The sequence below is a fragment of the Tympanuchus pallidicinctus genome, unplaced genomic scaffold, assembly GCF_026119805.1.
Source record: "Tympanuchus pallidicinctus isolate F22 unplaced genomic scaffold, pur_lepc_1.0 scaffold18, whole genome shotgun sequence".
Lineage (NCBI taxonomy): Eukaryota > Metazoa > Chordata > Aves > Galliformes > Phasianidae > Tympanuchus > Tympanuchus pallidicinctus.
The window spans coordinates 9602081-9673572 of record NW_026294699.1 but is presented as its reverse complement, the minus strand read 5'-3'; the positions used below and the strand labels follow the sequence as shown (position 1 = coordinate 9673572).

General features: G+C 44.3%; 2 protein-coding genes and 1 long non-coding RNA gene across 3 annotated transcripts; 2 read left to right on the top strand and 1 right to left on the bottom strand.

Moving 5' to 3' along the window:
* Positions 1 to 11250: 11250 nt before the first annotated feature.
* TEKT4 (tektin 4) lies at positions 11251 to 23735 on the top strand. The gene is made up of 6 exons (XM_052680282.1): positions 11251 to 12109; positions 17945 to 18015; positions 19368 to 19511; positions 20684 to 20906; positions 21725 to 21879; positions 23453 to 23735. The coding sequence occupies exons 1-6, from the start codon at positions 11546 to 11548 to the stop codon at positions 23667 to 23669; spliced, it is 1374 nt and encodes a 457-aa protein (XP_052536242.1). The 5' UTR covers positions 11251 to 11545; the 3' UTR covers positions 23670 to 23735.
* Positions 23736 to 35175: 11440 nt separating this feature from the next.
* LOC128079051 (uncharacterized) lies at positions 35176 to 37407 on the bottom strand. The gene is made up of 3 exons (XR_008205957.1): positions 37290 to 37407; positions 36553 to 36673; positions 35176 to 36443 (listed from the first exon to the last, which is right to left on the bottom strand). It is a non-coding gene; the product is annotated as an uncharacterized LOC128079051 (long non-coding RNA).
* Positions 37408 to 49451: 12044 nt separating this feature from the next.
* C1QTNF8 (C1q and TNF related 8) lies at positions 49452 to 56447 on the top strand. Its single transcript, XM_052680212.1, is given in 4 exon segments — positions 49452 to 49523; positions 49525 to 49542; positions 53844 to 54078; positions 54728 to 56447. Coding segments are annotated over 4 exon segments (858 nt in total). The 5' UTR covers positions 49452 to 49466; the 3' UTR covers positions 55276 to 56447.
* Positions 56448 to 71492: the final 15045 nt, after the last annotated feature.

The following is a 71492-nucleotide window of genomic DNA, read 5'->3' as shown; positions in this document are numbered from 1 at the left end:
GAGTGGACAAAATTTGAATAATATGAGATTTCTTGGGCGCCCTTTGAAAATGTATTTCTCTTAACAATCCTCAGGGAACAGGTTTTGGCCAGAGAGCTAATCCCTAATAAGGATTTAAGGCTGCAAACTGAGTTGCTGCATCCCTACAAGAATGTTCTCCTCTTGGTGTTTTTTGGCAGCATTCTTCCTCTATAATACTATGATATCAAAGGATGTAATAACAGTTTGGATTTGCTATCAAATCTTGTAAGGCTTTACCTTGCCCCTGAACACCCATAAGCTATGGGCTGACTGCAGGCAGGAGCACAACATGAGGCTGCAGACCCCTCCTTCAACCACGCAGGCTCCTCCAGAGCAGAGGCAATCGCAGGAGGAGGACACAGCAGCTCATCAGCAATCAAGCACAAGATAAGAGAGCCATGTAACACTTCTGTATGCCAAGGCAGAGACAGAAGAAGAAACAAAGAGTATAGGGGTCCCAGATGCAGGCAGAGGATGGTTGGCAAGAGGAAGGAAAGGTGGTGCAGCAGGCAGGGTTTGGGTGGCAGGCTGAGGTCTAGAGGCACAGTGTTGAGAATCCAATGAAAAAGATAAATTGGGCACATAAAGAGTTACAGTGCCTTTCTTGCATGCACTTGACAACTAAAACCCAATTGCTAACTCCGACATGATCCAAGACCATTTTCCAATAAGTAAACTCAAGGCTTAGAAAAATGCACACACATAAAGCAGATGAAACTTAAAAGCATTTTCCCAGCACAGATGTTGAAAAAAAAAGTGACCTTTAAAGAAAGCTCATCGGCAGCATAAATAAATAAATAAATAAATGATCTGCTGAGTTAATACAAAAAGCCCGACCTCCCAGGCAGTCTTCTGCCATGGTTTAGTATGTTTTTTTTTTATTAATCGTTTCAGCATTTTTATTTATTTATTTTTTTTTCTCCAATGCTGGAATAAGTGGCAGTCAAGGGCTAAAGCATCCTCTTCTTTCCAGCCTCCCCCCAGTGGAGCACAGCCAGACCCAGTGGCTGCTCCTGGCCCTTTCTCTACCGTAATTTCCATGCAGATGAAATCTCAGCTCTCACTGGCTTCCTGGGAGTATCACTGGAGAGGTGGAACCTTTCTCTTTCTCTCTCTCTCTCTTCCCTCTCCCAAATGTCAGCTCTGGAGATGAGAAAAGAGCATTAATTCTGTCCAGAAGTTATTTAAATTGGAAAAGAAATGCCTTTGCTAAATTGCTGAAAGCCCAGAACTACACTACATGCAGGGCAGTGCCCTGAGCACATGCTGAAGCATTGCAGAGGGAAAATTCTCCATCTTTATTTCTTTCAGCATTGTTGATTAACTCAGCTTGAGATGCTTGAGCTGCCAGAAGCACCTCCTGCCCTGATGGTCCCATCATTAGAAAACAGCTGACCAAACCACTGCCACCTGGACCAAAGCAGAAGATAACACACAGCCCAGGTGAGTGATTGAGCTAGGAATCACACTGGTGTCACCTGATGGGACAGGAATTATGGCAGAGGAACCTAACCTCACACTGCTACGGGGAAAGCACAGGTTCCAAGTCCCATCAGTGACTTCAGCCTGCGTGTGCTTTAAATACAATCATCCTCGGTGCGCATTGCAGGTTTTATTAACTTCAAAAGCTTTCTGATCTCTTTCAGTTAAGCTTTAATTACTGATCTTCCATTTCCAGCCATAGAAAGATTAAAACTAGTTTAAAGGAAGGGGCTTTTTATTCCTTACTAGTCCTGCTCTCTGCCTTCACAAGGGGTGACGTTTCTCCATCACTCAGAAGAATACACCACGCTCCCTGTGCCTGTGGCAGGGTGCCAGGTGCAGTAAATACAACTGTAGGGCTATGCAGTTGGTCCTCTGAGCTTTAGAGTCTCTAGCTGGAGGGAAAAAGAAACAACAAGAGAGCAGCTTGTGCAATAACTCTAGTTTTCAAATGCTCATTATGCAACAGGCACGTATATGAATACAGATTGGACCTTCCATGCTTGGTGTGAAGGCCACTGCCACCCTCATCTCCAACAGCAAAAAGCAGCAGAGGGGCATCTGTGCAATCAGTGAATATACAAATATAATAATTAAGAAATATACAGAATAGTTAGGCTGAAGAGGTTATCACACTAAAGAAGAATGGATGGAAAACTTACCCTTGTCCTGGGCTCACTGAGAAAACTCCAAGAGGAGCAATCTCTAAAAGAGATCCTTCCCTCCTGGTAGTCAGCTCTTACGAGAGCTGCATCCACGCTCCACCCCTTCCAGTAGCACAGGAGAATTTTCTTCACCTGTGCTCCCAGGGCTGAATTATTGCTTGCCTCAGGTGCTCAATCAGAGTTTCAGGCCATGATTCAGCAGTTCCCATGCAGGTGCCCCAATGTGTGGAGCTTTGTGCTTGCTTCACTTGAAATGCAGAATCATTTCAAAGGGTTCGGTTTGTATTTGCATCTTCCTGCAGTCCATATATTCACCAGCCCTATGGAAACTCTGCCTGTCAGAAACTACTTGCTGCTGCCTGCGTTGGTCCCTGCCTCGCTGACCAACCAAGCTGACCCATAGTTATGGCTGTGGTACTTAAAGCCTGAGCACTAAACACAAAATCTAGCACCTTCCCGGTTCACCTCACAAGCCGTAACTTGGAGAAGTGATGTGCTGACCCACCAGCTTTCCCAGTCCTTGCCAGTGATTTTCCCACCGCAACCAAAGAACAACAGTCCCAACCATTTGCATGCATAAAATTGTGCAATGGGACTTTCAAATGTAGGAGCCTCAATTTACACTGATATCCATGAAGGTGAGGTGCCGTGCTACTTTTAAGTCAGGCCCATGCTGCCTGCATAGGGAACTAAATGGTATTTTCTCTAATGGGATGTGGTTGCGGGTGATGGGAGCTCTTATGTTACACCTCAGAAATGAAGGGTTTCCTGCTGGAGGATCAGTGCACATTCATCACTCCTCCATCTTCCCTTCTGAGGTTGGATAGTAAAATATGCAGAGCAAGAGCTACATTTCTCAAGTGTGATTTCCACAGTGACTTGTCTGGGATGCAGAAATTTTCTCTCTGTTCTTTGGCTGCCATAAGATCTCTTGACACGGAGTCACAACTCTCTCCTCTAGCTTTCACCTCAGTCCAACAACAACTGCAATAAAGGGAAAAACAAACAAGCTGAGAAGTGTTCTGAGCAGCCAGTGAACAAATGCAGGGAAAATATTTTTCACAGAAAGTCTATGCAGTTTTGCAGCGCTCTTTTCAAGTGCATTTACTGAAATTTCCCCAGAGCCTTCCTAATGTAAGTACAGTTGGAAAGATCCTAACTAAGAGAAACAGCTCCTGCTGAGTGATAGTCCATAGCTTTATTAGTGGAGATCAAAGAGAATAAAACAATTACTATAATTTCCAAGGAGCTGTTTTTCCAGGGGCAGAGGAGATGAAGGCTATGAAAATGGGTCCATGTGTGCTTAAGTAATGGGTAGGCATTTCAGCTTTTTATTTTTTTATCTGGCAGAGGGAGTCACCTCCACTATAAAGTTCACTGCTTCTATCTGAGGATGTACTAATGCAAAGATGAAGTAACATTCTGGGCTTTTGCAGAGTGCCCCTGGTTTTAGAGCTGTGTGCATGGGAGCACTGCGTGACCCCGTGGTTCTGACGATGGACCAAAGGATGTGGGATGTGGGATGCAGCTCCAAAACAGCACTTGGTACCTCACAGCTTGGTGGGGACTGGGCCCTCACATGTCCCTGGGTTGGGTCTGATTCAATATTGTGCTCATTTTCAGAGTCCTGAGTGACAAATCCTCACAAATCAAACACTGCCACCAGTGAATTTGCTGGGTGAGAGCTGTGGCAGACCCTTCGGCTGGGCAGTGCATAGAAGTTTCTCTCCAGCAAAACAATTGTCCTTTATCCTATTATATCTTAACATGTGATTTAGAGATGATTCATCCCTTTTATTTCAGCCTGGACTTTGCTATTATCTTGCATTCCAGCCAAATATTATTAGGAATGTTGATGTGTCTGCACAGGGACATTTTCTGCAAAATTAATTAAAGAACTTTTAAAACGAATGAGCACACATCACATATTTCTTTGGAACAACGGCAACAAACGATCTTAATTTGGTTTATCTTAGTGCATTTTGGAGGCAAATCGCAACAAAACAAATAAAGGTCTCTAATTCTGTTCACACAGAGGCTGAATGCAGTTTGATGAATCTACTTTAAGTTCAAGTCCTTAATTAGCACAGGTTAATTTGCCTGATTTTCCCATGTAAACAAGCAATAGATTAAAAAAACTCAAAAAGGGGCACTCATGGGCACAAATGGGCTCTCACTTCCACTTCCATCACTTGATCCAGTGCCATCAGTCACTGGGCAAAGCATGCAAGATGCTCAACCATGTCAGTATATTCCCTATGCACTGTAAAAGGCATCAATTCTCTGGTAAGATGGAAGAGAATGCGATAATCAAGAAGAGAGTAAACTCATTGCAAAATTTCTCCTTTTGCAAAAGCAAAAGTTTTCACGGAATGTGCTGGCGGTTCCCTCAATGTCATTTGTTACAGGACAATCAAGATCAAAAAAGAAGAGTTTGTCTGAGGGACGGTTAGCAAGGAAACATGGGTTTCTGTTACCAACAACCAAAGGTCTTGAAATTGTGTTTGCTGTATCTTTTTAAGAACGAAAGCTTGTTTGTTCATTATCTTCACTGTTAATTTCTATTAAATTTTAATTTCCCTCATATTCCCATTTATTGAGCCTCTCCTGTGTAGTTTTCTGAGGGGTCAGGAGCCTCTCTCAACCATTTTCAGACTGAACATTCATTATTTAGCTGAGGGAACCGAGTGACCAAGCCTCCCCATCACGCCATGCCACACCACACCATGCAGGCACGCAGCTGGGAGCGGATCCACACCGAACTCCCGGCGCCGCGGGGACAGGAACTGCCTTGGAAAGCAGAATGGGAAATGAAAGTGATTGTAGGACAGTCTCCAGGGCACAATCACAGGATAAATAGGCTTTGTTTATGTAGACGGCTTTCTAAAAGTCAAACCATTGATAATGGGGGATCTTAATATCACGCTGTTGTCTGGGAGAACCGCAGCCGACTCGCTGGGGACTGTGCTTGGAGGGTGTACAGCATGCTGTGTTTACACAAATACTCCAGCAGTCAAGATCAGAAGCAGTTTTGGACTCAGTCCTAGGAAAGGAGCCAGGTATGATAACTAAGATATATTCTGGGGAATATGTAAGGCCAGGGAATTACAGTGGTGGGCTTGGTGTCAGGCTGTCTCACACTGGGAGCACAGCCCATGTCTGTAAATCCCACAGCAGCACATTGGCCTCTCCAGAGCATCCAAGGCTTGGGTTCATTTTTTCTGCCACCCAAAACAGCTTCCTGAGTGGCCGAGCCAGGTCGAGACAGAGCTGGGTGTCATCAGCAGAGAGACAGAAGCAAACAGCATCCTGCTGGGTTAGGTCATGGATGCGTGACTTGTTGTTTGAAAAAGAAAAGAGACCTTGAGCTTTGCTGAACCCAATGTACTCATCTTTAATTTTCACTTTCCCAGCAGAGATACACCCACATTTCTCCAAAGAATTATAGTCAGTTTGGTCCAGGCATTTGTTGAATAACTTCACTTCTCATTGCCTCTGCTTTAGAGTGTCTGAGAGAATAAGCCAATTTTTTTTTGTTTACTCTTTCCTAAGGGAATATTATATTATTAATTTTTTTGTCATATTTGGAAGTTACAGAAAATGTTCACCATCTACTGCCTTCAGGGCTTCTAAAACCAATGTTTTATCACCCAAAACAATGTGTCAGGAAGTCAACTGCTGAGCTGGTATCTGACAGGGAACAGAGACAGTGTTGGCAATTCAGGGGACCAATCGGGCAATAAGAATAATAATAGGATGATATTAAGAACAAATGATTCATGCAAAAAGAAATAAGATGATGCTGCTAAGTAAGTATTTACCAACGACTAATAGCTTTGCAGGAGATCTGTTAGTGTCACATTTGCTATTAGTAAGAGAGTAATATATACCATGCATATTACTCAAACGTACAAATTTGATTAAGTTAGCTCCTAAGACAAGGATATTACTTTTCCATTTTCTCCCTAGTTTATGAAGATTTACTCAATGGCTGATACTGGAAGGCTATCAGAACAGAACAACATTCCACAGCATCCATATCACTGTGAAATTTTGTACTTAATATCTCCTAGCAAGGGAAGTGTGTCCTGAAGAATCAGTAATCCTTGGCTCCTCAAAAGGAAACCTGGTTGTAGGCTTCCCTATGTATTAAAGACAGTCACATTCAGATCCTTTCTCATGTTCACATTCTGGATTTTAATTCCTCATTACTCATCCCTCTGCCCAGGCCTGGTTTTAGGGAACATCTGAGGGTTTCATTCCCTACACTGGTAAATGTTCATTTATATGTATAATTTTTTCTCAGAAAGGGAGCACGAGCAGTTAAGAGCTCACAGAGCTGAGCTGCTTTGTTTAGTCCAAGTCCTGGATTGTGGAAAAAGCACTGGTCACAGCATGAAGCTGTGAGTTGGAAGGACCTTAAAGGTCATCTAGTCCAACTCCCCCACAACAAAGAAGGAAAATGTCCTGTTGTAAGCATGCAATCAAATTTTCTGTCGGTGTCGTTTCATTGACCTACTGAACTAAACCAGTTTACCAATGAACTGTGGCTCACCAAGAAAGTGTCACACAAGTGAGACAAACTTGCCCTCTCTCTCGTGTCTTACCAAAGTTTTAATCAAACCTGCTGGCACAGAAATCCTGACCTTCTGACAAGGCTCCCATTCCCTGTGCTATAAAGAAACTGATTTGATTGATGTTGTCCCATCAAGATGGATTTCAGGAAGTGCAAACTCTCCAAGCTGGTGGGAAATAAAAATAAAAACAGTGTTGTCCTGGCACAGATAGCTGTCCCTCAAACAGCCTACCCGCTGTAAGGCTCTCATCAAACACAGGCTGCCTCCGAGATATCAGGCTGGGAAATGAAGCTTTAAATGGGGTTTTCATCCATGCTGGAATGGCTCCATTTACGCTTCATTTTGTTTGTAAAATAACTGCTTTTTAGAAGCAGTGCTAATACTGCTACAAATAATTAATGTTATCTGAAACTATCATATTATAGGAGGGGGTGATTAGGTTCAAATCAGCAGAGACACGTCAAATTTCAGCAATATGACATGGTATAAAAACAATGCCTATGTTCTTAGATAACCTTTGGTCTCCATCTTTTGCTAAACATCAGTGCTCCCAAGGCTAGCACATGTTTATTTCTAGAGCTGAAATGTAATGTTTTGCCCATATGTTGATACTAAAACAAAAATTTCACTTCTGAACTCTTTCATCTTTTTATTCATGTGTTCTGTTGCTCTCAGGCAGAGATTGTGAGTACCAGACTCTGCCTTATGTAAAATAATTGACTGTATTTTCTCTCCTCTGAACTAATTCACCACATTGTCTCCCTATCTATCATCTAGACGAATGCACTATGCTCTCTATCCATCACCCTGCTATGGTACTCATCGCTGGGGTATGCAGCCAGCAGATAAAAAGTATAATGATGCTATATTAAATAAAGAAAATCAATGTTCCACTCACAGTCAAACTGAGTCAAATTGTGACAAGTGGGTTGCCATGAGGAGAATTAGGCCTTGTCTCAAGCAGTGGGCTTTTCTGAAGCAGTGCTCCCAGCCCCCAGTATTTATAGACCTTGCCTTGCAATGCTGAGAAGGCATCTCCTGTCCTGCCTCTGCTGCACAAATCCTCACCAGTCCTAGGACTTCTAATCCTGGTCAGTGTACATGTGGAAAGCCATCTGCTCAAGATGACTCAAGAAACTGGAGTGTTCAAACAGCAGCAAATGTGACAAGATTCAATGTAAATTGAAGAGGTTTTGTGAATGCCTGTCTGATTCACAGGATCCTTGGCTGCAGCATTTCATGTATGTAAAACAGTGAACTGCTTACGGTCCTTGGTGTGAATTGTGATGTGGTGGTAGCACCAATACAAACAGCAGGACTGGGGTCTGGCATCAAGCAGGCAGTGAAAGCCACCTTGCACTGCTCTGCAGACAATTCAGCACAAGAATGTCCATTGTGAACACAAAAAGGGAGACTAAATTTTCAAGCCAGTCTGTCCTGAGAACAGGCAGCTCAGGTCAATGCGCCTTTAACATCCCATATGAACTTCAATGTACTAACAGTCCATCTCAGATATGTTTTTTCCTCCTCATTGCAAAATGCTGAATTACAGTTAAATGCTAGATGGTATTTCCTGACTGTGTGTGACTGATTGCTTGCCTTTGTGCATGACTGGTTATTTGTCAGCAGTGAGCACTTCAAAGCCCATCAGCCAGTCCAATTGCCCAGGGAAGCTGCTCAGCTTTCTTTGCCCACTCCACTACATTAGTTGAGAGGGGGTAAACACCTTCTGGCACTTCACAACAGAGATATGAAAGTGACGGTACTGCTTTTATGCAAAGGAACCACATCTCCCTGCCAACCAGATTTTCTCTCCACAGGAATTGGGACAGAGCTGGGAGGGGATCCGCATCTCTCTCCTGAAGCACAGACACAGCTGGTGCTGGGTGCTGGGAGCAGAAAGCCCATTCCTAAGACAAAGGACACACTTGTAGACAGCACGGTATCTCTGCTGCCTCCCTAAAGCCTCCAAATCAAGGCTTTGCAATCCAGAATTTGTTGGCCCTGCATTCTTCTTTGCCTCAGCAGCAGTTTCCCCTGAGTTCTTTTGTCTGCCCAGGCAAAGCAACACATGCAGCTTTGCATCAGCTCAGATTTTGGTTCTACATCTCTTAGCAAATTATGTTTATGCCAGGAAACAGTCTATAGCTTATATGTAGTAGATCTCTTTATAGCTGGCAAACTAAAGGTTTGTGATGTGCTCTCCATTATTTAGCAAGGTTCTGGCACTGTACATGAGAACAAAGATCCTTCTCCCATGAAAATATATGGCAAAAGATGGAGGTGTGCCCTTGGTTTTGCTTCTGATTTCTTTGCTGATACTACTGCATTAAATTAGCAATTACACTTATTTGCTCCGAGAAAGAGACCACATAAAGCCCCCATGTGCTGACATTCTGTTACGTGAATAACAAAGGAAGTCGGGTTCTTCTCTTCAGCAGGTCCCCTGCCCTCAAGGCACCGATATTTGCAGAACAGATTCTGAGAAGCAGCCTCCAAAGCATCACCATCACTTGAAAATCAGATTTTCAGAATACTACATAATGTATTGGCCCCTGCTTGGAGAGGTGTGACAGTGGAAGTGGGTCACATTTTCAAGCTCTTCTGAATGCCTTTGCAAAGAGAAGGAAAGGATTCAGACCAACTTCCTTTGGACAAGTTATTTCTTCCATGCTGTAGACAAGAAATGAACTTCTCTGCTATTAGGATGCAAGGGAAATTTCCCTTCTGCATTTGCAAGAACTGTACTCCTCTCCCACTAATTTAATAAATCAATCAAACAAACAAACAAAAAAGACAGGGAAAAGCAGCAGCAGCAGTCAGCAAACCTCATGGAGCACCTGACACAAACAGGAGAATCCAGTGTGAGAAGGGGAAACTGTTCCCCTTAGAAAGGATTCTAGCCAAGAGAAATCTTAATCTATTGCACACTAAAATATTTGAGCTGGAAAACATTCCTGTTCTTCTCTTCCAGTATATTTTGTCGTCTTGTGATCCAGAAACATCTTGGATAACTGTTAATAATTTATATGTACAGTGGCATACTAAATCACTTGGCTGTTAAAGAGCCTTGAAACACAGGGTCCCTGGGTCTGCCCTGGATAATAATGGGAACACCTGAATCTGTCAGGTGCCAATAGGTTTTGCTTTTCTTTCTTGCAGTGATGTGATATAAAGCCTGTTAGGACAAAATGTGTCTGTGAAGATTTGAAAGCGGGCTTGGACTGACAGAAAACAAGAAAATAAAAAATAAAACCAAAACAACAACAAAAACCTAGCCTGACAGTAACACTCTCCAATTCCATCTGTTCCTTGAAGCAGTGTCCATTTGGGATAACAACCATAAAACTGCTCACTTTTTTTTTTTTTTTTTGTATGTGTACATTTGTGTTTCTCTGCTGTTGAAGATTAAAACTTACCAGTCACATCAAGTCACACAGCCCAGTCTGCTGCTAAATTTCCAATCTCAGACACATCCCACTGTGGCCCTAGTGGGCAGTTCTGCAGAACTGCCTGGGTGACACTGAACGGGCTATGATCAAAAGCCACTAATAAAAGCTCCTTTGAAACCTTCAGAGAAAAACACTTTCTCATCTCTGCTGGAATTCAGTCTCCTTTACAACACAGCTGGATGGCAGGGAAGTTCTGCTATGGCCGTGCTGCCAGCCCACAGATGCACACTGTGTTTTGCCCACAGATGCACACTGTGTTTTCCAGATTCAAGCTCCCTATCAGAAGCAACCAACCAACTGACCTCTTTATAAAGAGCACAAGATCTTGTAGGAAGAATGACTGGATTTTCTGTGGGCTCAGAGCACACTCATCTGCTATTTTATGCAGCCGAGGTACAGTCCAGGCATCCCTCTCCTGGACTCCAAGGAGCCCGCTGGCCTGGGTGGCACTGGGCAGACCACACGGCTTTTTCTTTTCTACTTTCTACATCTAAAAGATATTGAAGGAGAGATGCGCCCAGCCCAAGGACGAGAGTGCCCTCTGTTGTCACGGCGCTCTCCAGCATCCTCCCATTGCACTGAGCCTTGCCTTACCCTCCTGCTCAGTGATGGCAAACGCCCTGAAATTAAATTAAATTCGAGCATAAGCTGCCCGTGTGCCTTCAGGTGAGAATTACACGGCAGGCTGCAGCAGCAGACGGATTTCACAGCACCTGACATGGCCACCAACAGCCTCAGGGGTGAGCATTTGGGGTTGCAGTGATGCAGTAGGCCTGGAAGCAGATCTTTAAGGTCCCTTCTAATCCAAGCCATCCGACGACGCTAAGATTTGGGAATAAGCCCCCCTCCCACGGGCACCAAGGGCCAGAATCCTGTCAGGCTCCTCTCTTATTTCAAAAAAATCTCCATTGCACAGAGAAGTTCTTCAGCACAAAAAGAGGAGCCAGAAAGCAATGTGGACGTTTCAGCATATCTTTATTTTTACAAGCACGGGTAAGCTACAGCAGTTACACCGCACGGCCTACGCAGGGAAACCCTGCCACCCTCTCAGGGGCGCCGCCATGATACCGGCAGCTCTCCCCGCAGGCCTTGCTGCGTCCCGATTGGGTGTCCCCGTCACCACCGCAACATGCAGCTTGGAGGCGGGGCCGGCCGGCGCTCACCCTATCGACTGGGCCCTCATGGCGAAGCGACGCTCTGATTGGCGGTTGGGTAACGAGGGGCGGGCCGTTCTTCCGTCACCGCCTCGGGTTTCCCTTCGCAGTGGGGGGACCCGCCTCTTCATTGGCTGCTGTCGTTGCCGTGGCAACGAGAGGACGCGGCGCGGCCTAGGGGAGACCCGGCCGCCATGGAGCATCCCGAGGGAAGCCCCAGCGGCCCGGCGCCCGCCCGGGTGCCGCTGACTAAAGAACCGGCACCGCAGACAGTGCCCGCCACCCAGCTACCCATGAAGGTTTATGAGGCAGCGTTGAAGACGGGACCCGATTCCTCCAGCGGCCTAGCCACAGCCGGCTTCCGCACTGCCAAGTACCTGCCTCCGGAGTGGCACCAGAGCAACTACAACCTGTACCACAAGGCCTTCGCCAGCTGTGAGGAGTCCGAGCGCAACAGGGATGAAGCCAAAGAGCTGTCTGAGAGCACCGCAGCTGCCACCCAGCGTGCCCAGAAGGATTCCACAGCCGCCCTGGGCCAGCGGCTGCAGGACATCCACTTCTGGAAGACAGAGCTTCAGAAGGAGATTGAGGAGCTGGACGCAGAGACCAACCTGCTGGCAGCCCAGAAGCTGAGGTTGGAAAGGGCTCTCGATGCCACCGAGGTTCCCTATGCCATTGCAACTGATAACCTGCAGTGTCGGGAGAGGAGGCAGCCCCCAGACCTGGTCTGTGATGAGGTGGAGAGGGAGCTGCTGAAGGTGAGAGCAAGGCTGAGGGTATTGGTGGCCCTTTGGCAGTGCTGCCCTGATCTATGAGCAACTTGGTTAGTAGATGGAAAGTGCAGATCATGAAGGTGCTCTCTGGATATTAACAGAGGTCTATTTCTACTTCTAGGCAGCCTGAACTCAGTCCTAAATTGAGGAAGGATTACTTAAAAATTCTTCCTTCATTTTCAAAAAAAAGTTAAAAATGACATGAGTACACCCAGAGGAGACCAGGTCCCTTCCCTCAGACCAAATCCAAGCAAATTCAGAGCTTAAGTTTCCAATATGAGATTCAGCATCTTATTCTGGCATTGAACATTTTCCAGATTCTTATTGGATTAAAGTCTCCTCATCTGTACAGCTTACATTTAAAAATGCAGTACCCCATGAGCAGCCTACTCAGAACCAGAGAAACGCTGCTTGCCTGTTTTCCATGCTCAAGTGAGCAGTCTCTGCCTTTTACCTGTATTACAGTCTGATGCTGTAGCCCTGCCAAGGTGATGATCTAACATCGAACTTACTGTGTCTCAGCACAAGCCATCACTGTAATTGTACTGCAGAACAGCAGCATGGCTCTCTCCAAACAGTACAATATAGTTTTGTGACACCTGCATGAGATGACAGCTCTAGACACGCTGGGAGGCACAGACAGATGGTATTTCTGACAGCGTGACTTAAGCAAACCTGGTGCTCTCTTGAAATTTGCTTGATCCTTCCCTCCCCTAGAGGACTCTACTCCAGCTGACACTTTGTTAACTGTCACCAAAATCCAGCACAGCATGTAGATTGCCTCCAAACTGATGTAATTATTCTGATTGCTTATGGTACGGGGAAGAGATTCTGGGTCATTTTTCATTCTTGAATGACACATTTTCTAGTGTCCCATAAATAAGTGAATGATCACTTATTGGCCTGCAGCTTCCATTATACTGTGGAAGTATATTCATGATTAGTTACTGATTAACACAGTTGATTAATGTTTGTTGTTAGAAAAATACTTAAGAGGATTACAGAGCTGATGAAGTGATAGTATCTAATAATATTTTTGATAGGAATAATGCTCAGTGGTGATCAATATTTGGAGGTCGTTCTAGTCAAAAATAGAAAAATGAGAGAATTAGTGTATAGAAGAACATTTTAGCAGCATACTGGTCTGCTTTGTGAATTGTAGTTACAAGATTCACATAACAACAACAACAAAAAGAAACCATTTTCATCAGCTGCTGCTGTTTCAGAGAAATGCGTGAAATGTAAGACCTACCCCTCAAAAAATCCAACTTTCTGGAAGGATTTCTCTCCTGCATTTATTTTCTCCTGATCTCTGTGCCAGAGAATAGTTTGTTCATTGCTAAGAAGTCCATCTGCTGCTGCTAATTCTTCACCTGAAATTGCGATTCTCTGCTTGTGACGGCAGTGTCCACAGCCAAGTGGGATGTCATCAAAAAAGAATGATGTGAGTTCAGCTGAGGCGTGTGTACCAGCAGCAGATGGACTCCTGAGAAATGAAGATTTTGTTGCCATGCCAATGACCTTTGCAGTACAGAAGGAAGAGGAGTATATAATATGAGAGGAAACCCTTCCCATTTTCATGGACGGATAGATTTTATGGCATAAATATTTGCAAATAGATTTTTTTTTTTTCCAAGTGTACCCTCTGTGGTTTTGCTGGCTCTTTAAGCTGCTGCTGTACTCTGTACCTCTTTCATTGCAAAAAAAGAATGCAGTACCTTTTATTTCTTACTGTCTTTAAAACTGAATTCTTCACACTTCAAGTTGCCCTTCCATGAATTCTGGCAGTTCACTGTGCAGATTTCAGAGTTAATGACTCACTTCACTGGTAGCTCTGTGTTCATTTGCTTACTTAGAGGAGGTAGGCAAATTTTATTACTAAAGTACTTACATACATTTATGAACCTTGCTTTCTTGTCCAGCCTTTTTCTAATCTTAACTTAAATGGTAATTAACTCACAGGAGATCAGGTGCCATTCATTCTCTTCCATGCAAAAAAAAAAAAAAAAAAAAAAAAAAAGGAAAAAGAAGGAACATTTTCCCTAAAGTCAGCTGTGTGAGGGAACAGACATTCTTCTCCTTCCACAAGGAATTTTAACTTCAGAGTTAACTTATATTCTACAGCATTTTCCTCTATTTGAAATTTTTCCTCTTCTACTAGCAGTCCAGGCTTATATTGGCTTCACTGGACAGCATCTTCACTGTGATCCTCCCAGCTCCTGTGGATAAGTGGAGAATCTGCATGCTCAGGGGAAGAACACCTCTGGACAAAGGATTGCCTTTCACATGGTCTTGGAAAAGCTTTGCACAGGTCATGGGTTTTGTTGCTGCTTTCAACTTTCTGCAGCAATGTGGAATATTCTCAGAGCATCCTGCTGAGACAACCACCTTTCAGCAGCCCCTAGGCAGATGACATTTAACGAGGGAACACCAAATGCACAAAACAAGCAGTTTTGAAACCCAGCATTTAATTGGACTTTCACTATCTGTTGAGCAGGAATCATTTCAGATGACTCACAAATAAAACAGAAATATCTCTGCTGAAAGTTTTGCATACCCATATAAGATTTCAGTTTTTCCTATTTCTTTGGCACACAATCCATCTCTTTACAGCTTTCGGTTCTAGCTCATCTCTCCTATTTGTTCTGCAGGATAGAGTCATATTTAGATTACCTAGAGTAAGACATACCCCAATTAAATAGCAGCTGCTGGAATGAGGGATTAAGGTATTTAAGTGAAAGCGCCTCAGATGCATAATAAAATCATCTGTTACTCAGAACATCATAGATTCCGCTCGGCAGCATACTAATCTTTCCTCAATATAGTTCTGGTTAAGAAGAATCTGAAGGACAATTCTTTTCCCCGTAAAGAGTGATCTCTAGTGACTAAAAAGCTGACAAAATCTCTTCATAGTTATTTCTTTGAGCTGCAGCATTGGAAGAAGCAGAATTCAGTAAAAGCAATACATGCATCTGTTTTCCATGAGGTTTTTCCTTCCATAGCCCATATGACATCTCTGAAACCCCTTTGCATCAGTTTAATCATGGTGTAGTGTTTTTGTGTACACACATTTAATACTGAAATGGCATGCTCTAGCACAGCACTTGCCACAGAGTGGTATACTGCCAATAAATCATGCTTCAGCTGCATTCATTCTGTGTTTCAAGGTTATTCCTGCATATCCAGTGTCCAGACTCATTAAGTGACTGCCAGATATGACTGTGGTCTAAGCAGATGCAGTTACATTTGGTGGTTTGTTTTTTTTTTTTTTGTTTTGTTTTTAATCCAAAGACTGTATTAGACTCAGAATGTTGATCAGTTGTCCATTTATTTCAATGATGAAATCAGCCCCAATATTCCCTGGTGCTAAAGACAAAGGCATTAGCCAAGATCCTGTCAGCTACATAAAATTAAAAAGTGGAGGAATGATACAGTTGTGTGCATGCCTGCCAAATGCAATCGTGGGGCAAGGAAATCAACAGAAACCCCTTTCCAAACAGCATTATCTGTAGCTTTGCAAAGCAAGCCAGCAGTCCTCCACATAGACAACTCCAAAAAAGCAGTGCATTTTGTTTCAATGTCTGCAGGCAGCAGATTCTCAGCTGACTCTGGCAGACCTGATATTTATGCAGAGTTGACCTGTGGCCTTCCTCCCATGAGCTAGCCACAGCTACACTTGTCAACTGGCTGGGTTGCTCTGTGATAGCTGGCAGCACAGCCAGGGCTGTATGACCTGCATCAATGGATCTCCACCTTCAGCACAGTGCCACAGCTCCTCTCAGCCACGCAGTAGGACTTTTCAACTGCTTTAAAAGCTAGGAGAAACCCTTGATTAGATAAGTTGAAAACTCATCATTGTTCGCATCTGCTTATTCACTCTGAGTAGTGTTAGGTTGCCATTAATTATGAGAACAATACCTTACTTGAGTGCATATCTCCTCAAAAGGAAATCTATTTCTTAATTTCATTTTAGGTCATTCAACAAGGGAGTTCTTTATTTTGAGGCTATTTCACTTTTCCCATATGAGAGGCCATAATTGCCAAAGGAAAGCTTTTCTCATTAAGACTGTGCACGTTGCACACAGGAAAATGATTGCCTCTTTATTTACATGGAGACTGACTGCCCAACACAAACAATATCAATTATTGTAAGAGTAATTTCAAGTGCTGGCTCTTCATAACACTTTAAAATCCTTTTTTTTTTTTTTCTTTTTGACAATTCAGTCACTGTAATAGTTCTTTTTTTGCAGAAAGCAAGTCTTTGTGTTCTCAGTTTGTAAACTGATACCTTCAGCTATGTATTTATTTTAACTGTGCTCTTTCAGACCCTTAGAAATAATATTTTCTCCCCAGTCTCGGTTGCCCTTCTCTGTTTGGAATAAAATGATCTCTCCTACGCTCCCCAATGGTTTCTTGTGGTGGAGAAATTGACACTGCAGGGACACATGCACTCATTTGTTTGTCAAGAACACTGAGGATCAACGTGTACCAGCAATGTTCTGGCTATAACTCATTAGTTAGCGTATACTCCCTTAATTGTCACTGGATGACTGTCACTAATACACACATTACATTAATTAGAAGCTCACCATATGAAAAAAAAGCTCTTTAAGATACCAATTTCAGGTATTAAATGCCTTTATGAAATAAACAAAACCATCCGTTGGTCTGGCCTTTATGCAGTGTATAACCACCAGTTCAGTAAAGTACTTCACAGAGCACTGATGGTTAATCCCTAAAGCAACACCATTGCCATCAAAGATGAGCACCAGGTACTTCTTGTTCTGTAAGAGAATATTACAAATGATGGTCTTTTTTGTCCTGATAGTGTTTATGCTGCAGTGAACATTCCTGCTGCAAGCAGCACAAGCTCTAAGTTCAGTCTTTGAATCTGTTCTCAAGGTGAGGCAGGGCTTTGTGCAATCACCTCTCATAGCTGAAGGCATTTAGCCTCTCCAACTATGCTGCATAGCTCAGGTAATTCTGTAGCCCTTGATACTACCCCTCACCAGAGGCAAAAGCACTTGGTCTAATAGTAAGAGTCAAGCCTCAGGCATGTGTCACCAGGTTTACCTTGGGCTGGCTTTCCTGTACCTGCCAAAGTAGACAGTAACTGCCTAAACTACAGAACAGTAACTGCTATTTTTAGTTAATGCAGAGTGTTCAAAGGAAGGAGGCCAATGAAAGATTATGATACTGCCACTCCTTTAAGTAGCTCCTTATCACCACAATTCAGACAAATGGTATTTTTGGAGATCTGCTGGAAATGCGCGAGGCAGCAGCTTCCAAGAAAAGTGCTTGTTGCAGAGCAAGGCAGATTCTGGCTGCCAGCGTCCTGCCAGAGAAGCTGGTCTGCTGCATCACACCCTGCTGCAAGACAGCAGCTCCTGGCAGCAGAATTTATGCTGCCACTGTTCTGCCCAGCTCCAAAGTGACACCTTGGTTTCGTGCGAGGCAGTGACTCACGCTGAGCACAGTGCTGCTGCCCTGTCTGTTCCCTATTTCAAGGCTGTGCAGGTAACTCAAGCGTTCTGTTTAATCTGACAGAACGTATGCTTTCTCATAGAATACACATGCAATATAAAAATAACGAATCCCCAGGCTTTAGAAGTACTTCAAATATTGCTGTCTTTGTAAACTTAAAGCTGAGCTACTCAGTATTTGCTGACTCCAGAGAGGATCTTGTCTTCTAATAATATGGTAAGAGTAGGTAATGAGTGGGAGATTTAAGTATATATCCACAACCATTAAAATGGAATTGCTCTGCAGGATGGTATGTACTGCACTGAGTATCATAGAAGCCTTCCTATTTTTATCTAGGAAGCTGAGCTTATCAGAAATATCCAGGAGCTTTTGAAAAGAACTTTGATGCAAGCTAGTAACCAGATGCGGTAAGAAAGTTCTTGTAATATCTCAATCATTATTAATATAGTCAAAAAAACCTGAGAAGAGGAACTCAGTGATGAAAGTTAAGGATTACCAGCTAAAGCAAGGCACAGGAAGAGCCATTCCCTTCCATAACTTCCAGTATGTGTATTCGCTTCTCCAGTTTCCCAGTACTAAAAGTAAATATTACAAAATATTACCTAGACACTGCTGTCTTGTTACAGCATGTGATGTATTTGTACTGTAAGATCTTTTACAATTATTTACCGGATCAAAGGGCCTTTTCAAGATGAGTTTCTTGCCACCAGATGTCAGTGTGAACTTGCAATATAACAGAGCTCTGCCTTCCCTGCCAATATGAACATCCATTGCTCTTCAAAAGGAATATTTGCCTTTAATTTATATCAAATCCTTTGGAAAGAAGTTATTATCCAAATCCTCAGGTTAACTCCATATCATGGAGTTAATTGCTAGAAACCTTGATACTTTGCTAATTAAAAAAAAATAATAATAATTCAATTTATTCTGTTCTACCAGATAAAATGAATTTATTTTTTTAAAAAAAGAATGCTTATGGAGGCAGAAAAACTTAAGTTGCTCTGTTACATCAGTTACAATCTCAGAGGAATCTGTTGAATTTAAACTTTGCTTGTTATAACTGTTTCAAGATTGTTTTAAGTACTGTGGCTGGCCAGCAGGATCTTTTTTAATTCTTTAGCTAAGAGTGACATCTGGTGTCAGCAGTTGATAAAGGCACACTGTCTTTTGTACTCTGAAGTCATTCTAATTAATTATGTGCAATGCAATTCTGAAATTAACAACAACATATCAGTTCCCACCCTGAATGGCATTCCTCCTGTATTTCCTGAGGAGGAATTACAGTCTAGCAAGGAGAGCTCACAGGATAATACAGGGTCACTTTTCAGAGGTCTTAGAGTCAGGTTCAGTGTGCTAGCACACGAGAGGGTTAAGCATCCTGTAAGCAATGCTTGATGTCTTGGGAAAAATATTCTGTTGTTATAACCTCCACCTGAAGCTGCTATTGAAAAAAATCCACGTTGTTTTAGGATTGAGACATAAAATCCAAAGTCTAACAACTGCTTTGCCACAGGCTACAGAAACCTTAAGCCTTCAGTGGGCACAGAACAGTGCTGAACGTCTAGGGAAGTGGTTAACACATCAAGCTCGCTGCCCTCACAGATGGCTGGGAGAGAAAGTTCAGCTAGGCAAGTCTGCTTTCCCGTTTTCATTTGACAGGCAAAGGATCAGAGCCTAGTTTCATTAATGTTTGTGTCAGTTTTGCTGAGTTGTGTTGTTTTTCACTACTCATATATGATAACAGTGATGAGCTTTTCAGATTAAATCGGGACCACAAAGAGGTTTGTGAAATGGACTGGTCAGACAAAGTTGAAACGTACAACATTGATGATAAGTGTGGAAGATACAAGAACCAGAGCACCAACATCCAGTTCCACCCTAGTTCAGTGAAGTTTGAAGAGAGGTAAGCAGTTCTTCTCATTATGCTCCACAATTACACTGTTAAAGTGCAATACATCCTTTGCATCACTGAAAGCTGCAGTGCTCCCGTGAATTAATGATGTTATTGCTGTTATTTTGAGTGGGAGACATCATACCTTCAAAAACAGCTACTCCAAGAGTAATGGTAGCGCTACCATCTCAGCATGCCATGCCACTGATGGCAAAGTAGATTACATACAAAGTAGGTTCGTTAAAGCTTTTCTCAGAAATAATTGCCTTTATACTTCTAAAGTCCTATCTAACTCCTACATACACTTCCTATGAACACCAACAGACATGCCACTTTCAGATAACATTCAGATAATTTTCACATGGGTTACAGATACTGTATCAATAGAAATCACAGTAATAATAGCAGAGCAGCAAGGTCCCAGACTGCAGCAAGCTTGCTCAAGTGCAACAATCAGATTCACAGAAATAAAGGGGGGAAGAAAAAAAGACAAAAGAAAAAAAAACAAAAAAAACTCCCAAAAAAACTGCTTACCTTCAAAAGGCCTCAAGTATACAAGGATCTCCAGTAACTCACCCTTACCTCCACTGCCAACCCTTAACTGAACTCTGGGAAGGGATGGATCCTGGCTCCAACCCTTCTGGTCACTCAGGAGCATTGTATACACCTGAGTTTCCCTGGGTTGGCCCTAACTTCCTACCAGGTGCTCAATCACTGTTTCAAGTCATGACTTAGCATTTCTGCTACAGTGACCTAAGTACTGCAGTGTCTTCTGCTGCTCAACGTGGCAAAGTATAAGCAGACATCGTGTTGTCTTTGTTTTGAAGCGTACAGAGTCTGCAGTGCATGCATATATTCATGTGTTTATTTGGTGGTGACTTAACTGCTTCTGCTTGCAATTACTGTGCAGAAGATTGCTGGCGAGTTGTTTTTTTTTTGATCACACATTATTCCCACAGAAGCAATGAAGTGGATGAGGGATTAATTTTATAAAGGACTCTTAATCTTCCTTGTTGGTAAGTCTAGACTGCATGCAACATAGCAAACACAAACAGAAGTATCCAAAGCTTTTGCAGGGGGAAAACCAATTTCAGATTGTATTTCTAAATGCAACCTGAACAAAGAGCAAGCTTCCAACCCCTACAATTCTATGATTCTGTTTATATACTATTCCCTTCTTCCAGTGCATCAACACCAGAGACATGGGCCAAGTTCAGTCATGACAACATCTATAGGGCAGAACGAGAAAGATTGGCTTCAGTTAATCTTCGTGCTTTGATTGATAATATTCTTCACGATGTATCTGAGGACCTGAGGATGCAATGTGCTGCTGTTAATGAGGCTTTTGCCAAACGTTGTTTGGAGCTGGATGATACAAAACACAAACTAGAGCATCATTTGAAAGGAGTAAGTGTCATTTTTTGAATGCTGGAGACAGGCATGACAGCATCTTCTGAGAAGATCACAGTGGGCTTATCCTCTAGGAAAAAATTCTTAGTCCATGTCAGGTATAAAACACTGCTGTGTCAGCTGAGTATCTGATAAGAGTCTTCAGTGCTGGATTATGGCTCCAGTTCAGCTTGTGCTGCTGTCTGCAGTGCTTCTTCTGTAGTGTCTTCATTAAGCAGTTCCTGTCAAATGGAAAGAGTATCTTTGGCCTCTGTATCCTCGCCAATGTGGAGCAGCTCCTACTTCTGTATTAGGCCACTGGGTAGCGTAGAAAGAACAAGTCATTCCTTAGTACTGGTGGGTAATGACAGCTGCCAGACTATTTTCTGCTTGTGTCTGTGGTTATGAGGGAGAAAGGATTCAGAATTTCCTGTCTTTTTCTATTTTCTTCACTAGAACTCGATACAGTTCCAAGCTGTGCAGCAGTTCTTAATTTTGCTCAAAATAAATCAAACTTTTCTGGGATAATTTACAGTAAAAAATTTACCATTAAAAGCAATTCAAGGGGGTGGGATGTGTTGTCAGGGAAGCTTTTAAACAGGCTACAGAATATTTTCTGCCTCTTTTTAGTCCAGAGTTCAGATTCTCAGTATAGAAGTAGAAATAAAGACGTCAAAACCACCTTTGCACTTTCATTTCTTTTATTTTCTGGCCAAATATGAGATCAAAACTGTGACTCAGTGGGACCATGAACAAATGCATAGCATGCACAGAGACAATGTGCTTTTTTTTTTCTTCTTTTTTAATAAACAGTTTTTCTTGGGTATCTTTTTCAGACCCTTAAGGAAATAGGAGATCAAGAAGCTAACATTGTTGCTCTCAAACAAGCTATCAGAGACAAAGAAGCCCCAATGAAAGTGGCTCAAACCAGGCTGTATGACAGGTCTTTTAGGCCCAATGTTGAGCTCTGCAGAGATGCAGCACAATTCAGGTAAAAGCTGCTAAACAAGTCCTCCAAGGTGTCCATTCTATCCAAAGGTGATGTAAGATAGCATTTGCACTTTTTTTTTTTTAGAAATGTGTGGTCTTTCTCTTTTACTACTAGGTTTGATTTTGGTATGTCAGGAATAATTCAATTGTCTGAAATCACTGCAAGGAAGACATTATTTTAATCTAATGTATTGGCAAATAGAAAATCTATGCACACCAGTCTGCTATTTGTCTTTATGCTTTTTTCTCTGAACTGTGTGCTTTCATTTTTGATTTAGATGATCCAAAAAAAAAAAAAAAAAAAAAAGTCTGACAACTTGTGAATAATTTGCAACCCTTTTGCTATTAGCAAAAGTTCACCACAAGGTGGACTCTGTGCTGAAAGAAATACGTTTCAAGTGCTGAGAATGTAAATAGGCTGCACATATCCATAGCCTGAGATATGTCCTTAGTACTCAGAAGAATTGGGCTGGTGGCATTTGATTTTCAGTAATAATCCATTTTAGAACTGGAGGTCAATAAATCCTTCCAATTTAAAGGTCTGAACATCGCATTTGTCACTTTTGATCTCATTATAAGCCTTGTAATTGATTTTCCTCCTTCACATGTTTCTGCCCTTAGGAGAAGTGGAGGATCAGCTTTTGCAGGCTTCCATGTACTTGCAACAAAGATGCCTGCCATTCAAAGCTGATATGCTGTTCTTTATACAGCGAGGAAGAAATTACAGTTAATCTGAATGCTTTATGCCATTGCAGGCACAGTCACTGAAGTCCTGATTCAGCAAATAATTCTTGTGCAAGCCTCTCAGTGTGTAAATTGCCTTTAATGCGATTTAAGGAACATGCAAGCCCTTTGCTCAATCGGCATGTGTTTAATTGCCATGCTGACACTGTTTATATTTACTCAGTTTCCATAGCATACAGGGATTTTGTTGTCCCAGGAAGTAAACATGAGCAGACAGAGAGTGCAAAAGGCACCTACCCACCGACATTCAGTTGAAGTGATGTGTTTTTTAAAAATGGTTTACTGCTGTTCTGCCACTTAAAGTCATGCATTTAAAGATCGTTTCCTCATCTCTGGTACAAGTATCATCTTTAATACTTGAGCTTTATGCTAGTGAACAGACATCAAAATCCAGGCTTAAGGAAGTGCAGGTGCAATCAAACTGATGACTCATCCAACAAGTTTTGTCTGATGTTCCTTGGTACAAGTGTTCTACACAATGGGATACTTGTGAAGTGGGGATGGATAGTTCGTCTGCAGTGGCAAAAGATGTTCTTAGTACTATCTATCTAAATAAAGGGAAACTCGAATACAAAAGCTATGAGAGCGAGTTCCGTTTTTCACTAAGTGCACAGAACCTTCAAGAGGTTCAACATTTCTGAGTCTGTAGCCCATAGTCTCCAACACTTACCAGGTCCTCTTCAAAGTGTTGGGATCAATACCTCCTGCCCTTGTTGTTGAGTGTTATGCTTCTATAACCATTGATTTTTGTTCCTGTTCCAGGTCGTGTGTCCTTAGGAACACATACAAGTTTCTGCTCACTTTAATATTGCTTATGTCATTCTGTTCAGGTTGATCGGTGAAGTTGAAGAACTAACAGAATCCATTGAATCTCTGAAGAAAAAACTGCAGGAAGCTGAACAGTCTCTGAGGAACTTGGAAGACACGCGGATGAATTTAGAAAAAGAAATAGCTGTGAAAACAAACAGTATTTTTATAGATAGGCAAAAGTGCATGACCCATCGCACTCGCTACCCGACTGTTCTGAAACTAGCAGGTTACAGGTAGTAATCTCTGTACTGGCTGTGCAAAGTCTGGAAGAAAAGTGTCACCTAGCATCTTTCATAGGAAATGCGTGGATACTGTTATACACAGAAGTACTGTGTTCATTTCTGTCTTGTATTTGGATTAAAATGCATTGGAATGTGATGGCTGCCTTTGAGCCTTCCCTCTAAAAATTTGGTCTGAGTGCAGACATACACAGTGAGTTTAAAATGCAGCTTAAAGACAATTCCTTGCATCTGATGTGTATCTATCACATTCGCATAACTTTCACAGTATGGCTTTGAACCCAAGAAGCAAATATGTTGAGTAATTATAATATACACAGATGTGAACCCATAAAATTTATAGCTTTCTAGCATTTTACGGCTGCATGAAATAAGAGCAATAAAAGTGCGTGCCTGATAGAAGATCGCCTGATCAGCGAGGAAACAGATGAGGGACTTTTCAGCTCTTCAAACATTATTAGTTAAAGTTTGCACAGGTTAGATGACAATCTGACTATTGGCAAAAACGCTGCCAGTCCATGACACCCGCGTATCTAATCTGAAAATGAGATCAAGGATCTTTAACTTTCAAGTCAATTCAATTTGATTTTTTTCAGGGGAAAAAAAAAAAAAAAAGAGCCTAAACAGAGCCTGAATAGCAATCGTGCCTTTCAGCTTAAGTAGTTGGATGTTTAATTGAGCTCTTGATCTGTTCCACCTATTCCCTGAAAGCAAGGCGTATGTTTGAACTATTACCCTTAATGGAGAGCACATCAGATTCATCTACTCCAGTAGAGCAATGTAACAAATGTCATTCACGCATTAGCTTAGTAGGCCACTCAGTTGAAAATGCGACGTGACAAAGAAGAGAAATGATGACACAGAGCACAATTACATTATGGTTTCCTGCATTACAGGTTTTTACTTTTAAAAAGCAGCTGACCAAAGAGAGAAAGAACATCAACCCTTCCCCCTCATCTGCCCTGAAACCTAGACAGCGTGCTTTTCTGAACAGTCCTGCTCTGCTAACCAGAGCGGGAGAAGCCTTCTACCTGTTTGGTACACAGGTAGCAATCAGTATGATCTTGACATGGGTTGTGCAGAGCAGTATTCAGCCATTGCCCTCCTGTTGAAAGATGCTACCATGTACTTCACTGAAAACCAGCTGTGTCGGTGACGGCTTTTGACTCAAACATCTGTTTTGTGGCCAAAGGGCCATAAAGGGCCAGTTGGCCCCTTCTTCCCCACTCCTTCCACCTCTGAGTCAGTACAGCTCCTGCAAAGGCTTATTTTCGGTGGGCAGCACAGGAGCAGAGAGAATCTGAGCTATAGGTTACATGGCTGAAAAAGCAATCTCTGTTGGTTTCATTTATGCTGATCTGATTGTCTCAAAAACTGTAGTCCTGCAGGAAAGTACTGAACAAGTGTGAACAATTGTCATTTCCTCAGTCCGACATCTGTTACAGCAGAGGAAAAGGGATCTAAATCTCAGATAGGAGAAAACTGAGGCAGCTGGAGTCAAAGTGGACTTTTAACTTTCAATTATGGTCAATGAGACCATGAGAGTATGTAATCCAGGCCCCAAAAGTGTTATTTTGATTCAAGAGTTTTGCATTGAAGAGAGGAAAAGTGCTGTCACATTCTCTGAGTCTGCATCGAGTACTAATAGCCCTGTGCCCCATATTGGGCTGTAAATGGATCTTTCCCTAATTAAAGCCTAGTTTAATTTACCTTTGTGAACTAAATTATTCTGCCCTTGCTTTAGGCCAATCAAGGGAAATCTTGGCCTGGCAAACCCAGTACATTAGCAGGGTGTAATCACTGCCCTATTCACATGGTAATAGAGGGATACAAGCAAGCAAGGGTGTGAATCACATGGAAGAGCTTCAAGCTTCTGTAATCATTCTTCCTTTAATTACTGATTAGTTAAAAATCATAGTTAAAGCCACTGCTCTAGCATGTAAACCTGTTTCTATATTATTTTTTTCAGAATGTGTTTTACGCTGGGGATTTCCCAAGGAAGGATTAAAAAGATGCAGTAGTTGGCTCTCATGTGAGCTAGTGTCACAGGTGAGCTGTAGCTCCCTGTTGTCGTGAGCTCCACCTGCTAATCTATATGAAAAGTACTATAACTTTTTCTTAATGTACACATTAAAAACTATTGCTTTTTTTTTTTACTTACAAGCAGACAACACTGCACAAGGGGAGCAACGAAGGATACAGAAAAACAGGAGCTCGTATCTGTGCAGTGTTTTTAACCAAAGGTAGTTTATTTTCTCTAAGACTGAAGCTTAGAACAACCACCTCATAATTTCAGCCTCGTACCATGTCACAGGTCACTCAAAATTTAATACCAAAGTGGCAGACAGCAGCACTGGGATGTGCAGGTAGGATGTTTCAGACATCCCTGTTTCCACTTTGGACCCCTGACGCATGACATCAGCAGCATCTGCTTAGAATACTGATCTGTAAATCCAGTTTGCTTGGCAGAAGGGCACAAGGACAGCCAGTAACATCAGCTGCGTCTTGCAGAGAAGATCTGAGTTTATTTCTGTTCTTCAGGATTCTTTTCGTGGTGATTTGCAGTGTAATTATAAACACAACCTGCAGAGAGTGGGAATTTATTTTAAAATCTTTTCCTGAGCAATTTATCTAAATAATTCTTGAGTAGTTTCTTAGACCTGCTGGCCTCTCTAAGCAAACTGTGTCCCAACATTAGTCTCGGCAGCAATAAAAGTCACAATAACAACTTTATGGCCACCTACGTGCTCGTTAGTGCCCCTTGTGATTCCTGGGATGTAGATACTGATAGCCAGCCTGTTTGCAGCACTGTTTGCTGAGCTCTCAGGGCAAGCAGGATGCACTGAACTCTGTGCTGTCACATAGGGGACATTTCCCAGCGTGCAAAGTCCTGCTCTGGGCTTGGACAAGCTTCAGCATCTCAAGCACACCCAGACTGCGAAAGCCACACCAGCTCCTGTGCCACATGAGAACAGGAGCAATGAGGGATCCTTGTAGCAGATCCAACACTGCCTCACACAAGAGTTGTTTGCAGAGTTGCTGCAGGGTTTTTGCATGGGTTGTTTCTTTGGGGAAAGAGCCACAGAGGGTAAAGAAATTCTTTCTTTTTAAAAGCAACAGGAAGATAAAGTATTTTATTGCTGCTTCTTGGAGGATTTATATAAAAATGGCAAGGATGAAAAACAGAATGACCTTTTCACATAGTCATGCACGGTTAATCAAGAAAACTGAAATGTCTGTCATAGGGTAATTCACAAGATTTGTAAAACAAAACTTCCAGAAAGGAAATAACTCTGAAAATAGGGAGAAAATCCAGACTTACTTCTTAGAAACCTACATTGTTTCATCTTTTAAAAATTTAAAACACTGCCAGTAGCCTTCCATGCTAAGGGAGAGCTGTGCAGCTTCCCTCCACGTGAGCCAGGCACAGGCTGCAGCTGGGAAACAGCTCTCAAGTTTCTGCAAATGTATTTCAAGAGCTGTAAACATCATGCCAGTTAAACCACCCTGCTCTGCAAATCATCTGTTGCCAAAGGATGAGCAGCAAAAAAGTGGAAAATTGTTCTCTCTCAGCTTTCTGGATCAAAGCTTTGAACCTCCCAAGGGCTGAAGGACTCCAATGTGCCCAACTTCATCCATCACTGCAGTTCCCAAAGGAGGAAGCTGGTCAGCAACGCAGTGCAGAGCAGGTTCACACAGCGGGTAAATTGAAATCCACCAAAGTCCTTGGCTGCATTTCCATTTCCCTCACTCAGCCCATTATGATGGAGTGCCTCATTCAGATATGGGCTCATGATTAAGGGTTGCCTTAGGGCCTTGTATATAGAAGATCATTTTTATGATTGCTGCAGTGTATGAGCTCTTCATAGAAGAGGCTTTTAAAATCTGAATGAGTTCAAGCATGCAAAAGATTAATGTGGGCCTGCATGCATCTATGTCAGTCTGCAAAGTCCAATTTATTTCCGTGAAGGCCATTGTGGTTGCAAAACTCTCTGTGATTTCTGCAAAAGTCCAGGAGACAAAAGTGCAATGGTTGCTTGTCTAGATATCTGGCAGTGGGACCATTAAAAACCATGCTGCCATGGGCACAGGGATCAGTGCTGACCCAGAGAAGGTGCAGAATTGAGGGGCACTGCACCAAATGATGGACCAAGGCAGCCGAGGCTGAGAATACCCTCAGAGAACTTAATGAGAACTTTGCATAAAAACCTATAAAACCCACTATGAAATCCCTACCAGGAAGGCAGATCTTCACCTGCACAGCCCGACTTACACTAAGCGATGGTAAAGCTGAGTGAGCAAGCTCAAACCTTTAGTTAGTTTCTGATTATTGCTTCCTGCATCATGGGATGTGTAGATCTTGAATGGAAACTTCTTAAGATCTGCACTTCCTCCCCAGAGAACCCTGCTGGGAAGGATTCAACCTGCCATCCTCCTGCATTCCCCGAGCTGGCTGCCAACACGATTTGGTGACTGGAGCTGTTACACGCTCGATTTACTTTACAGGCAAGAGTGGCTTTTACAAGCTCTCTGTGTCTCTGGAGCTGGTGATGCAAACCCATACACAGCTGTCTCCTTCAATAAAAGAAAGAAGCACAGGCAGGCAGACCCAGTGCCTCCCCCAGCCAAACATGTAGCAGAACAGGCAGGCACCAACAACCAGAGCTCCAATGCTGCACCCTGAGCTCCTGGTGCCCCATCCCTGCCTCTCCTGCTCACACTCAGCTCAGGTCCCCCCTGACCCCACAGCATCCCCGGAGCAGCCTGCACCCATGCACCTCCGCCCTGAGTTCAGCCCTGAAGCATGAAGAGCCATCCTCCTTACAATTTGTGCTCCCTCTAGTGAGTACCTCTACTGCTTTACGTGACCTTATCTGCAGCATACTTAAACGTTGTTCTTCCCCACTGAAATCCCCTGGAACCAATTACTTTGCTGGGTGTTGGATATCTGCTCCAGCTGATACTGGGGAGGCGATGCCCTGCTGCAGCAGCATGGGATTATTTCAGTATCTTTATTCTAACCTGGACCCTGTAATGTGGAAACAGTCACAAAAAAATAAAACAAAACAAATCACAGACATTGAAAAAGTAGAAACATTCAGAAATTACATTTCCTAAGATCCTTTATCAAGAAGTGGCCGGGCAGAATGTCCTAGCATGCACAGATTGGGCACGTCTTTGAAGGCGGATGGGAGAGAATTCTTCTAAGGTTGTATGGGCTTGTCACAGCTGTCACCTCTTTGCGACCCAAACGTCACCCCATGGAAGCATGCAGGGGACTGAGAAGGGAAGCATCGTGAGGCAATGCCAGCAATGGAGCATCCTGCCAGAAACTGAGCATTGAGCCTCTGTGATTACACACACACACACTCTCCTAATGCCCAGTTTGCGTCGCAGCACAAGATGTGTGTATGCACACAGAGGTAAATGCATTTCCATAGCTTCCCCCTAAACCAGCATTTAAATTAAACTAAGCAACCTCTATTTAAATGCTTTGCATCTGCTCCAAAATTCCCGCTGACAGTTTAATCAAAGCTCTCACAGATACATTTTCTGCTGCTTTTTTCCAGCTCTGATGACTGCTGTGTTCCATTGGTGCATCACATCCTGCAATGAACCAAGAATCATCCACTTTTGTCCCAGTTGCTGCTCTCCATCAGCCCAATGAGACCCTGTGACAGCACACGGAGAGGTGCTAGTGATGGAGAGCTCTTGTGCAGGTTGTGCAATTACACCATAGAGCAAACAGACTGCTTGGGGGTTGTGGGGGGTGGGGAGTCTTGTGGGGCATTGCACTGCTTCCCACCATCTGCAAAAAGATATAAAAAACACCTACAGGAAAGTATCATTTCCAGTGCAAAAAGCCAACAGCAAGGAGTGTGAGAGCTGCTCTGCACTGCTGAAGGAAGATCTATTGAGCTGTTGGAGGCACGCTGCAGCTAGCAGATCAGAACGCTCAGTGCGCTGAGAGCAGATTAAGGAAATTAATGGAAAGGGAAAAGCAGCCCAAACCAATCTTTCCCTTTTCACAGAAAGCAGATAGTCACGGTGCTGCTTTCATTAACATTAATGTCAGTTGATGCTTTTAATTGTTCTCTTCTGACATTTCAATTATATGTTTTATGTAAATAAATGGCAGCTCTGGGATTTCGCAGAACTGGATTTTTGCAGCGCCTGTTTTCAAGTCCCCATTAACCACCAGCACTGTGTGCCCACTCCAGCTCTCTACCCTTTGCACTGCATTTTACCATAGGAGAGGGAGACCTGTGCAGCTTCCAGCTGTTTTTTCTTTTATGGTTCAAAACACTCATTTTGGCAGGAAAAAAGGTTGTGGTTTTTTAAACCCAGCTACTGCTAACACCTTTCATAGACTGACACAGTAAGCACAGAAAGCTGGAAATCATACTGCAAAACAAAGTGGGTTTTGTATAAACAGTATTCCTCCTTAGAAAGTGGCTTTATAGGAAACAAAGAAAGCCAGAGCTGGATTTCCACCTTGAGTCTGAACCAAATAACTCCTGTGGCTCTGGGAAATGTAAACTCTAAAACAGGAGTGATGCTTTCTAAAGCATCTGGTTCTCAGTCCTGGCACCTGGCTCAGGTGATGAATCCAGATGTTACTTTTTGTGGTGATGAAAGCTCAGCTCTGTTCATACCCCAAATAATCACTTCCTTAGCTCTCAGAAAAGCAGCAGTCTCCAGAGGTAGAATTCTGAGCACATTGCTGAGGTTTGAAGCCTGAGGTCGCTATGGGGCATCCCCTGCACAGATAAGAAGGCATCAAAAGTCACCAAAACATCTGCTATTCACTCTCCTGGGATGAGATTGGCCAAAATTGGGCCTCCAGGAATCAGACCTCTGGCTGTTTGCCCACAGAGCCAGGGCTGAGCTCTGCAGAAAGGTGAAGAAGCAAGCTGGGGCATATGCTGAGGATTGGAGCCACCTGCAAAGCTCAAAACTGTGCAGTTTTCTACTTTCATCCTTGAACTGCTGTACTGAAACCCACTCAACTCATTGACAACACTTGGGAAAAATACAAGCTTAGTGATGGGGAAAGAGAAGCCCAAAAGAAGCCTGGAAGTTGTTTTCATGCAGGAAGATGATCTGCCAGAAAGATTATCTTCTACAAATTGTTTGCCTGCAGACGGCACCGAACAAGAGTTCCATTTTTCTCCTTGGCAACTCATGCAGGCGAGTGCTGAGCAGAAGAGCTTTGGTGGCATGGAGCAGCCAGGATGCTGCTGTCCCCATCTATCCACTATGGTTGCATTCAGTCCTGCTGGGTGGATGCAAAGCCATTATGCTGGGAGAAAAACAAACCCCCAGCACTGCAACCATTTGCAAGTCCAGTTGTTGTTTGTCCTCCTGTATATTTGTCTTAATTAAAGAAAAGAGCTGCTTTAGAGCTTGAGAAGACTCCAGGATGCACTTCTTTTGTCTTCTTTTCAGGAAGCATTTTACACATTTTTCCATGAGGGGAGAGGAAAAACATTGCACTAGAAGAAGATGGAAAAATGGGTGGGGGAAAACATAATCCAAACCCATTTGTCATCCTCTGCTGCTTTGAGACTTCTTTTTTGTGGCATATCTGTCTCACTGAAATGAAAGTTTGGGGAGGGAATACATTGCTTGACAACTCAATCAAGGCGTATTGCAGGACCTGCACTGAAGCACTTTGCTTTGCTTACTGATCCTGATCTTTTCTGACCTCACTACTTAAAAAATAATGCCTGGTAAATTTCAAGATAGAAATATTTCCTCTGGAAAATTCAGACTGAAACATCTCAGCAGTCGTCAGTGCTGCTCTGCTCACTTTGGTTGCCTGGGGAGCTGCAGCTTTGGTTGATTTAGCAGAAATTATTTGACCTCCTCACTTCAGCCCCCCAGAACATCTCCTGGTTTGAGAAACAGGAGGGTTTTCTTATCGCTGGTGAAAGAGGAAAATTCCCAGATACATGAACAGAAAAACAGCACTGGAGATGGATCAAATTGCTTCCCCCCCCCGGCTTTTACATGGCTGGCAGCAGCTCTGTAATACATCAGATTCGGTTTCCCCTGGACCTGGATGGGAACTGATGTGAGCACGACCCCCAGTGCTACGTTGGGCCCTCAGGGCTGAGGTTTTCAGAGGCAGTGACCCAAGTGATGCTGGATGACAAACCCAGCGCAGCTCCCAAATCCCAGGTTTGCACCTCAGGACCAGCAATGCAACCCTGCAGCCCTTCCTTCCTTCCATGAGAGACGGGCTTTGGGCTCAGAAATAAGGATTTATGTAAATGTTGTTCTTTTATATAAAAGAAAAAAAAAACAACAAACGTAGGCTTGTAAACATCGCTGAATGGCATAATAGTATGTAATCTGCCAGAGTTTTCAACACAGTGCTACAGTGCCTATCTTAATTGTGATAAATTATTTCAAAATGAGTGGGCGTCAGATGAATTGATTGAAAGACTGCAGCGTTACCACTTGCAAAATCTCTTCTAATGAGGGACTTCTTAAGTTTTGGGTTTCATGAGGCTTTCAGTCCATGAGCTCCCTGCTGGAGATCCTTTTGCTTTCTGTTCCCATTCACAGAGGAGCAGCTGCTGAACTGCCCGGCCCAGTCTGGCAATAGGAGCTTCCAGGAGGCTGAACAGCATCCTTCAAAATGAAGCAAACAGCCACATCCAGGAGATGCAGTCAGTTAGGAGGTTTTGTACACTGAGATGCCCTAAATGAACATATTAGGCCACAGCAGCACACACTCTGCTTCAAGACAGTAGCAATTTGATTCTTCTTAACTGAAAGCAGAACTCAGAGTACCCATGTGTCAATTTTGACTGAAGTAAAAACTTTCCAACTGTGGTTTATGGAGTGATTTGGACGTCATATCTCACTCAGGCTCTGGGCTGCTCACCCTGAACCAGTTCCAGCGTTGCCCCTTCAGAGCCATGTGCAGCACCAGCAGGGGATGGGCACTGCAGAGCTGCTCCATCCTTTGGTTCTTCCCAACCCCATTTGCAAGCTATCAGATGCATATTCCCAAATATTCTGACTTTGGGACCACTGCAATATGCTGACATTTCTGTGTGACCATCAATGGCAGGAGGTTGTCTTCCCAGCAGAAAAAAACCAGCCATGGACCAAAGGAAACTAAGGAGCCACACGTGGCCAAAAAGAGGATGTTCATCCCTTTCCACTTCTCTCACCAAACCATTTCCATCGCCCTGTTGGAGGTGACAGTTGTTTTCCCAGCTGTCCCCTCAGGAGCCATGGTGTCAAGCCCTCTGATTGAATTACTACAGATAATTTATAGGGAGGTAAAATGGAATGAAAAGTAAAGTAACCAGAAATTAGATTATTTTTCAAGGTACATTTAACTTACTGTGACATTTGTGAGCAAGAACCTTTAACAGAAACAAGCAAGGCCCATTTGTCTGAGAGTTTAAATATTTAATTCCCAAGAAGACAGGCACAATTTCTCTGATCGTAATAATTATTTTAGACTAGATCAGAAAGAGAGAGAGAAGCTTCGAGCTGGTGTAATAAAAAGGTCTACCAGGACAAGCAATGACAAATGGGACATGTGCTGGAAAACCCCACAGCAACGCAGGGGTGAGTGGCTCAGGGCAGCAGGGATGGTGCTCTGGGTACCAGCACTCATCCCACCTCATCCCATCGATTGCCAGTTCTGCAGCCATGGGCAAGCCAGGTTGTTTCCCCTTCCTTCTGTCCTTTCTTTTAGGGCACAAAACCTTTACAGCAAAAGCTGCAAAGCCTACATAAGCCCTATACCAGAGCAGTGCTCGAGTCCTTCATTTGGCCCCTGTTTTCCAAACATAACAAAAACAGGCACTCAGGAGGAAAGCATTTAGCCAAATTGGTTTTAATTACCGCAGAACTAGCTGGCTTAAGTCTGAAGTGGGTGCATGGGAGTTCCTCATCTAATCCACAAGGTTTTGCTGATGCTCTGCAGCTGGGCAGAGCTCGCAGCTGGTGCCTGAGGCAAGGCAAGGGCTGAAGAGTTCGTTACCAGCCCAGTCCTCCTCTGTTAGACCATTAAGAATAATATCCCCCCTGTCTCTTCAAGTGAGATTTATATAGATTATATTATTTGTGAGTAATTAGGAATAGGAATTAAGTTTGAATAGATTAACTATCTGCAATTATTCTCCCTGCGCTTACACCAGGCCTGAATGCTAATCTGAACGCTGCTCTCCTTCCTAACAATGAAAAGGAAATGCGTTTGGCTTTTTTTTTTTATCATTGAGGTGGCCTAATCCAGGTTTCTGTGCCAAGGCCCATGGCTCGTTGTGCAGAGCTCGTTACACAGGGCCCACTGCTGGGGCAGTTTTCATATCAGGGTTGTGGGGAACAGATTCAAAGCACGCAGATGGTGCCCACCTGCAGAAGGTGACAGCAGGGCAGAGGAATTTTAGTGCTTCTGAGGAAAGAGGAAGTGCATTAATAAATTAAAGTTAAACGCAATGGATGGATGGCTGTGCTCGCTTCAGAAAAAAAAAAGTCACTTTATCTCTAAATCAACCAAATAGAATCAATTGTTCTTTCCACACTAAATGTGATCCTGCTCAGCTTCACTTTGTCCTTTGATCAGTTAGACTCGAAAGCTAAATAGCTAAATTAAACCCCTGAATTAAACAAGGGAGATGCCTTCAGCAGCACACTCAGAGATGCACATCCTTGATAATCTGAAATCAGACAGCCACAGGACAGACTTCCAGTGTTGCAGACCAATGCTATAGACTGACTTCCAAGAAGTAAAGCCATCCAGCCACGGATCAGACCCTGCGCCTGTCTTAATTTTACCACAGTTTTGCACAGTTAGAGACAATTTCAAAGAGGAGACACAATGGCAGTCCCACACTGCGTGGGGACCACAGAGCCCAAATCCAGCAGACCTGCCCATGCTGGCACTGGTGCACACATGGGCTCTTACATCACCATGTAAAAATCCCAAAGGGTCCTGGGTGGGAGGATCAGCAGCACGCATAGTTGCTGCCCCAGCACAATATTTTTGCCAGTTCTTTGGATTTGCAAGAGGATCAGAAGCAGTAGCATTGCCAGGAACTTAGCTCTGACAGCCCTTCCAGGCAGTAATAATTATTCTGACCTGCTTACATGGGACCATCCCTTACGCATACAGATCAGGATGCTTGCAGCAGTTGGAAAGAAACTGTAGCTTTTTTTCCTTGACAGGCAACCAGAATGAATTCCACTGCAACAGCAAGGATAGCAGTCTGACTACATGTACAAAAGAACCCAGTCCATCAGACAAGTGGTTAGAGCAAAGGCTACCATGTTGCTCACTATCTAAAAGGTTAATAAAAACCTCTCAGCAGGAAGATAATTTTTATGTTTTATTAATTGCCACATCTTGATTATTTTACTAATTTATTTTTCAGATTGCCCCTAGAAGCGTTCTTTGATGCACTGAGGTTATTTGTGGGTTCTTTGTGAATATTCCCAGGCAGCTGCTGAAAAACAAGTACACTGAATGGAGTGAGCAGAAGGGTCTGTCCAAAATGAAGAACAATAGAGCAGAGAATCAAAAAGAATCAAAAATCCAAGGGAATTTTAGTCCATGCACAGTAAAGAGGGCTTCTGGTTTAACACTATCATCAGTTCTTTTCTGGGTTAACACTGAAAATTCAGTCTAAAAAAATTCATTGATTCAGTAGTAGCAAGAACTTGGCATTAGGAAAGGAAGGATGCAGCGAAACAGAAATTTCTGTTGGGAGAATGCATTTGATACCTCCCAGCCATCCAGAAAGCTCTTGGGTGAGCTGTGAAGCCCCCAGGTGGGCTCTCTGCCACTGAGCACAGTGAAGCTGTTACTTGACAGGTGACACCTCCATGCTTAGTGGCAGCATGTGTCTCCAGCCCATCGCTCCACATATCAATCATCACAATGGACTGCGCTGTATTTGTATCCAGTTTGATTTATAACCCACTGAAGCCAAGGGAAAGACCTGCCTTCAATTTTAGTGATTGTAGATAAGCTCCTAATTTCACGCTTTGTCCGAGAAGCAGATAAAATGGATCTGAGAATCGTTTTTCCCTTTGAAAATTAATCTTCTTTAAACTACTTCAAGATGCAGAATTATTTCCAAAATGCCCCATAATAGAAGTAACTGGTGTACTTGAAATAAATGGATTTTACAGTAATCAGGTTCGTCAGCCTGGCTTTTTATCCTGTTTATTGCCCTGTGAACTCCTCCATCACAAACAGCAGCTCGTACAAATACCAAAATAAGTCACTGTCAGCAAGCTCAGAGGACCTGAAAGATTTGCTGTAATCATACAGCTGGCGCTCAGCAGCACCTGAAAATCACAGTGCCTTCCGTGTGTTTATCTGATTCAATTACAAGGTGCTCTGAGGAACTGAAAACACTTTCCAAACACACTCATGCAAGAGTGCCAGAATGCTCAGTGTTCCCCAGCCTGTGGTGCCAGCTCTCTCATCTGCGGGGTTGGTGGCTCCGTGGAGATGGGATGGATCCCACATCTGCCAGGAATCCTATAGTGGCACTTGAATGGATTTATTAAAAGTAAGCATATAATTAACGGATCTTCACTGCAAAATGTGGTTTGCTAAGAGGCATAATGTGTCAGGAAGAATCTGTGTCCAAATATCCTATCTTGATCATTTTCCAAGGGGCAGAATGGGAGTGAGCAGTCCAAGCAGCCATCCTGACATCTGGGGAAGGAGGCAATGTTGGGCTTATGCTTTTCGGGGTGAATTCAACCTCCACTGTAAAACAGAAGTGATTTTCTAGGGAAATACAATTTAATCTCAATACAGAGTGTAAGCTACACCAAAATTAGAAAGTTTTGTGACTGTATTTCACAAAAAAAAGAAGTTGAGATACTTTATTAATTACCTTTTGGGTGCAGGGTGGGAGATCTCTCGGAAATCCTGAAAGCTCCTTGGGGAAATAGGAGATGTGCATTTCTTTCCACTCTGCTGGAGATACATGCTTACACTGAGACTGAGGTTTACACCTGGAAGATGACAACATAGGTCAAAACAGGCTCTGCAGAGCAGCTATAACCTTCACTAAGGGTGTGAACACTTCAGCTTAGTCTCTTTCTCCTCTTTCTGACTCATCCCAACACAGGGTATGGCTTTGGACCATGCTCTGTCTTTGCACAGGATCTACAGCGCAGAGTCCATCTGTTTTTCACATTTTCCTCCAGAAAATGTCACTGAAAGTTTATTTTTCCTCACCTGCCTTTTTTTTTTTTTTAATTTACTTTTTATTTAATGCATCTAAGTTATCGCATCCATTGAGGAAGAAGAAGTAATATCACATGATAGGTGTGCTAACGAACAACTGGAATTCATTAAGTGGACAGCAATACATTTAGCAAGCATGTTTGTGAACAACCCAGAGATTGAAGCATGTTTGCAGAAAAGATCTATTGAACAGCTAGGAACAAACAAATTAATAAAAATCTAAACCCAGACCTCGCATGTTAATGATGGAAGGAAAAGCTGTAAGCCCATCAATAAGCCATTAAACACGATGACATGGACTCATTCCCAGCATCTCAGCTGGACTCTCTGCTGCTCGTGCTCTCACTCCGAGGTGGTCCATGTGGGATATCGTTGTCTTACCCCAGGGATCCCAGAGCCCTGCTACCACCGAGCTCCTTGCACTGCTGCGCATCAGGATGCCTTCCCCTGGCATTGCCTGCAAAGGAAGGCACTGAAATATCCTCTCCTCTTCCATCCTGGAAGGAATATTTTTATTATGATTGTTTTGAGATGAAATGGTTTCATCTCATGCACCAATATTTTAGGGAACCAGAAAGTTGCATGCAGCATTGCTTTAGAGCCTCAACATTTCTGTGTGCAATTTCTTTTGCTTCAGAATGAGAAGAAAACGGAGGGAGAATTTCCTGCATGAGTGAATTCAGCTCACAGACAAGTCCTAAGCATGTGGGCAGATACAAGGAGATTTGGAGAGGCTTTGATATTCTCATAACAAGAGCAGCATAAATCCCTAAAGATGACTGATTTCAGGAAAAGAATTCAAAGTATCCACTGGTGTGAATCCATCTGCAGTAACAGAGATTTTCTTCACTTAATAGCATGATCCAAAATGGCACCAATCTGCACTCAGCATCCTGTGCAACAGAGATACAAAAAACCCCAAAACTTCTTCCCGGTGTTGGCAAAAGGCTGACTGCACTAATGAGGTGAGATTCTGTATTCTCCAGAGCAACCAAGAAATTATGTTTAATTACAAGAAGAGAGCATCTCTGCTCGTTGAATACAGTGCATCGCAGATGGGAATGATTCACTTTGCTCGACTGACCTGAGTACAGAGCAGGGCAACCCAAGCTGTTATCCCAAGGCTGTTATTCCAAGCCAGAGGATAGAAACTCTCATTCATCCTAAGGCAGGTACTAACTACATGCCTCATCTACAAACAAAACCATTTGCAAAGGGATCAGACTACAAAAACAACATGAAAGGGGTCCTAATTCTCTTTCCAGGAAGGCCAGCGATGTTCATTGACTGAGACAAAAATTTAGAAGATGATACACTTCGTAGTAGCTTCCGGTTTTCTCCTTTTCAGAAGTTCTCAGAAATGTCACAGAGACTCTTCAGAGCACATAGCAGTGAATGGTGCTCAATTTGCAATGCCTGGACAAGTGCTCCCTACCCCTAAACCAAGTGAAGGAGTTTTGACCCCAGCTCTGCCAGGGGACCACATCACCCTGGGCACAGCCTTCTTCCACAGCAACTGTGTTCTGGTTTCTTGTTCTGAATGAATAAATGCACCCCTACATCAGGGCACTGCAGCACGTTACTATAAATCCTCAGTGCCCATTCTTCAGTGGTACATGGGGAGGATGTCATGCTGGGAGCATTAAGCTGCTGAATTGCATGCCTGTGTCACGGAAAGGAAAGAAAATAGAATTGACAGCAGATCTGCTCTTCGTTGAAGCAATGAGGCTGCCCTAATTAGGGCTAATTGCAGCTTTCCATCACGTTAAATTGCTATGCAGAATGATTCAAGTTAGTCCATCAGCAAGTTGCACTGTCTCTCTCCCTTCTCCCTCCCCAGAATGTTAGATGACACATGTTTTTTAATGTGTACAAAATGCAGAAAGCACTGCTCATGGGCAGTTGCAAAGACAGGACACACTGTAGTCTGGAATGGGCAGCAGCTTATTAGGAGCTGGTTACAGGTGCAGACAGCTCCATTAGTGCTCAGCTGAGCTGCAGCATGCGTGGGAGGGAAGCAGAGCCCTGCAGGTTGGTGAGGGAAGAGTTTGGGGCAGTAGAAAGCCATGCTGGCTCACCAGGACTTGGGGCTGGGGGAGTGCTGCTGTACAGCCTGCATCTCTCAGGTATTCACGGTAAGTATGTCTGCTTTTCAAGAGAATTGGGGTTTTGCTGAAACACATCAACATCTAAAACCTTCCTACCTTTTTTTCCCAGAAGCACAGTGCTTTCCCAGGCTTCCTCGTGCAGAACAGAAAGGATGAGTCACTCTTCCACCATCCTCCAAAACTTCTCAGGAAGAGCTGACAACACCCCGCTGCTGGACACAGCAAAAGAAATTCCACCCACAGTCCATTTCCAGCTAGTTCTGACTAACACATACATGGCTAACAGGGGGACCTGAATATGCAAGGCCACAGAGCATCAAAGCACAGTTATTTATAAGACACTATCTTTTCTAGGCATGCAGACAATGTAATTTAAGACCAGGCAAACATCTGTTGGCAATTGCTGCTCATGGCCTGGGTCTGTTCTGGCTCAGCTCCACATGATACTCCTGGCAGGAACTTTCTCCTCTTTGCTCCTCTTCCCCATCAGCACTCATCATCCTGAGACAAGAACACAGCCTAATTATAGGTGTCAGCAAGAAGAGTTGTAGGCTTTGCTTTCTGGCAGGATGGCCAGCTTTGCCTTTGTCCTGTGCATTTGGTCTGTAGCCAAAAGTGAAATCAAGACAGAGAGACATGATTTTTATTTAACAATGGATGATGTAGGTTCAGTACGAGCGCATTTTGCCATAATTGCTCTCTTAATTTGTGATGGCTGTGCAGCAATAGGATTTTAAAATGCCCAGGCAGACCATGGGAGGCCTTCAGACTGCAATAACACTGGTGACTGCTGTCAGCAGCTTTGCTCTTATGCTACTGCCAAGGAGAAAATGAAATCAACCCCTACAATTGTTGCATTGACTCCATGTTAACCTTGCCACTCCCATAAACATCTTGTGGGACTGATTTCCTTTCAAAGACCAACTTGTCGGTATTAAGACACCTCATTTAAACTCTTTGCTTTGCTTATTCTCAGTCCCCCAGCTCTTAGTAGCCTCTCTCGATAGCCTTTGGAAATGAAAGAGCCCCAATTCCAGGCATTTCTTTGCCAAAAATTCAACTGATTCTACAAGTTGCTTATTCAGTTCACTGCCTGCCATGTGGGGACAAATATCTCAGGTGGCTTTTTGTGTTCATGGAGGTGAGTGCAGAGGTGGATATGAGGTTGGACAGATTTTCATTCTGACAACACTGAGCCCCGGACCATTTAGAAAAACAATTCCCAGACTCACACCCAACAGATCTATTAGCCCAACAGATCTGGTACAAGTGGCCCCAGTTCAGTCAGATTTGACCTCTGAGCATTTGTACTGTGGAGATTAAAAGCGCTGCTTGAGTGAGGTTTTTCTTGGAAAAAAAGTAGTGCAGATTTTTCTGAACAAGGAAAAAGAGGTTCAGGTGGTGAACATACACATGTCACCTTCACTTTGAAGTGTCCTTGATGCTCTCTGTCCCCTCACACCTTGGATAGCACTGAAATTGCTTCTACTATGCATGGAAGCTGTTCCAAGCCTCAGACAACAGCCACTTTTGGAAGCATAGTGTTGAGATGGCACTTGATGATGGATGGGATCTGTGCGGGGCACACTGGGAAGGGCACCAGGAATACCACTGTTACTGAGAGGATGCACTGCCTGCCCTCATTGCAAAGGTTTGACTGCAAATTTGTCCTCATAAGCAGGGTCAGCAGTGGCAGCAAGTCCTTCACCTGGTGATGACAGCCCCCAGTGCAGCAGAGGGAGGTGTGGGCAGATCCTAAGATTTATTCCCAGGACTGCTACTGCCATGCTGCACAGATGGGAAGAAATCGTTTAACCTCTCTGCCTTCACTCTGCAGTTGTAAAATGATTACCCTCAGACTGATGCTGTAGGAGTAGTCTCAGGTGTCACGATGTGGTCAAGAAAAAGTGCACTCAGATGCTAAAAATATTTCTGATATGTGTCAATGTCAAGCTTTCCTGCAGATTGCTGCTAGATTCCGTCCTTCTTCCTCTTTTTGCTTAGAAATAGACAGAAAAAGCATGCTTGGTGTAATGCAATGGAAAGCACATCAATGACACGAGAGTAGCAAGGTCCTAGGCTGCAGCAAGTAAGAATTTGCTCAAATACAACAGCCACAGAAATAAAGGGAAGAAGCTGCTTACCTTCAGAAGGCCTCAGGTACGCAGGGATCTCCAGCAAAATACTCTCACCTCCCTTGTCAACACTTAAATGAGGTCTGGGAAAGAGCTTCCTCTCCACCTTCCAATCAATCAGGTATATCTCATACACCTGAGCTCCCCTGGGTTGATCCTGCTTTCCCACCAGGTGCTCAATTACTCTTTCAAGCCGTGACTTAGCATTTCTGCTATGTTTTGGCTGTTGCTGGCTATAGATACAAGGTGCTGTGCTGCAAAGCATGCCTATGTGCGGCTGTTTCTGGAGCTGCCCATCTGAGCCCATTCCTCCAGAATTTCTTCACTGTATCTGCCTGAATACAAGACACAAATCAGCACAATAAGCAGCAGTCTCCTAAATTATACTGGACCAACCGAAATCACCACTCCCTGTCACCAAAAGCACGTGCCTTGCTGTCTGATGCATTCATGGCTTAACCAACAATGTGGCTGTGGAGGTGTATTGAGCTATCAGTGGAAGTTCTCCTGCCTTGGCTGGTAGGAAGGGCTGACAGAATGAACCCAAATGTCAGGGACAAGAATTCAGGTCTGCATGCTTTGCTCTGCACTCACAGTGAGGCAGGAGCATGCAAAGGTTACTGCAGTGAAACAAGCACACTTGGGGACATCGTGCTTTGCTCAGGCTTTTCCTGCACACTGCCCTGACTGTCTGCAGGCTTTTCTTTTTCTGTTTCCTTCAGTGTCAACGTACTCAAAGCAAGGACTTTCTTCTTGGTGTTTACAGCAACTCAGAAGTGGAAATGAGCAAAAGTTTAGGATGAAAGCTGTTCAAAAGGCACGTTTTAAATTTTTTAATTTAACTATCTAATGACCTAATTTCTGATTTCTTCACCCAGACGTACATTTTTTGTTCCCACTTTTAAATGACAGTTCTTACAAAACTCACAGACTGGGCATCCTTTAAATATTAATAGCAAGATACCTCAACTCAAGAAATGAAAAATTACTCTCAGAGGAATAGAAGGGACCATTTTAGTTCATGGATATCTCAGCTGGCTTCTCCTAGCTGCTTCTGCTCCTGCCATCAGAAATTCAAAATTCAGCAAATTCTACACAAATTGAGCACAGACATTCTGAGGACCAGTGGATGCTCTCATCCTGTGTGGGAGAGAGTAGCACAGCCCAGCAAGCCAACTAGTAAACACCATTTTAAAGGTGAAAAGTAGCGATTCCAAAACAAATCCAGGAAGAAAACACTGTTCCATCATTTCTACTCTGTTGTCCACAGCCTGTCTCAGTCTCTGGAGTTTTAACTTCTTAAAGATTATCCTGAGGACATGCACACAAGCTCTGTGGAAAATAGCAATTATTATGTGCTATGGGGCTCTACCCATCATTACTTCCATATAAGCAGGCATGGTAAAGCTATTTCATTCAGCCTAGCAAATTAAATGAGCCCAGTTGCTGGAACGCAGAGCGGTGGTGTGATGAATGACATACCGGGTGAACCCTACCAAGGGATTAAAGCAAACTTCCAAGTCATTTACAAAAAGGTAGTGCACCATTTATTTGCTTGGCACCATATAATTACAAGTAATCTAAAAACTGGAAGGGAAATTAAAGTGAAAAATCAAAACTCTCTTTTGTTCTGGAAACAAAACAACAAAGAGAAATATTTCCCTTCTCTGCTCATTTTGGTTTCTGTACAAATACAGTCAGTGTGACAAACCTATCTGAACACTGAACACTGGTGCTACATCAGGGACTCTCCCCTGGTCCTGAGTATTTGTGTTTGGATCTGTCACCAGTCTGGGTCATTAAATAACACATCTCTACCTGCACACTTCATTTGCTCACCCAGTTTCCTTAACTGCCTCTGAAAGTGGGGTGGAACAGCTTGTGGTGCTGTCAGGGGTGGTATTCTGCACACAGTGATAAACGAATCCCCTGCCTTCCAGAAAACAGACTGAGTTTAATGCCAAGAGTCCAAGCAGGGTGGGAGGTGGAGTGTCTTAATAAGATCAGAGCTCATTGCCTAATTTTACTGTAAAAAATGAGCTTGAGGAGAAATTTCACAAAACAGTGTGCACCACTTTTCTTGTTACATGGTGAAGAAGTTCCATGGTGTATGCACAGATCTGAAGAAATGCTTCCCACCATTGGGCAGAAGCTGTGAGAGCTGTTTCAAAAGCTTTGCTGGTGTCCCCAAGGGGAGGCCCCAAGGGTTGAGCAGCATTCCCAACACACACCTAAATCCTAGAAGATCAGCTAATGCTAATCATACCAAACCTATTGACTGAAATGAATTTTTGCCCTAAGTCCCATCTCAGAGGTCATTCAGCCAAACAAAGCTGCTCTTTATGCAACAGGAAGACCGATGCAAGGGAAGATGGATATGTTATTTATGACCACTGCAAAGTTCCATTTCTATTTAACAAAGGCTTAACTCAAAATTGAGATTCAGATCTTTCAGGATTTCCTCAGTCAGACTTCAGAACAGGGCCTGAAGCACCTACAAGTCTGACAGCTTGCAGATGAGCTTTAATGATCAATGTCGCAGCTTGGAGCAGCTGTAGTGAATTTTAAGTGTTGCTTGGATATGCAGCAGCTTCCCAGCAAGACCCAGTTCACAGTGACCAGCCCTCGTTAGGCCGCACCGCGTTACCACTGAGCTTGGACAGTGCATTGCAGGCCTGCCTCCAGCCTTGCCATGTCAGCCCTGCTTAGCATCACTTTCATTTGTTAATTAAAAGGCTGTGAGTGGTGTTTGGCTGAAGACTGTGTACCAGAACTGAGTAAACTCAAACCAAGGCCAGCAATGGTGTCTGTGGTTCCTTCCCTGTTGGCTGGTCTCGCTGCCCTCCATTAGCTCTTCATTAGAGACCATCAGCAATGCTGGTGCTTGGGCAGCCTCGTGTAAGGCTAATTAAACAGCATGCCTCCAGCTTCCCATTGGCAAACACCACTCTGTGAGAGCAGGGAAAGCCTCCCATGTCCCCCTGACACCTTTTCTAATTGTAATTTCTTCTCATGCACAAAGCTTTCAGTTCCTCTCAGAAGCAGGCTCTGCCTGTAAATATTTTCTCCCTCTGTTGTGAAATCACTGCTTTCAGACTATTCAGCAACTTGTTCTTAAGCAGTCCCCAATTATCATTCACACGCTGATGTTTAAGTTCCAATTTACACATAATTATTTTTGGCTTTGTGCAATTGGCCGCTTAAAAGCACCACGCACTCATGCACACATACATATGTACTTTATCCTATTAAATCCTATTGTCGGTTGGGGATTACTACTATATTAGAAGCTCTGAGAACTCTTCTCTGGCTGACATGGCAGTGCACACAGAGCTGCTCTTCACTTTTTCCACTTGCTGTTGGAGTTTTGCACAGTGGAGGCATTAATCCCAGCCCTGCACACAGCCTGCTGCTCCCCCCATGCAGTGCTGAACACATTTCAGGAGTGCCAGAGGGCTGCTGTGTTCCAGCATCACCCCCCAGGCAGAATGCTGAGAGGAACCTGAGTTTAATATTTAATGTTTCCATAGGAATCAGCTGTGTGTGTCTGCCACGTGATGCAGACGTTGTCATGGCACACAGCCCCAGCCTTGGGAGGGGGGAGAGAAAGCAAACAGATGTCCCTCTCACCAAGTTCAGTGCTATGGAAAAATCCATACGAAACATGCCTTCTTATTTAGGGAGCTGGAGACAAGTCAAGAACTTGAGCCATTATATAGAAAAATTGAAAAAAATGTGCCTCCGCTTGCAGCACTTCTACCACACCTCCTCAGGCATCTCCAGCATTCAGGTGGTACTTGGAACAAAGGTTCTCAGTGCACGTCCCTAACCACAGACAAAGCAATTAGAAAGAAAAATTAATTTCCTATAGGCCAGACCCATTTTGGCATGCCAATGCTGCAAAGAAAAGCATGGCTTTGCCAGCCAATCATTTGTGACCCTTACATTCTCCATGGGTATGTGCATTTCCTATCTGAGTACGGTTTAATCTCTTTTTGCCATGCTCTCTAGCAAGGTGCAGGCAGACGAATCGATGAGCCTTGACCTTCACACTGACTTTCTTAGTAATTTGCTGCAAAACTGGTTAGTTCTGTTTCCTTGCTCCCTGCACGGACAAAAGCCAAGCTTTATAAATCATGTGTGTAAACAGAAATATCCTCCTTCCTTGAATATGATTACTATTTAGAAAGAGGAGGTTGTCATTTTACAAGGCAGAGAACCTGTTTAATCTGGAGAGACTGGCTCTGATGCCAGACGCCGTTACCATAACAGTTTATGTCTGTCCTGAGTTTCAGAGTGAAAATTAAAATATCTCATATAAGCTGGTTTTGTACAGTTTTCTGTACAGTTTTTGCCCAGCTAAGGTCGTTTTCAGAGCCCCAAACACTCGTTCTGCTGGGTGACATCTAGGAGTTATTTTTGTACGCATGCAAATAAGCCATGTGGTGCCTCTACAATGACACAGTATGTAAATGTAGAATATTTGTTTCTGGAGCCCAGATGATTTTGTGGGACCAAGCAAGAAGGGAGAAGTCAGCAACAGCTGCCAGAAGTGGGGGGGCTGCAGGGGTTGCCAACACAGCCAAGTGGAGAACCAAGCTCCTTCCAGGGTTAATTTCAGACTCTGTTACTATGAGAAAAATAGGGAAAATCAACCTTTGTACTACAGTTACCAATTCACCACAAGAAAAAAAAATAAACAAAATAAATAGAAAAGCAAGCTTTTGGTTGGCATGCATGAGGCAAAGTTATTTCTTTTCTTAGAGGTTCTTTAAGGTCCCTCCTAAAAACGAGTGAGTAAGAGTTTTCTTTCCCTGGCTGCTTTTGAAAGGCTGCAGCCGCGTGCTCCCCTCTGAGTGACCATTCCCCATTGGACTGTGCTGGGCACAGCCTGCTCCTGCAGGGAGGGATGGTGATGATGGCAACAGGGACGGGGATGGAGCTGAGGACAGGGATGGAGCTGGGGAAGTGGATGAGGACAGGGATAGGATGGAGATGGGAATGGGGACAGAGAAGGACAAGAGCAGGAGGTACTCCAAGAGGGCTGGAGGAGCTCGGCACTGGAGGTGACTCATGGAGAGCTGGACACTGCTTGGGTTCACACTGGGACAGCAGTAAACCTCAGTTATTTCTCTGATGAAGCCTCTGAGCACGGCGCTAGTGTGTAACTCTTCCCCGCGGTACAGCGTCAGCCCTCTCCCCCCAGCAACCTTTGGTCCTCCCTGTTGTCTCTCTGGATGCAGATTCGTGAATTAAAAGAAAACTCGTGTTGCAGTCTGTTTTAATCACCTGTTAGTTTTATCTCCCACCGCCGATATGAAAACATTCCCGACATAAGTCATCTGCAAACAATTTCTGTTCTCCATTACATAATCCAGATCCACCCTACATCTTTAAATGTTATCATTGCCTTTACAAAAAATAATAATTCTGCAAGGATGTCCAAAACCCCTTTTCCAGCATGTCTGTTTCCCTGCCTCTGACCACAGCTCTGAGCTACTGGGGAAAGGCAATGTGCCAAAAAGAAGCATAAGCTGGTCAGTGTGTAGGGTAAAGCCTCCACGGTGAGAGGGGACCAAGTGTTGCAGTCTGGCCAGGATTGCGGGGGGGTAGGAAGGGGGATATTTAAAGCACTGAGCTGTGACCTGAAGCAGGGAAGGGTACTGAGAGAGAACAAAATGCACCTTTTCTCTCCTGATGTTCACAGAGTGATCAAAGGTGCTACTTTTCTTCTGAAGCTTTAGTGCAGGAATGATGGTGGAGCTTGCATTATTTTTTGCACTCACATTTTTTTCTGGCTTTAAATAAAGCCACAAATGTGTGCTAGCTTTCCTTCCTTTCTCATTCCTAGGATGCTGGCACTTGTTGCATTCCAGCACGGGTGGTTTGGCATCAGGCTTTATCCCCCAGACTTTTAAGAAAGGGAGGGAAACCAGCATACTTTTGCACTGGGAAGGTGCTGCTGCCACACATCACCTTCTTGAGATGGTCCCTAAATCTGCTTCTCTGGAAAAGAGCTGTATAAAAACCTGAGCTTTCACTGTCTATTTTTCATTCTCCTTTCTACTGCCCAAAATGATGCTGAAATCTCCCAAAGAAAAATTATTTCCATGTGATCCCAGCACTTTCTCTTTTGGCTGGAACATTCAATGTGGTTTTGGGTCTGTGGTTTTTTTTCTTTTTTTTCTTTTTTTTTTTTTTTTTTTTTCCCCTTATTCACAAACTTTTTTGGTTTTCATTTCCATCATTGTGTGAGGCGCTGTGCAAGCAGACAGACTGGCTGAGCATTGTAGGGAAACCATAGTAGGACAAAAGCACAGAAACTCAGCACAAGTTGATGCAAGCAAAGAACCAAGAAAAAAAAATAGCTTTTGCAAACAACCTCGCTGCTGGATTTCATAAGGAGCAGGACGAACTTTCAGTGTTTCATTTGGACTCCAGCTAGGAAGCTGCAGCAGCTGCTTAGGACTGAAGAACCTGAATGAACGGCAGCTTTCATATTATGCATTCTGCTAAGCAACAGCAAGGAAAGTAAGAGACAGGGTTTTGAGTCACAAGGTAAGTTAAACGGGTCTGAATAAGTTGGGAGAAAAATACTATTGCTATGGGGAACAAAGCATTCCCACCCTGCAGAAGCAGGTTGCGTGGGGTGAGTCATAGCAAAAGGTGGTCTCTGCCCACACTGCTTCCTCTCTTTTGCTTCACCACAGCAGGAGAAAGAAGCACAAGGTCTGGTTACTGCTACACCAGCTGCAGTTTGTTTCTGCTCATGTTGCTTGCTTCCACGCCCACCCTCAGCTGCAGCATCACTGAGCAGCACACGGTCTGGTTGTGCTCAGGATGGGGCTGCAGCTGGGGCAGGATGGAGCAAAACCATGCCCAAGAATGTGCCTTTCAGCTATGATAGGTGAACGATTCTTGGTGCCATTCACCTCACCAGTGCTCTTTGCTCCATGGGAGAAGCTGCCCTGCAAATGATTTCACTGCAAGCGGGCTGGTGTGGCGGCAGCATGGGGTTGAATCACTGTCTAGGCTTGCATTGGGATGGGTGTTTGTTTAGGAGCCAGAAAAAATCCTTTTGCTGCCTCATTGTGATGTGCAATAGCTGCCTGTAGTGTGAAGATGCTGGTGCCCATGTGTACCCATCCATTTCCACACAGGCACACCTTCTTTCCACAGGGTGCTTTGCAGGGCACTCACGTTAAATCCATGGAATTCCCTGGGCCTGGGTGCGTGCAGCAACAGGAGAAGGGCTTTGCTTGGGATCCTCACCTCTTCCTATGCACATGGGTGGGATGTGCATGTGGCATCATGGTCGTCCTGCAGGGATGCTGCTGCACATCATTGGGATTGATCCAATCCCTAGGCAGGGGTATCAGGGACTTCATCCGTACACCAAAATTCATCCAAAAATAGAACTACCCAGAAAATCTAGAAACTGACCAGCATCCCAGCAGCCATTGCAAACTGTGGATACGATAACATTCCTGGGCCTCTCAGTGGCCAGATCCTGGCTGTGCCTCCATTCCCAGCCAGCTCACAAGGCTCGAGATGTCCCCAGCATTGCTCCCAACCTTTCTTCACCCCAGTGCAATGTATAAACACTGCAGACAAGAGGGCGTTACCAAGGTCATCTGCAAACCAGTGGAAACTTTTAAACCATGCTGCTCTTCAGGATCCAAATATTCTCATCTGCACAACTTGAAATCGCTCCATGGCTGACATAGGCTGCTGATGTCCAGTTTGAGGGGCACCTCTGCAGCACTGAGTTGGAGCAGAACTGCCCCATACTCAGCACTGACTCTCCTCCATAATTTTGGACTCATGAAAAAATTTTAGATCCTCCTGGGGAAAAGCAAAAAACAAAAAATCTCAAACAAATAGTTTCCAAGAGGAACTCCAGCAACCAGACAGGAGCAGCCTCAGCACTGCTTTATTTCCTGCTTCTTAGCAATGCTAGGAAGGCTGGAGCAACAAGGAGCTCAGGGTATACAAGAAGACAAAAGGTAAAAAAGCAGAAGCTGAATGATTTCTGTCTCTGGAATTGTGCCAAAGTCCGAAGCTGACACATCCATGTGTTTTCCATCCCTGCAGCACAAGCAGGGTTTTAATCTTAACAGCCCTCATGGGTTTTTTTGGCTCACATTTATCACTAATTAAAATGGGCAGTGGCTGGTTTTGTCCTGTGTACAGTGAATTCAGAGCAAAGACAGTCATAGATTGCTTTTCCAAATGAAGCCATAGCAATAACAGGAAGTAAAACGTTAGCAAAAATTTAAAGCACAACTCCAAGATCCAAGAATGATTTCTGCCTCATGAACTCTTCCTGCTTGCAGTGCATGAGCTCAGCACAGCGATGGCTGGGATTTAATCTCCAAGTGCCCCTGCAAGGTAAGGACATAACATACCCACACTCCTGCCAGTGAAAGCAGGGCCCTATAGTGGGTTAATGCAGATCTGTACTGCTAGCCTGTGATAAGAGAAGCCCAGCAGATCCCATAGGGGCTGCTTGCAGAGCTGAAGGCAACCCATCATGGTTTGTACTCTGCTGACCCCACATTGCTAATACAGGGGAGTTCTCTTTGGTTCAGCCCCCAGATGAATTTGCTTTGTTTCCTTTTGTTTTTCTCCATGTACAGAGCAAGTAAGCTATTTTTGCAGTTATTGTGGGATTTTTTTTTTTTTTTTTGTCCTTGCTGTTGCCCAGATGTGGTGCTTTATATGGAAGTGTTAAAATTCTTCAGGAATACAGTGTCATTAAAAAGCTTTGCATGAGCAAATGCATCTCATACATAAGCTACTACTTTGAGCTGCAAGATTAAACTCAATCATGAACCAAGAAATCAATCAAGGTGCTCTCAGTGCCAAGCAAATATATTTAAATAAGTTGCATACAGGTAGAAAGCATCACCTCATTTAACTCCCAGAATAGAAACAAATGTTTTTTGTCCTTCCCTCACAAATGTTTGTGGCATTCCTAAAGTTCTGGAAGAAATTTGCTTTTTTCAGCAGGGAGACGTCAGGAATTACAGGTGTTGCAGGAAAACCAGTAGTTTTGAGACATAGATAAAATGCCCATTGGTTTATATTTTGTACTGTAAATTGGTCCATCTTCTCAGATTCAGAGAAGGGACAAAAAAAACAAAAACAAAAAAGACAGTCTTATTAACCTTATCTAAAGTGTAGTTCCAGCCAAAGAAACCCTCTAGTACATTCAAACAGCCCTCCAACAGCAGTATATATTCTAACATTATGATGAACTCAACCAACCATCGACCACTGTCAGCATGAAAATGCCATGAAATTAACTGCTTTTGTCAGATTTCAATGTCTCATTTCACGATTCCTAAATCTTCATTATTTGCCAAAATATTGCTAAATACTGCTACACCCATTTAATATAGAGAGAATTTCTTCTTCCTTCGTATCTTGGTCAGTTCTGGCCTGGAGCTGCTGGTTGTGTGGCGTTCTGTAGCTATGGCATGGGGAGGTTTGGAAGCATTTTGGGGAGAGTAAGCTCATTTATCTTAGCATTATGTGTTACACCTGAACCAGCTGAATGGCTGGCCTCACAACGAGCTTCCTACTCCCCAAGCATTCTGCAGGAAGCACAGGAAACATCCAAATAATTCACATTTTTCTGAATGTCGCCACAAGATTGGCAACAGAAACGTTTCACTCATTTATCTATCAACTGTTACAATATGAACTCAAGCTCAAAGAAGAGCCAAAGAAGCTGAAGTGGAGAAATGGTTTTGGGAAAGGAAGGGCTGAGAACCTCCTCTTCTGTCCAGGTGAAACATTTACAGACCCCAAAGTTTCCAAAGCCAGCAGAAGATTTTTCCCTGGAGCAGAGCAGTGCTGAGCTCCTTGCTCACTGCTTCCTGAAAGGGATAAATGTCAAATCCACCATCACCACATTTGACAAAAAGCTTCTCCTCCAAAATTTTGCCCAAATCATTTCTTTTCTTCACACTGACATGGTCTTGTTATATGGAAATCCTTAGTAGTTTATTTCCTTTCCTGTTGCACACTTCATTCCTCTGGTTTAAAGTTGGATGCCTTTCAACCTGAACCCCATAACACTGGATTCCTCTTTCAGTCTTCTCAGACTCCCCTCTCTCCATTTCATTCCTGTTCTACTTCTCCTCTCCTTCTCTGACTGCTACAAGCAAACTGTAAAACTGAAACTGTTTATTTGCATACATCACCAAAGCTTCAACTAATCAAATACTTTGCAACCAAGTACACGTTTCTGTATTCAGTAGGGAGGACAGTAACACATACATGCACACACAAAAAAAATTAGGTTGGCCCCAAATGCACATCCGACCACTTCCAAGATTGAGCTGCTTGGGAATATAAAACCATGAAGGAAAATGTGTGCGATGTCTGGGTGTCAGATCAGGATGCCCTGAATTGACTGGATTTGTGCCTGGTTGGCTTCATTTTCCAAATGCAATTTCTCGCCAACAACTTGAGTAATTGTTCTTCATGAATCATGCAAACGGACACAATTTCCTCAATGGGTGCTTGGATTATAGTAGTGTAAAAGGTGCATAACCTGAACACTGATTTTTCACCCCGACTTCTCTTCCTTGAGCCACGTCTAAAAATAGGAACAACATTCATCTTAAAGAGAATAATGGCCTATAAAAATGTAGAAGTAATTTCTTCATATTTATGAAGCCTTTGCCTGCCACCCATTATGAATGCCCCTTGTAATGAATGCTCTTTCTCCTTCATGAAGGTATTATGAGCAATTATGTCCTCCAATTTTAATGTTCAGCTAATGTAATCAAATGCCTTAGAATTTATCCCCAGGGTATTGACTATCTACAGTCCCAAGGACTAAATAGCTTTTAGTCCCATGGAGGATATGTTGGCCCCAGTTGTCTGGGTCTCTGAGTGAATATGTGGTGTTCCTTAAACCATTACATATATACATATATGTATGCACAGGCTTTAATCACTGCAAAGGAGACCTCAGAAACATTACTTGGACCCCAAACACTCTCTGTAGTTCAAGCTTTTTGTTCTGGTCACGTACAGGCTGCTTATTTATGATATGCTGTCCGTTTAGGCGCACATTGCATTTCTGGTCCTGGTTGGCAGCACAAAGACGGCTTAAGGACTGAATGAAAATTAAAAAGGACTTAATGAAAATGAGAATTCAGGCCCTGAACACTGATACAGAGGAACATTAATCCCTCAGACTTGTACCTAGAATAAGGTACAATTACAACTAGAAAGATCATTTCAAGTTATGACAGGTTTGATGAAAGAACTTTCACTGCAGTCAGGAGCAAAGTTATTATATCGCTGCTAATAAGTATTCATCTAGTTTCCAGGGAGCTGGATTACACCAAGTAATAAAAGGTGTGAATGACAGCTCTTTTGGGGCAGGTAAGAACTGGAAGAAAACGTCTCCCAACAATGACTATACAATCCAAGTACCTTGCTCCAAACTAATCATTTTTCTTCTTTTCCCATACTTTCTCGACTAATCCATGGCGTACCCAGTGAAGCCTTTGTGTAACTCATGGGTAAATACCTTCTCTCCCTCTGCAAAATGCTCATTTTTCCATTTCTGAAAGCAAGGATTTCTAGGCATTGCCATCCCCACCTATTCCAGGAATTAGAGCCGGTAGAAGAGGAGCTCTTCTAGCTGTTCCCAGCCTGAGGTCAGCAAAAGTCCATCTCACTAATTGGACTTTGGATAAGGTCCAAAAAGGCATAATTTCAAATCCTGTCTACTATGAAACACCACCATAATGAGCAGAATGACACTAATTACGCATGGTATGAGGAGGCACTTGCCTGCCACCACCTCCATTCCCTCCTTAGATGAAGGGTAGAGGGGAGCTCAAAGCAAAAACTCACTCACCAGTCACCACCAGAAACGTTTTTGGGGCTTGCCAATATCAGCTGAAAACACAGTAGATGTTCTCACCCTACTGTTTGTGGAAAACCAGCCCCAGTTTGGTCCATGCCTGCTGCAGATATTTGACTCTCTGTTCTGCACACTGGAAAATAAAAATAGGAAACATACAGAGGAATTATGCTAAGAAAAGCAAATGGACACAGTCAAAGCCACAAACCACTTGGCAAGGTTATGGCAGAAAGATCACCAGCAAAAGGTTAAGAAACCATCTAAAAAGAGAAATGCTTTTACTTTTTAAGTTCACTTTTCCACCAGCACTTTCCTTAAAAAAAAAAAAAAAAAAATTGGTCAGACATTCCTATGAAGTTTCATTCTCTGCATCTGATTTTTCATTTTTTCAGGACAGCAAAACATGAAATAGTTACTGAGAGCCACTTTTACCCAGAGCCTCTTGCAAGGGCAGTTCCAACCTCAGCCAGACAGCAACAGCACCGTGAGCAGTGCTTGCTACACCTTTAAGGACCACGGCCTTCACTTCTAATCTCAAAATGCTTTTTGCTTTCCTGCTTTTATGTGTAGTCTCTTGAAAGATTTTTCAACCATAAGTAACGCATAATGAGGATTGCCTTTTCCGTTGCTTGTAAACAGTACGCTGTGGGGAACCCTTCCTACCTGGAGTCTCCTAGTGCCACTACAAGATAAGCTAATAATTAATCAGAAAAGCACCTTGCGGCAACATTAGCAGATGGCCCATCAGCTGCTCTGATCCGAATCACCATGTTAATCGTTTGTTCTTTGCCCGCTCCAGCTGTCTCAGATGAAGATGAGCGCCGTGTTCCTCCTGCTCCTGGTGTCCATCCCCAGCTCCACTGCAGTGCAGGACCTGCCGAGGCGGGAGCCACGGCGCCTGTCGTGCGTGCGATGCTGCGGACCCTCAGAGCAGCCCGTCTCCATCGTCTCCTCACGATACACGAGGATGAGCAGTGATCCTGCTTCCTCGGTACCCAAAGTGCAGCCAACCATAGACATCACCATCCTCAAAGGTGGGTAGAGGTGACCAAGGCCATAACATCCTTCCTCCATCTTGCTTGCACATCATCTGGCAGATTGTGCTCTTTCCTACACCACGAAACTCATCTGATTTATTTACCCAAGGGGTGTCATGGCACAGGCTGCGTGCACACAAATAAGAAGTGGCAATAAGCTCTAATCCATCAGAAAATGGAGTCAGTGAGAACTCAAGTTACATCGTACTAAAAAACAGATACAAATGTCATCCAAAAAGTTGTTCCTCAGAATAAGAAATGAAGAACAAGTAGAAATTCTCACTCACTTTTTCCATTTCATATGCTTTATCTTACAAAGTAAGGCCTTAATAATTAAACACATAATATAGGAGATATGTCAGGGAGTGCTATGCATAGAGACATGCAGACCAGACAAAGCCTCTCCAAGGCCCAAATCAGACTTAAGCCAAATCTTTAGCCAAACCTTTGTTGCCCTAAGCTGTGCATGGAGGGGCTGTGCATTCAGCTGGATCTGTGTAAGTAATCTGGTCAGGTAACGGAGTTTCACTACTTCAATATTTTGTGCATCAGCACTGTGAACTCAGGAAGACCAAGCTTTCACCTGGCATGCTTCTGAGAATAAAGAGGCTGATGGTGTCTGGCATCTTCTGTTTTATGTTTGCAGGTGAGAAGGGGGAAATGGGAGAAAAAGGGTACCCTGGAGCAACTGGGAAGGAAGGAGAGAGAGGGCTACGTGGTTTCAATGGACGAAAGGGCCAGAAAGGCCAGCCTGGCCCCCAAGGCCATTCATGCAAGCAGCTCTATGCTGCCTTCTCAGTGGGTCGCAGAAAGCCCTTGCATAGCTCAGACTACTTCCAGCACGTCATTTTCGACACCGAGTTTGTGAACCTCTACAAGCATTTCAACATGTTCTCAGGGAAGTTTTTCTGCTACGTGCCAGGAATCTACTACTTCAGCCTCAATGTCCACACTTGGAACTTCAAGGAGACCTATCTGCACCTGATGAAGAACGAGGAGGAGATGGTGATCCTCTATGCCCAGCCCAGCGACCGGAGCATCATGCAGAGCCAGAGCCTGATGCTGGACCTGCAGGAGGGAGACGAGGTCTGGGTGAGGATGTTTAAGCGGGAGAGAGAAAACGCCATCTATAGTGAGGAGTCTGATGTTTACATCATCTTCAATGGCCATTTAATCAAGCCAGCTGTAGAGTAGTTATTCCTTAGCTTCAGGCTTCAAAAGCTTCAGAGCTTTTGGTAGGGGTTTCTCTGATGCATTCATTAGTGTCTTCCCTTTTAGAAATGCTCATCCAGCTCTGCTTGGAAGGACTGCAGGAGGCAGCCTCCTGGTGGCTTTGTGTCCATGCCAGGAACACCTGTGAATGGAGGTGATGGGGCTTCAAGGTGCTCCAAGCTATGACCAGTAAAGGCTTTAACCCTTAGCCTGCACTGGAAACAAAGCACAGAATGTCCTAGTTCTGCAGCCCTATACGGATCCCCAAGAACATCCCTGAAGAGTCTCCAAGTTGGTAACAACAAAATTAATCTCTGCTTTTCCTTAGAAAAGACAGGATTGTATCGACTGGAAGGCATTTGGACTGACTAGCCCAAAAAGATGTTTCGATGGGTCATCAAATACCTGTTGTCCAGGTGCTAATTAAGGAACATATCTACCATGCTTAACAGTGCACAGTATTGCTAACAAAGCCCCCTTTCTGCCAGCACCCACACCAGGCCTGCTCCACTCAGGTGGGCAAGAGCACACCATGTTAGTATTTTGCACAATGCAATCACCCTGAGTTACATTTCTGTTCCATTTCATACAGTAATACATTCTGAGAACAAAATGCTAGAATTACATAAATAGCAGCATATTGACCCAGAAAACTTTCCCAAAAGCATAGTTTTAAGTACAGCTGCAGCCAGACGCTACAACTTTGCTAGACTGCTGTAGTGCTAGCAAAACTTCTTGCACAACACCAGAGTACCATGAGCATTTCCATTTCTAAGGAAAACAGTGGGCACTGCCTAGGATCCTATTTGTGAGTGCTCACTGCCAAGCTGGAGTCTTCAAGACATGAGTATAGCATTAATTACTGTCTTCCGGCACTCTCACCTCTGGTAACTAGAAGAGGAAAGCAGGAGGAAGAAAGGTGCTTCACTGCCAGCAGTGATATTACAGGGAATTTGGTCTCACATCAAAATAGAGGTGCATGCAGCAGCAAGAAACCTCATTTTCCTCTGGTTCCTCCATGCCCACCCCCTCCTGTTTGCACCTTGAGTCGTTTGTATTTAGGATACATGAAGACAAATTGCTTCACTGCTGTGCCTCACCTACCCACACCTGTTCAGAAAAGTGGCTGAAATAAACAGATTGCTTTGAGTGCACTGGTTTTGTTTATTTCCATATGCTTTTCACAGCACAGGGCTAAAAGCACCAACTGAACGTCCAGTTCTGCACTTTCACTTAAGCACCAAAGGATTCCAGAAACTAGACTGAAACCAATTCTCCTTGGCTGGTCAGAAGGTGCTCCCAGCTGAGTATCAGGATGCAGAAGTTAAATGAATATCAAATTTTTCTGAGGTCTCAGTTTTAGCAAAGATAGAAATTTTTAAGTAGCATATCTGCAAGTAAATGCGCGATGAAAAATGGTTTGTCAGCCTTGAAAGATCACATCTGCTCCCACTTCCAGCACAGCCTGCTCAACCCTTAGCAGGAAAAGTGGGAAAGCTGCAGGGCTTTAAAATCTCTCCCAAGGGTGTCTCATGCAGACCCCCCATGCCCTCTGTCAGGCATCCCAGCTGCCACAGACAGCCTCTTGTCTTTTTTTCCTCCCCCTACTCCTTCCAAAAAAGCTTCCTAATCAGCAGCTTCCATTAGGGTGATGGTAAAAGCCCTAATGGTTGCATTGCTTGTTTGCAGCACGCCATTTAGTGCTGAGAGCACTGACAGAGAGGTGCCAGCCCTGAGCAAACACATGCCAGCAGAAACCTTCCTACTGCACTCAGTGAAGGCATTTGCTTTCCCCCCAGTCATTGCCACCTTTCCCCCTTTGTCCCTCCTCTTGCACCACTCTCCTCCTCGACTTTGCAGCTGCAGAAACTACCCAACAAGGCTGTCTAACATTCCCTGCACATCGAGTGGCTCTGTGCACCTCCAGTGCACCCCATCCACTGTTTGCTGTGCTGACTTTAATTAAAAAGAAAAAAAAAAAAAAAAAAAAAGATCCAGCCTTCTTAAAATGTCACAACCAACTGGAGTTATTGACAGCACCTAATCCAGCACTGGGAAAAACATCCCTGGAGCACGCTTACATTCAATGCACACTGATTGGGGAAAAGTTGTTTTCTACCAGGAAGGAAGCAAAAAAATCCATATATCAGTATCTCTGTACATGTGCCTCTCCATAACACTCAGAGAAGCTCTGATAGGACACATTCAAAATGCCCTTGACTGATATGCCAGCGCCATAAGCAGGCAAGTCATTAAAGCCACGTTGGTTGCTGGTGCAGAATAGCCTTGCAAATAATGAAAAAGGTTATTGGTTTGCACACATTATTCAAATTACTCATTCTTATTATCGCTGAACTTGTAGTCTCATCCTGCCAAAATCTTTGGAGGGGAAAAAAAAGAAGAAAAAAAAGGAAATACCTGAAAAAGAGAGAGGTAGAAAAACATCCCTGTGCCACATTCAGAATACATCCCTCCATTTTTCAACTTCAAGGGCTGGGAAAAGCATACCCGTTTAGAGCAGCTTAATGAGCCAAATCCAAAGCACAAATATTTTAGAACTGCTCATCAGCATACAGGCAGCCTGCCAGAGCCTCTTTGTAGGAATGGAATTTAAATCCTTCCAACAATCCACAACAATTTGATAAAAAAGCTTTTCCAGTTCTCATTTGAAGAGGGGGAAAAAAAAAAAGAGTTAAGTGTTCAAAACAAAACGATAAGGAAATAGGGCAATTTCTGTTTGATCTTTAATTTTCCTTAAATTTCACCCTTGGAAATAAGCATCAGGAATTGGTCAGACCTTCTGTTCGTTTGGTTTTTACATGAAATGAGAAATGACAAAACTGCCTCAGCCTCCATCATTAAATTCAGGTATGTTTCACTCAAAGCTCCAGTTCTCATCCCCCCAGAGATCTTATGGAAAATGAAGCCGCCATGGCTTCAGCAGAGGGACCTGTGGAAAGCCTGGACAAGAAGCTGTAAGGGCAGAGCTTTCTGCAGCAGCAGATAACGGGCCAGATCAGCTACTCCCAGAAATCTCCTTTTCCTGGTATGGGAAGATGAAAACAGACAAAGACAACATGCCTTTTTGTTTTGTTTTGTGACCTCAAAGTGGTCCTTTGCACTTCCTGGCCCAGACCTTGGTAACAGCGAGGAGATAAACTCATGTAACATTAGCCTCTCCTTCATGTCCTCAGCATCAGAGCCCCGGAGCAGTACCTCACATGGAGGAGCAAGCTGGGTCAGCATCTCTTCTTCTACCGAGAAGGTGATGAATGGAGAGAGCAAGCAAACGACCTGGGGATGGAACAAGATTTATGGTCAGCATTAGGAATAAAACCGTCAAGGAGACGCAAAGTCTGCAGGTGGCAGCTGCTGCAGGGAAGACAAGTGCTGCATCCCGGGATCTGCTGGGAATGATAAGAACAGCTCTGCCTCAGGACAGAGGAACAAACCAGATTGCTGCTCAGTGTCTCTTTAACCTTCCTCTTCTAGAGATTGAAGTTTCAGCATTTTAGTCTAATGAAACTCCAAAAAAGCCAAAGAAAGTAATTCCTACTAAAAACCCCACAGACAGAAGCTCCAGCTGCAATTCCCAACGTTCCAAACCCACACAGAGGAAAACCTGCAATGCAGCTCAATAACTTCTGGGGCTATATCTGCCCTATTGAGTGTCAAGTTGACCTGGTGACTTCTAAACAGACTCATTCTTTACCCTTTGTTACATGACTGCACCAAATGAAGCATCATGCTTGTAGGATTTCTGCAGAGCCCTTGCTCAGCTATGCAATTACTCTATGGTTTGCTTTTGGTACTAACTTCTGCAAGCATAAGGCAGGAAAGAGTCCTCACACTCATGGGCTTGACAAAAAATTCTGTTAACTCAAGCACAGAAGTAGCTGAACTCCAACAGAACCTAATCCTCTTTTTCCTACCAGCTGAAAACAGCACAGATATTCCTTACAGCTTCCTTCCCTTCTCTGCTTTTCTTTCCCAGCTAAAAGCAGCGTCAGAATGTGGTTCTTGAGCTCTTCTTTCTATTGACACAGCAAATTGCTCAGGATATACCTGTGTCTGCCACAGCAAGCTAAGGGACCACATAAGGCCTGAAGTGGTAAAGGCCAGGGGTTGTTTGGGTTTGCTGGGAAAGATGAGTTCTGTGGTGTGGATTTAATGAATGAGGTGTTAGGAAGAAGTGGCAGATGAGAGCTTTGCTTTAGCGTTGAGTAGATATTTAGGTATGATATTACTTTATGTCATAGCTCGTTGTACAGAGCTCTGAGTGCACTCACGTCCCTGTGATGAGCTGCACCAGGGCTCTGCTTGGTTCTGCTGCTCTCCCACAGACCCTCTAGGAACTCTTTGCTTTTTAAGGAATTTGGTGCCTTCTGGTGCAGCCTCCAAACAACCCTTAGAAATACTCTCTAGAAAGAACTATTGAAGAGTTCATAGTCCTGGCTGTGATAAACAGCTGGTATCTGGCTAAATAGCTTACAGTGCTATTAGTGCTCATTACACCTGGCAGAGCTCTTGGCTGGGCTAGAGCTTGGCGCTCTCAATGCCAAGTGGCAGCAAAGAAACTAAAACCTCTGTGTAATTCCAGGTTTTTCTCCTATTTATTCCTATTACGCATGCTTTGCTTCTAGTTAAATCCTGCTGTTCTGTGCTGTTGCTCTCATCTAAGTTGATTAAACTGCTAAAGCAGTTCATTGACTGAGACTATTTTAGTGAGCTGCAAAGCAGACATCGTCTTATTTAAGACACCTCTTCTTATTTCTGTCTTCTACTTGTCAATGAATAGAGCAGCAAGTGAAGATTAGCTTTTTCACATTCCTGTAGGCTCAGCTGCAGGTGTGAATCCGTGATGTAAGGAGCAGGAAAAACAGGTGAGGGGAGAGCTTAGGAGAGCTGACTCAGTGCCCTGAGCTCAGTGCTGAAGCAGTTTCAGTCCTGCCAAGCTCCTGCATGGGCAAGGCTCATTTCTGGTGCTCTCACAGTGAGCTTGAGCTGTCCTGCAGAGAGGATGTGCTGCTCCTGCTGCTGCTCCCCGCTGTACAGCAAGTCTCTGAGCTGGACTTGGGATCATGGAGCCTTTGCTCTGTGCTGAAGCCTTTCAACTGTGCTCTTTGAAGGTAGCCCAGTTCCCTAGTTTGATTTCAGCCTGCAGCAATAAGCCATTCCCCAGTAACTGAATGATCACTACTCTCTTCCACCTCAGTGAAGGCTGAGCCGCTGTGTATCAGGCTTCTTCCAGACAAGCAAGAGCAGAAAATCCCTATTCTACTGACTTGCTTCCAATGCAAGTTCCTCTGAACTCCAGCTCTCTGCATGTGTTTTCTCCTGTAAGTATTCAGGATGGGACCAGGCAGCACCTCCATGCTGCACCTCTGTTGGACTGCTGTGTTGAGCCTGTTACAAGCCTGACCCGGCACTGGGCAGCTTACCATGAGGCTGCTGCATGCTTTACAGTCTGACTACCCTCTTCATCTCTTTTATCAACAGTCTTAAAACCAACCACCAAACACGAATTAAAACTTGAACGCTGCTTCTTGAGTACATCCGAGGATGCGAGGAGGACACCGGGAGCAGCTGTGAGCTGCGGGTGTGCAGCATCGCTGCCACGTGGGGCTCAAACCCTTTCCTACAGACAGGTACTGCCTTGCTGCAGTGCTCCGTGTCACAGCACTGCTGCCAGCCTGTATATCCCCCTGTGGTTCTTCTTACAGCCTGGTTTGAGGCTAGAAAAATTTCGGGTGAGTTCTCATCTCACCTGGCTTTCTAGAAGGATCCCTTTCTATCAGGGTAAGAACAAAAGGAAGCTCTGCTTTCGGCAAGAGGGTTTCTTCCTCTCTCTAACTTTTTGTTTTACAACAGGAACAGCCAGATAACATCGACGCAGATAAGGCAACCAGGCAACAAATAAAGCTAATGGGTTGTGTTTAGATGAGTTGAATGGAACTTAATGATTTTACTAAGAACCTATTCACTTACTAAGATTTAAAGTAGCAGATAAAATACAGCGGATAAAAGATGAAAGTGTTAAAACAAATAGAAACCACTTTGCCAGGGAGCAATAGGGAGTTAAAAGGCTGAGCCTTTGGCTTAGGCGTGCTCCACAGCCCTTGGTCCCTACCTCGCCCTTCATCCCAGCTGTGAGGGCTGGGGACTCTCATCCTGCACCTGTCCATGCACCATCCCTGTCCCTGCCAAGAGCTGGTGATGCCTTTCCTCTCCAGCACATCCATTTCCCTCTCATGTTAGTTTTGAACCCATGTTCTTTCTGTGTTGTTTCTTTCTCTGGTGGTTCATGCTACCTGCTTTTGTGTTGCTTTTTTTTTTTTCCTTTCTTTTTTTTTTATTCTTTACATGCTTCTTGCCTAGCAAAGTCTGCTTAGTTGGAAACCCCCTGGTAGAAGAGTCTTTTCTCAAATTCCACCCTATGTGGCTATGATGGGACAGGATAGGGCAAGGGGCAAAAAGAGGGGAAGTATTCACTGGATGTAAGGAAAAATGCTGAGGGTGTTTGTGTGGGAACTGTTGAGCCACAGCCTAAAGCACTGACAGAGAACCTGGGGAAAAGCCTTCTTGCAGGAAGGCTTGAGGGCAGTTTTCATAGAATAACAGAAATATTTGAGTTGTAAGGGACCTCTAAATGCTGTGTGCTGTCAGTCTCCCTGCTCCTGCTCTGAGCAGGGACACCTACAGCTCCATCAGTGCTCAGATCCCCATCCAGCCTGACCACGCGTATCTGCAGGGATAGGGCACTGTCACCTCAATGAGCACCCTGTGTCATTACCTCACTGCCCTTAACATAAGCACTGTCATAATTAGAAAGATTAGTGCAGATGGGATGATATTATAAAAGGAAAGGAAAGGTGCTCACCTGCTTCCAAAGATCTAGGCTGACAGGAAGGGCTCCACAAGGGAGGGATATCCAACCAGAGATCCTTCCTCAGTGGCAGTCAGTGCTTGAGTGAGTTCTAAGAGAGGTGCAGCCAGGCTTCACCCCTTCTAGACACACCACCAAATTGCCTTCACCTGTGCTCCCAGGGCTGACCAGGTCCTTTCCCCAAGTGCTCCATCAGTGGTTCAGGCTGTGACTCTACAGTTCCCATACAAACACCTTTAGCATTTTTCCTTATATCCAGTGAATACCTCTCCTTTTTTAGCCCCTTGTCCTATCACAACAGACCTCCTCATGGGGAGGTGTTCCATCCCTGGAGCCATTTTTGTGGCTTTTCTCTAGACATCCTCCAACAGGCCCCATCTCTCCTGCATTGAGCACTGCACATTTAGAGGTAATGCTTCAATGAGGTCTCATGGAGGAGAGGAGCAATTCTGTCCTTACAGTGTTGCAGCTGCCGAAGTAGGGATGTGGGCAGAGCTTTTCCCCTTCTTGAGGCTCTTCTTCCTCCCTCTGACATCAGAGGAAGTCTTCTCGCTGGCAGCTGCACTTCATGTGCCAGCCAAAAGCTGCTGCAGACAATCTGGGCACCCCGATGATTGCTGCCATCCGTTGGGCAAGACAGCCTAATGCTGTTTGCAACTCCTTTCTTCCAGGGAGAATTGCATTAAAGCCAGCTCGCACAAATTGCTTCCTTCCTCCGTCAGGGTAGAACAAGCACCTCTGTGTCAGCTCACAATCCATCCCAGCTGCAGGCCTTCTCCCACCTTTGGCACTGAAAGGACCTGCAAGGAGCAAAACTTCTGTTGCAGGAAATAGAATGCCACATTATTTGGGCTTATTTTGTTAATGCAAAATGTCAGAGCTGTACGGTAGTGGAGCAGCTGCTGGGGGTGTCCAGAGGATTGTGCACCCCTGTTTCTGAGTAGGGAAGAAAGCAAATCAATTAAAGCAAGGCTGTTCTCCCCTCTGTTTTTTCTGTCTGTTGCTTTCTGTCCTCTTTCAAGGCAGAATTCTGACTCTCCATTGATTGAAAAGACAGCTGTACAGAGAAGTGTGAACTGCATCCTATGTTGGACAGTGGGTCAGACAGGCAGGTCTGCCTGGTTTTGGGATCTGCCTCTCCTGTTTGCAGACCTTGGTCCCACTGATGAAGATTTCTCTGAGGCTGAAGTGACCCAACACAGAGTCCTCATCACTTGCATTCCAAGCCCTGGCTAAAGGCAAGGAGGAAAGAGCTTGGAAGAACTCCTGGGAAAATGAGAATATCAGCACTCTTAAACTCGAGTTAAAAGCTTTGAAAATGCAGAATTGTGAGTAGACACAGAGTCTGGCCCTGAAGCCTGCTCCTTCCTGTCAGAAGTACTCCTCAGACCACGCACTGATGGCAGCCAAGCACCAGGGTGGAGAACCAAGCTGCCAGCAGCAGAATGGAATGCTGCTGTGGTGATGCCTGCTGTCATAAGATCCAAAGAATTGTTGGGGTAGGTGGTGTGGATATCAGCTCCTTCTTGTTCTCCTGCCATGCAGATGTGCAGTGCTTTCTGTGCCAGTTTGGCATCAGGGCTGCATGACTGGGCTTTATTATATGTTGCAGAGAGCCTTGCTGCTCTCCAGGGAATGGAAGTACATGGCTGGGAGGAGTATGCAGTGCAGGAAATATAGAAGGAAATCCTGCCAGGCACACTGATTTGGGATGCTACAATAACCACATTGAGTCATAGAGGCTCCTCGCACAACCTCTGCTCTAACAGTGGGTATGTCTTCAATTGCTCTCCATTATGCTGAGGCTTAAAGCAGCCCTGAGCAGCTAATGCACTAAGTTAGCTCATTAGGAAATGGCAGAGTTCATGCGATCAGGACCCAAAGGAGTAGTGGATCAGAGCTGAGAAAGGACATTTGTGCACACAGGGTGTTGGCAATGACTCCTGGCCAGCCATGCTCTCACATTTGTCATGGCTGAACAGCTCATGCTGGTTGTGGCTCCATTTAATATAATCCTCAGACATTCCCCTAGCATACAGCCCTGGGATCAGAATGAGGCAAAGTAAAGCAGACAGAGCATGCACTAAGCTTAGCAACTCAATGGGTGCAGAGCCAGCACTGCCTGCACTGTGTCAGCCCCAGTCTGTTACTGGAGACTTTTCAAATTCCGTGTCCTGGGGATTTCAGACGTTTAGTGACAGGCCTCCTAATGGTTTGCACATTAGCAAATGTTTGGTCATCAGAGCCTCTGGAGAGGTTGTGCTCTGCATGCTGTGCTCAGCATCTCCCAGTGCTGGGGTGTTCCGCTTTGGATGACTCTGAAGTGGAGCAAATAGCCTTTATTTGGTATATTAACCTCGTCTAATTGAGTCTCTCTGCTCATTAAGAATAGCAGTTATAATTTATCAGCCATAAAACTGCTAACCACATTTGCTTAATTACTGGCAATGTCATTTGTTAGGGGCTTTGGGGAAGAAAGCAGTGGGTGTTGTGAGCTCTGCTGAGCCAAAACTCTCCTTCTGACCAAAGCTCCAGGCAAAGCATTCAGAGTCACACAGCCCCCAGTGCCTTCTGCTCATGCAAAGAGCTCTGGGTTCCCAGCAGACACTGATTTCAGGCTGGAGCATCTCAGGATAGTGGGATAAATAAGAACCAGGTAGCCTGCTCCCAACATCTATAGAGTCCTGGGTGTTTGCTGGGATCTGTTTGCTTGTGGCAGGAGCTGTTATTTCAGTGCTTTGGCCTGTTCCTCTCTTGTGCAGCTGCAAAGGCAATGGTGTGTCTCTGAACGGCTGCACCAACTCACTCAGGGCCTCTCTCTGCTAAGCTGGCATGAAGAGAAGCTTTTTATCATTAGGCAATGTTGGTCAGAAGGCAGGCTGCTTGCAAGTCACGTATTAGGTTTTTAACATGCAAAAAGAGCCCTAGCACTCCATATAAAATCCCTCAAATGCTTTCAGTCTCTCAATACCCACTGACACTGGATAAAATATAGTTTCCAGGCAATTTATGAGTTGCATGTGATCCCGCTGTTGTTGAAGCTGATTTCTCTCCCTCTGCCCGAGATGTGTTTGGATGTGGGATGTGCAGGGAAGTGTCTGCATTGCCTTATCCCCATCTCCTGAGCTGCAGTCTTAGCCCGTGGCTGAGTGAGGGAAGTTTGTGTGCTGCCATTCGTAACCAAATTCAATATAATGCCACTTTCTGTGCAAAGTGCCTCATGCACCGAGAGTCCTGATGCAAGGAGCTACTTGAAGCAGGCTCTTAGAGAACCTACAGGTGTGATAGGACGTCACAACTGCAGAGCAAAGCAGAGCTTTCCGAGCCTTGAGCTCCAGGAAGAGTTTCTTTCAGGCTTCTTGAACTCGCTGTGATCATTAGTCACTGCAAATGACACTTGACAAGTTGTCAAGTGCCACAAACCTGTGTTTTCATTATCCTGTGAAATTTGATTTGACTGGAAAAGTACTGGTAGGAGTCCATGTGTTCAGCCTCCTGTACTCCTCACCTTAATGCCTCTGCCAACAAGAACTCAGCAATAGCAGAGCTCACACTGTTGGATTGTTAGCAGCCAGACCTGTGGTGCAGCCGAACTGGAGATGTTATTCAACTCAAAATGGTACCTTTGACCCAAAAGAAGCTACGTTTTAATTTGATGGTGAATATACCCCAAAGATCAATATATCCCAGTGTTCAAATCTGAACTTCCACAGTGTGAACATCCACAGTCTGTGCCCCTCCTTTCAGCTCAGCCCCAGTGGGTATGGAGCAGATACTTGCAGAGCTGCCTTGATTCTGATTGAGGGCTGCAGCATCAGGCGTGCTCTGCTCTGTCTCTGCCAGTCTGAATTCAGACATCTCAGCTATGCCTGGTTCCCTTTTATGACTTCTCATGATCTTCTCAGTCCTAGAGTGCTAGCACTGCATGGTCAAAAGTCTTGAGCATCCTGTGGTTTTTCCATCATGATGTGCTGAACGTGCAGTGCTTTGAAGTCTTTCAGCTTTTTAATCAGATGATTAAGATCAGGCTCAACTTTCAGGTCTCTGTTCGTAAGTCTTGTGGAGGGGGGTGGTTTTGTAAAGGGGAAGAGAAACAACTTGGTGGATGGGCTTTTCATACCTTCCATTTTCCACACTCTCTTTTTGTGCTCTCTGGAAATTGCAAATGTTCTTTGCTAAGTGCATCTCTGACAATGGTGGCTCCTGTTCGCTGAATGATACGGAGGTGTTTTAATATCCGATTGGGAAATTTTTCGAGTGATTCACAAAGGAGGAAATCCACCCCCAGCAGCAGCCAGCGCCAGGTCCCCCTTTGTGAGACTGAAGAGGTTCACAGCCCTCGCTTGCTCCTCTGGCAGAGGATTTCACTTAGATGAACTGCCTGGAATGAGCTGAGATTAGATTAGTGCCGGTTTACCCAGTGTCTCTCATGTTGTTCTCTGGATTTGCAAAGTCTGGTCAAGGGTCCCAGAGAGAAGAAGGCAGAAGGCAGGGCAGGTGCTACTCAATACATGTGTGATAAGTGCATCCATTGGAAGGTACAGAACTGCCCTCCAAATACAGCTTGTATGGTGCAGCTCAGCCCCATGTATCTAGCGCAGCCACGCCAGGTCTGAAATGCAATGCACTGCAAACTCTTTCACATGAGATTTTATGGGTGTTGGAAAAATCCAAATACAGTTTGGTGACACGAATTTATTCTATGTAAATGACACTGATTGCTGCCTGGAGCCATCAAACACATGCATACCAGCAAACAGAACGTGTGTGAGGCTGTGATGGGAGGCCTGTAGGACCTCTGTCTGTCACCTGGCATATGGGACTGGATTCACACATGTGGCTGTGGCAAGCAAGCACAGCCTGTGGTGTGAGGCTTTGCAGTGGTGCAGACAGCAAAGCAGAATGCTCACATTAATTCTGGGAGCCACACAATGAGTTCCCTCTGCCCATGGGAGCGGCTGTCATCACATCCCATCAGAGGTGGCAGTTCTGATGATGTGGCGGGGCTCTGCTGTTTGCTGCCTTTGTTCTGTTTGTTCAAGCCTCAGTTTTGCAGAGGAGCAGTCAGTGTGTGACATGCAAACCCTCTCCCATTCAGCAGAGCTGCTGCAGCCCTGAAGTGTCAGTGATGGCCATGACTCATCCACGTCAATCCGGGACCGGCAGAGAGCCCACGCAGCGCCTTGTGTTATCCATATTAGTGAATCTGTTTCTGTTGATCCCACTTTTTTTTTCTGGGGGCAGTACATTCATGGGCTAGGCAGCATAGCCAGCACAGCCTGAAAGGTGAGCTCTGAGGATGGCCTCGGGCTCCTAAAGCCTCAGTCCTTCTACATGGGGTCGCCAGGAGCCCTCCATCTCCTTGGTGCTGTCTATGCACTCTGGGCACACTGCTAACTCCCGGCACAGAGAAACATCATGTCATTTTATTTCAAATTTAAAGAAGCAGGAGGATGTAATTCTGAGAAAAGCTGGGTGGGGCACGATTCATTGGAGTCCTCAAGAGGGAAAAATGTATTTTCTCCAGGTACTTCACATGGAGACGTGGTGAGATTTGTCCCTTGTCCCAGGTTGGATATTAGGAGAAATTTCTTCTCAGAAAGAGCAGTCAAGCATTGGCATTGCTGCCCAGGGAGGTGGGGTATCACTGACCCTGGAGGTGTTCCAGAATTGTGGAAACGTAGCACTGAGAGACATGCTCAGTGGACACAGTAGAATGGGTTGGAAATGGACTCAAGGATCTGAGAGGGCTTCTCCAGCCTTAATGATTCTATGGAGTCCAGTATCTCCCACTGACATTTCAAGACAGGGAAGCCTGCAGCAGGCAGCTGTAGCTCCCATATAAATGCTATTCTCTTGCATTAGGGATATAAAACCCAAACCCACTTTCTGCACCTGCAACACCTGGCAGCAGGAAGAGCCTCACTATCTAAAGTTAAAGGGAAATGCTTGTCCCTGGTGGTAATTCCCAGACCATGGCTGTGCTTTTGGTCTGGGACTATGCTGTGCATACAGCTGCAGCACTGGGGCTGTGAAGGTAAACTCAGATGCAAACTTACCTGCTAGCCTCTCATCACATAACCTCACATCTCCTCAGGACAGGACTGTACGTCCTCTGTACATGTTTGTTTTAAGATCTGTTACTTTTCCATTAGCCATGCTGGATAGATAAAAAAGCACTACAACAGCACTGTAGGTTCACTCTGGCAAACAGAGAGTGGGCTAAGGGAGCCCACTTCTGATGTTTGAGATGCCTCATCGCTCGAGGTCAGAAATCCGGCTTAAAAGCTCAAGATATAGGTGGTAAGAGAACAAGTGGGGAAAGGTTTCACCTTTAATGACTTTTCAGGGAAAGATGAAGAGATACAGAGGATTAAGTGTTACGAGATTACAGCAGGAAAGAGAGAGAACACAGAAACCCCAGAGCATCACCTATCTCATAGCAACAAGGCTGGATTGAGATAGAGTTATTAAAAAAAATAGTCCAGAGGTAAATACAGTGTGAAAACAAAGTTCATGCTGAGGTGATGAGTTGAGACAATTCCGGTAAATGAGCAAGGAGAGCTGGCTAAGAAGTCGTGGGAGGAAGGCACAGTGGTCTGAAACGAACAACTTCAATTTTCCTTCTCACTGCACGAAGGAGAAGCATGGACACTCTGGGAGCAGCCTCCAACATCAGGTATGATACTGTATGTGCCAAGGCTGTGCCAGGACCAAGCTGATGCAGCAACAAGTTGTAGCTCATTGGTTGTTGGCTAATCCCACATTTTGATCCACTACAACAGCACAAGCCTCAGTGATATGCTTGCAAACTTCAACACCCAGCTTCTGGCAGGTCTTAGGCTGTCTGTCTGAATTTGGGTCCTAGTGCTCTCCCAGTCCCTTAAGGTGGTGGTGCGTGAAGCCTCAGATGTGGTTCTGATAGATGGTCTTTAAATTTGTGGTACTTACAATTGCCTTAAAGCACTCCAGCAGTATTGATCTTTGAAATTAGACTATGTTTTGCTGCAGTTCAAGAAGGAAAGGAATAAAGAATAACATCCTTGGCTTTGTTCTTACTCAATGGAAATCCACCAGTTCTACATTAGCCTGGGTATCACCTTAGAGAGCAACCAGAGAAAGGTCCTGATTTTGGTGGAGTCCATTGTGCCTCTGCTGAAATCCAGGAGCTCAAAAGCCTCCAGTGAAGCACATTAATCCTCATGTCACTTCCATCCCCTCTGATCTCCACTGTTTGGAATTGTTATGTTCCACAATACCGCTTGTAATACAATCCATGACTTTCCCCCTCACCTATGGCCACTTTCATCAGAAGAAAAAGTGATATGTTTAAAAAAGGTGCTCCTTTGCCCTAACTATTCCATGTTCTCCTTTGTATGCGTATTCCAGCAAAAACCTTTTTGTACCCAACTGCTGAAAAACTTTCTAGAGTGACCCATATGATGGCCAACAAATATTCATAACTGGCGACTTAAAGGTAGCAACAACCAAACATATTTTGTCACATTGTGAAAGTCAAAAGGCACAGGACAAGGATTCCTTGACCTTCAGGGGCATGTGAATATTTGTTTTAAGCAGTGCAGTATTTGTTATACTTTAATGAAAAGGAGGGGTGACCAAGAAGGTATTATTTAAAGTTGGATAGTTTTAATTTGATGAATTGTCTGTCGAGGTATTAAAAATGTCAGTCCCTCAGGCTTAGTGACTAGATTCACAGTGCGTTAAAAAACCCTGCGTGTTGGGAGCATTGCTTCTGTCTTTTGCATTCTGGGAACAGCTGCCTGGGAGGACAGATTTTCATCTGAATTTGTCAGTCTCTGTCAAAGCAAGACATGTTTTGACAAAATGTGTTCAGAGGTGCTCTCAGCTTGCCTGGCTGCTCAGAAGCCCATTGCCAAGATGCGGGGGAAGCCCACGTCCCCTCGAGAATGGTATGTAGATGGGAATTGGAGAAAGAGCAAGTGGAGCTTTTGGAAAATATAGCTCTATCCTGGGAAAAGTTTTGGGATGAGGAGAGGATTTCATGAAGCAGCAGCTGCACAGCACTGGGGAAGCTGGAGGTGAAGAGCTGTGGAAAAATGCAAGGAGAAGAGCAGCTCCTGGAAAGCAAAGCCTGGGCCTGAGAAAGAGCTGCCAGGCTTACACTGAGCTGCACTGACTGGGCCATACTGAGGAAGCAATGCCTTGGACACCAACAAAGCTGAAATAGGGATGGATTCTTCCTGGGGTTGGAATCAGAACCTGTGTGCACTCTCAGCTGCAGTTGAATATTATTCTTCTTCCTCAGATCCCAGCTGGAGACAGGCATTTGTTACGCAACCAAATTCCCCAGACAGTTGTTTGTTGGAAAGGTCATTTGGCTGTCTTATCTAAAATTGATGCATTGAAAGCTTTCCTAAATTTGCTCATTAAATATGATGCATCGCTACATTATCAACAAAAATGTTGGCAGGCAGGCTTCTCGCCAGAACATCTATTTTCCAGCAACCACGGTCCCAGTCCTGACTGAGGGATAGCAGGAACAGCAGAGGGACCAGTCTGGCACCTATTCAAAACCAGGACCCCAAACTTCCCACACCAACTTCCTTTGCAAATTCTTATAGCACATAACATGACCCCATGACTGCAATTCCTGCTGTGACAATCCTGTCTGCGTGGTTAGGTCAGACCCACCAATCCCTCTGAGAGAAGAAGAGTCACAATAGGAAAAAGCTGAGGTGGGACAGATCTGAGGATGAGAAGAATAAGAGCCTTGGCAAGGCTCCAACTTAATTTAGGTTGGAAAATATTTACAAGATCATCAAATCCAATCACCCACCCATCTCCACCATAAGATTGTTGCGACCAAAGCGCAAGAACTGCCACTCATCTTCACTGAAGCTCATCCCATTGATCTCAGACCATTCATCCTAATCAGATCTGTCTGTAGGCCCCCCTGCCCTCAGGCAGATCAACGCTTCCTCTCAGGTAGAGATGTGATGAGCACTCCAACCCACACATGGTGCCTAGCAGTCCTTCCTTCTCTTCTTAGAGACATTTAGTGGCCACATGATGCTCCATATATCCATCAGGCAATTTGATGATGGGCATTTTAGTTACCACCACCCTCCCAAGAGGATTGTTGTGCTGCAGGCAGACTTCCTGGCTCTCCCCATCCGCTCCTGCCAGCATGCAACAGCTAAACAGCAGTGCTGCCATCAGTACCCCATCCCTCTCCCTCCACCCACCTCCCAGTGCCATTTTTCAAACAGCATGAGAGTCGGAAGCAGCGTGGAAACGCTTTGCGCTGAGATTTTCAATTAGGGAACACAAA

Excerpts from the sequence above, each read along its gene's own strand:
- TEKT4 (XM_052680282.1), top strand. The coding sequence starts at position 11,546 with ATGGAGCATCCCGAGGGAAGCCCCAGCGGCCCGGCGCCCGCCCGGGTG. Across the intron at positions 12,110-17,944 it reads TGGAGAGGGAGCTGCTGAAG|GAAGCTGAGCTTATCAGAAA; the intron begins GTGAGAGCAAGG and ends ATTTTTATCTAG. Across the intron at positions 21,880-23,452 it reads AGAGATGCAGCACAATTCAG|GTTGATCGGTGAAGTTGAAG; the intron begins GTAAAAGCTGCT and ends CATTCTGTTCAG.